The sequence below is a fragment of the Ammospiza nelsoni genome, chromosome 23 (assembly GCF_027579445.1).
Source record: "Ammospiza nelsoni isolate bAmmNel1 chromosome 23, bAmmNel1.pri, whole genome shotgun sequence".
NCBI classification, from domain to species: Eukaryota; Metazoa; Chordata; class Aves; order Passeriformes; family Passerellidae; genus Ammospiza; species Ammospiza nelsoni.
In genome coordinates, this window is record NC_080655.1 from 5,038,803 (window position 1) to 5,109,629 (window position 70,827).

The 70,827-nt window shown below is 50.4% G+C and overlaps 2 protein-coding genes across 2 annotated transcripts in view; both read left to right on the forward strand.

Annotated features, from left to right (window-relative positions):
* The window catches only part of KCNA3 (potassium voltage-gated channel subfamily A member 3), a 1,854-nt gene extending 131 nt beyond the window's left edge, over positions 1-1,723 (forward strand). Inside the window, exon 1 of the mRNA XM_059487874.1 lies at positions 1-1,723. This exon is cut by the window's left edge and continues 131 nt beyond it. Within this exon, the coding sequence (XP_059343857.1) occupies positions 1-1,636 (1,636 nt within the window). The 3' untranslated portion in view covers positions 1,637-1,723.
* Positions 1,724-31,503: 29,780 nt separating this feature from the next.
* LOC132083312 (potassium voltage-gated channel subfamily A member 2) lies at positions 31,504-39,028 on the forward strand. Its single transcript, XM_059487949.1, has one exon. It carries the CDS (start codon positions 31,615-31,617, stop codon positions 33,112-33,114), a length of 1,500 nt encoding a protein of 499 aa, XP_059343932.1. The 5' UTR covers positions 31,504-31,614; the 3' UTR covers positions 33,115-39,028.
* The last annotated feature ends 31,799 nt before the right edge of the window (positions 39,029-70,827 follow it).

Consider the following 70,827-nt stretch of genomic DNA (forward strand, 5'->3'; position numbering starts at 1 on the left):
GGGCCCCGAGCAGCCGGAGGAAGAGGGCGAGGAAGGGGAGGAAGGCAGCATGACCGTGGTGGGAGGAGGAGGAGGAGGAGGAGGCGGCGGGGACCCTTTGCTGGAGGAGCCCCAGCATCCCCCGGCGCTGCTCGGGGGGGAACGCTACGATCAGCCCCCGGCGGTGTCCGTGCCCGCCGGGCAGCCCGCGGGCGCTGCGGAGCACGAGTGCTGCGAGCGCGTGGTGATCAACATCTCGGGGCTGCGCTTCGAGACCCAGCTCAAAACCCTGGCTCAGTTCCCCGAGACGCTGCTGGGGGACCCCCGCAAGAGGATGCGCTACTTCGACCCCCTCCGTAATGAGTATTTTTTCGACCGTAACCGTCCCAGCTTTGACGCCATCCTCTACTACTACCAGTCGGGCGGGCGCATCCGGCGTCCCGTCAATGTCCCCATCGACATCTTCTCCGAGGAGATCCGCTTCTACCAGCTCGGGGAGGAGGCCATGGAGAAGTTTCGGGAGGACGAGGGTTTCATTCGTGAGGAGCAGCGGCCGCTTCCCGAGAAGGAGTTTCAGCGCCAGGTGTGGCTCCTCTTCGAGTACCCCGAGAGCTCTGGGCCGGCCCGAGGCATTGCCATCGTCTCTGTCCTGGTCATCCTTATCTCTATTGTCATCTTCTGTCTGGAGACCCTGCCTGAATTCAGGGATGACCATGACTATGAGGGAACTGGGGGGACCTTCGGGACAGGCGGCGGCCCTCTCCCACCTGATGTCTTCACCAACTCCTCATCCTCGCCTGCTTCCATGGTGTCATCCTTCACCGATCCTTTCTTTGTGGTAGAGACTTTGTGCATCATCTGGTTCTCCTTCGAGCTGCTGGTCCGTTTCTTTGCCTGCCCCAGCAAGGCCACCTTCTCCAAGAACATCATGAACATCATTGACATTGTGGCCATCATCCCCTACTTCATCACGCTGGGCACGGAGCTGGCCGAGCGGCAAGGCAATGGCCAGCAAGCCATGTCCCTGGCCATCCTCAGAGTCATCCGCCTCGTCAGGGTCTTCCGCATCTTCAAGCTCTCCCGGCACTCCAAGGGGCTGCAGATCCTGGGCCAGACCCTCAAGGCCAGCATGAGGGAGCTGGGCTTGCTCATCTTCTTCCTCTTCATCGGCGTCATCCTCTTCTCCAGCGCCGTTTACTTCGCGGAAGCCGACGACCCCAGCTCGGGGTTCAGTAGCATCCCTGATGCCTTCTGGTGGGCCGTGGTCACCATGACCACCGTGGGCTACGGGGACATGCACCCCATCACCATTGGGGGCAAGATCGTGGGGTCTCTGTGTGCCATCGCGGGCGTGCTGACCATCGCCCTGCCCGTGCCCGTCATCGTCTCCAACTTCAATTATTTCTACCACCGGGAGACAGAGGGTGAGGAACAAGCCCAGTACATGCACGTCGGGAGCTGCCAGCACCTCTCGTCCAGCGAGGAGATGAAGAAGGCTCGCAGCAATTCCACCCTCAGCAAGTCCGAGTACATGGTGATTGAGGAAGGGGGGATCAACCACAGTGCATTCAAACAGGCTGCCTTTAAAGCAGGCAACTGCACAACCACAAACAATCCCAACTGTGTGAACATCAAAAAGATCTTTACGGATGTTTAAAACAAAACCCAAACCAAACGAACAGCAGCAAAATCTGAGGATGCAGAGAGAGAATACCAATAATAATAATACCAATAATAATGCAAAGTGACTGTGTGTCGGTGTTGTGTGGAACATGCACCATCGTCGGTCCTGTGTGTGCCCTCGTTTTTATACCTTTATTTTTTTAGATCCTTCCTTTCTAAAGATCCAAAAGTAAAAGGATTTAAAATTCTCTGAAGAAGAGGACAGCTAAAGGGTAAAGAGAAGGAAGATGAAGACAAGCCACACTCACTGTCAAAACAGGTGTTTGTTCTGCAACGTGTTGCAGGGCTGCTTTGCTTTTTTGGGCTTTTGGGGAACCTCTTGCTTTGCTCCTGAATTTCCCCCTCTTTCCCTAAGGGCAGTGTGTAGCCAATCTCCCTTCCATCACATAAGAGAACTTGTTGGATTAACAATCTCGGACTGGGTGGAGGAAGGAGGAAAACATGAGGCAGAGTGTACTGGGAGGGGGCTGGGAGGAAATAACCATTTAATTCTGCAGAGAGTCTCTGTTACCACATCGTTAAACGATGCTTAATATCGAAACATGTGATGTGCCATTACGGGCACATCCCAGATTTCCTTTTTCTCCCCATTAGATCGTTCATGAAATTCTAATCTGGTCAGAGACCAAGTGCAATCAATGCCGATTTAAATACAAAAAAAAAACCCCTCCCTAAGCCTTCATTTTCTATTCTGGATTCCCTTCCCCCTGTAACTTGATGGAATTATTTCCTCCAATGTCAAGTCTGTGGCCGTGCAGCGGGGATGTGTGCGGGAGGAGGGACAGGAGAGGCAGACTGGAATGTTTTCGGGAGTGATGTCGGCACGATCCACGACGGGCTCCTCGCCGTGCCTGGGAGCCTCCAGCCCGCCCAGCCGGAGACAAAGGGATATTTCCCCCTCGTTTTGCGATGCCTTTGGAGGAGCTGCAGCCGCTTATCACCAGAAGATTAAAGCGGCGAACACGCCTTCCAGCGGAAGTCACTAATTCCGACCGGAGTGATGCAGTTGCCATGGTGACCATGGTTTCCTGGGAAACCCCCAAAGGTTGTCATGGCATCCCTTCTCCCATCCCCCTTGGTCCTTGCTCTTCCCGCAAAAAGCCTTTCCAGATGGTTCCAGCTCCTCCATCCCACAAGACGTCGTGGCTCTGCACCCCCTTCCTGGTTCCTGCCCTGCTGCTCCTCCCGTGTGCCCAACAAAGCACCCACAGGCAGCAATCACCCCCAGATCCACCTGTCCCTCACCTGGGCAGTGCAATCTGGGCATGGAGGTTCACCCTGCTCCACCAAGAACCACCCCAGACCCAGTGGGAGCTGGCACCGAGCAAGCTTGGCCAGGGAGGAACCTTGGCAGCTTTGTGAAACAAGGGGGACAGTAAAAAAAAAAAAAAAAAAAAATCAGGATTGAAAAATAACCAAAAAGTCCCTCTGGGAAAAAATCACCGGCTTCATCTTCACGTGTGTGCCAGGGGCCATGGGACATCTGACGGGATCAGGTGAGCTCTGCACGGGGGAGACTTCAATGGAGTCATAGTGTTGGGTTTTTTTGGACAAACCCCATGCTTTCCACTGCTTACTTTTATTCTCCAGCTTATCCTGCCGCTCTCGGGTATTTTTATACACGTTAGATAAAGTGGGATCACATCCTAGAGCTCCTCTGATTGTATTTGCTTTTTAGTGCTGTGGGAGGAGGAAAACCCTGCTGCTTCTCTGCAGCTGGATTGCTTCATTTCTGTGCTAAAAAGGTGATTTCAGTGGTGTAATGCTCCCATCCAGCCCCTGCCACTGACACAGGCCAAAAGCAGCTTGGCCTCAAGAGCTTTGGCTGCAGCTCTGCTCAGTCTTCCTGGATTTGGGGTTAAAAAAAGCCAAATTCCTCTGAGGTAGCACATGGAACAGGCAGGCTGTTAAATACCTACAGCAAAGAGAAATTTGGCCTCAGTCTGTGAAGTCCCAAGGCTGTGGAGAGGGGGCCTTGTCCTGAGGGATGCTGGCCATGCCAAAATTGCAGTTTAGCTGGGATTTTTCCCAGACTCAGAAGGATCTAGATGGTTTGCAGCACCCTCCCTTAGCCACAGTCAATAAATTCAGGGAAAATATCAGAGCCCTTCCTTGGCTGCTGGGGTGGGATGGTTTTATTTGGGCTACCAGGGTTTTCATCAGCTGAGGGTCCAAGATTTGATCTTTATCAGGGAGATGCTGTGGAACATCATAGGAAGTTACAAACCTGAAATTCCTTGTCCAGAGTAACTGGGATTCCTTGTCTGACATAACTGGGAATACCTCAGTGTGCCTTTTCCCCATTTCAGTGGGCTGAAATGTCATTTCTGCCTACCAGCTCTCACTTTTTACTGTTATTCTCTTTAATTGTTATTAAATTTTATTGTTATTAAAGCTCTCCCACATGCCTGTTCCTAAAAGGAGGGTCTGAGTTTAAGAGCAGTGCAAACATGGCACTCAGGGGAGTTTGCAGATGAGCTCTGGGTTGGTGATTTCCCCGTGGCAGCTGCACAGGGTAGGGAAACCACATGTTCTTGAAATGGCACAGAACAATTTTCAGTTTCTCTGTCATCTAAAATAAGCAGAGCCGTTGCAGGGGGTTGGTTTGTTTTCCTGACTCCTCCCTGACTGATTTTGTAGGAGCAGAGTAGTTTAAAAGGGGTTTTATTGACAGCAAAAGATGCTTTATGGGAGAGGTGACAAGGAAACCTCTTCACCCATTGGGATAAAAGGCAGTTTGGCTCTGGTGAAATTCCAGAATGGTTTGGGTGGGAAGAGACCTTAAGGATCATCCAGTGCCACCCCTGCCATGGCAGGGACACCTTCCACTGTCCCAGGTTGCTCCAAGCCCTGTCCAACCTGACCTTGGGCACTTCCAGGGATCCAGGGGCAGCCACAGCTGCTCTGGGCAACCAATATCTGACCTAAATTTCCCCTTTTCACATTCAGAAAAATACTTTTCCCTATTGAGTGGTATCACTGAAGGACAAAAATTCACTGCTGCTGTCTTTTAGCTACACCCCCAAAAGTGGAGGTGGAAAACTGGGGACATCCTTTGGATGTTCTGCCCTCTCTGCATCCTCCCTCTCTGCTGTCTCATGGGTGCCTTTCAGTGAGAGAAACAGAACCACCTGCTCCAGTGGAAGGTGTCCCATGGATGATCTCTAAAATCCATTCCAACCCAAACCATTCAGGGCCTCTGATAAATGCCTTCTGTTCCGTGGTCTGACAGCTCCTCTGGCACTAGCTGCTGCACGTGTTGTGCCAGGGATTGCAGAGATCCCTGAAACCCTGGGCTCTCCACAGCCAGCTGCTGTTTAAGTGGCTCTGCCTTGTTCCCCATCAGGACCGGGCAGTGTTTCAGCAGCCACTGGGGATTCCAGAGCAGCCTGGGCTGTGCTGGGTTTGCCTGTCCCTAATGTGCTTAGAGGGGCAGCATTAGGGGATTAGCGTGAGGCAAAGGGCTCGCCCAGACCTGGCTGATTACATTAAATGGAGGAAAAAGCATTACCACAACTCTGGCTGATGATTCCCAGCACCCCAAGAGCAGGGGAGCGGGGTCCCCACAGCTCTGAGCAATCCCACAGCAATGTCCTGTCCCTGTTCTTTGTGTCCTTTGTGGCACTGAAGGATGGCAGTGAGGAGGGAAGAGGCAGCTCCCACCCCTGCGAGGCTGCAGCTGGATGCTTTCAGTTCATCACAGAGTCACAGGAAGGTTTGGGTTGAAAACAACCTTAAAGAACATCTTGTTCCAACCCCCCACACAGGGCACTGGGTGCTGCAGAGCCTTGTACCTCCTGTTTTCTCTTTTCACACACTGCTGTCAGCCTCCCTTTCCCTCTGCCTGTATTTCAAGACCTGTCCCCCTGTTTCCAGCCTCCCTCTGCCTGTATTTTAGGACCTGTTCCCCTCTTTCCAGTCTCAATTTCCCTCTGCCTGTATTTCAGGACCTGTTCCCCTATTTCCAGCCTCCCTTTCCCTCTGCCTGTATTTCAGGATCTGTTCCCCTGTTTCCAGTCTCAGTTTCCCTCTCCTGTATTTTAGGACCTGTTCCCCTGTTTCCAATCTCCCTTTGCCTGTATTTTAGGACCTGTTTCCAGTCTCTCTTTCCCTCTGCCTGTATTTCAGGACCTGTTCCCCTGTTTCAGCCCTGGATGTCTCCTTGAGACACATCCTTGGTGCTGGGGGGTGCACCAGCCATAACCTGGCCCCTCCACTTGGTTCTTTGACACCATCACCTTTTTCTCCTGCTTCTTTCCCCTTTTTTTTTTTTTTTTTTTTTTTTTTTTTTTTTTTTTTTGTGTGTGTTTTCAGGCCTGAGCTCCTTCAAAAGGTTCTGTTGTTCTCCAGCACAATAGATGCCCTTCGGGTGCCTGGGGTGGCCGGAGCAGAGCAGTATCCATCCCACCCCACGTGTGGACACAGACAAGGGTTGCAGATATCTCTTTCCTCCAGGAGGGTTAAATTTCCTCCCAGGCAATTGTTCCCACTCCATCCCTTGACAAAAGGAGCCGGTTTTGTTTTTAATCCCCAGTTTATGGACAATTAGGCAGCGGCAAAGGGCAGACAAGTGATTTCTCTGGCAGAATGGAAGGAGCCAGCCTGGGTCATTGCTCTGAAGGGTCTCTCCTGCAGGGATGTACACAAGGAAAGGGTGTTTGGCAGTGCTTGGAGTGTACGAGGAGCCTTGTGTGTAAAATCCGTTTAATTGTGTAGTTTGGAGCCCTCTCCTGCCAAGCTTTTAAAATATGCATGTCTTGGTGCGAGCACACGGAGGCTCCGCCGCCGCCCGAGGGAAGCAGGGCTTGGTTCTCCCTGCTTTAAATGCTTCAGCAAACGATCTCTGGGCAGGCTGCGAACCTGGCAGTGCAAACAGGCAAACGGGGTTTAACTGTGCCTTATTTTGCCCTTCAGTCTCAGTTCTGTGTGTACCTGGGAGGAGAGCTCAGTGCCTCAGCATCCTCCTGCAAGGGCAGTCGTATCAGGGACTTATTTCCCAGGGAAATAAGGGATTTCTGGATATTATATGATCTTTGTCATAGATTATCTTTAAGGTCCCTTCCAACCCAAAGCATTTGATGATTTGATGGTTACAGGATGCTCTGGGCAGGGCCGTATCTTGGAATTCTCACTCCTATGCTGCCCTGCACCCTCCCTGCTCTGGGGCCCTTGGCTGGGCTTTGGGAGTGTTGTTTAGCTGGAGGATGTGTTAAGGGTGGGATGTTGGTGCCTTTTCCTGTTTCCCTGGGTGCTGTTTGCATGCCTGAGTCCAGGCAATCCCGATGGGTGCAAGGTGGCATCAGCCCTGTCCCTGTGCCAGAGGTGGGAGGTGGGCATTGAACACCTCTGTGCTTCTTTTTCTTGGAAACAGTCCTGGGGCCATGGCCATCACCACTTCAAGGACATTTAGGGGACATTTTGGGTGCCCTGAGGAGCCTCATCCCAGCTGGGAATCACTGTCCAGCAGTGGAGAGTGTTTGACCCATTTCAGGGGGTTCCTTAGGTCAGAAATGAGACTGGCGCCAGGAGGAGCTGTCCAGTTCCAGCTGTGCCTTAGGGCAGAGCCATCCCCCAGCAGGGACACATTTGCTGCCAGGGGATCCCTGCAGAGCAGCCCCAGTCCCAGGGGATCTCTGCAAAGGCGTCCCAGCCTCAGGGGATCCCTGAAGAGGGTCCCCAGCCCCGGGGGATCCTGCAAAGGGGTTCCAGCCCCATGGGATCCTTGCAGAGCAGCCCCAGCTCCATCTCCAGGCCTCTCCCAGCTCTTGCTCTGGGCAAACCTCTGCTGGCCCCGCTGTGGTTGTGCCTGGGATGCCATGGAGAGCTCTCACTGGTGCTTGGTATGGAGATGCTTTCACTGGGTGAGCTTTCACTCCATGCTTGGTACATACAGGCCCATTGGGTGATGGTGTCCCTGTCCCAGGGCTGTTTGTCCCCTCGTGTTGGCTGCTCCCTGCTGGGAAGGTGTCAAAGCTCCTGCTCTTTGTCACTCACCAAAGTGAGTGTGTTCCTGAGAACCATCCTGTGTGTGGAAGAGCTGGAGCCCTTCTATCCCCAATTCTGACAAAACTCACCACAAACACAAACCCCGTGTTTGTGTTTGTGCTTTTCCTTCCACGATTATCGTGCTGCCCTGACACCCACCGGGCTCAGGGTCTGTCTGTGCCTCATCAGGGTCTGTCTGTGTCTCACCAGGGTCTGTCTGTGCCTCATCAGGGTCTGTCTGTGCCTCATCAGGGTCTGTCTGTGCCTCATCACCGCTCAGAGCCTGAATTTCCAGCGCTGAGGATGCTCGGCATCAGGGCAGGGAATCCTCCCCGCATGAGCATCCCCGCAGGGCACCGTCACTTCGCTCCTCCTTATGAACCAAGACACGCTCAAATCAATTCCAACATGTCTCCCATCTCCTCCAGCTCCTCACTGGAGCCAGGAGGAACTGGAATTCTCCCTGACCGCTGCTTTTCCCTGCTGGCTCCACACACCCATTGCGAGAGCCCCGGCTCAGCCGCGCCGACGGCAGCAGGCGCTGCTGGGTTTGTTTAGGAATGATTCATTTCCTTCACACTTGTGATTCCGGTGCTTTGCTGAGCATGCTGGAGCTCTGCTGCTTTGCTCCAGCGGTTGCATTTCAATTTTTAGCATCTCTGAACACCCTGGCTGGGCGGGCTGGGGTTGGATGTGTGGGGAAGATGAGTCTGTGGTCCCCTCTGCTCACCCCAACAAGGCTGCAAAGAGCAGTCAGGTTTATTTTGAGGCAGCCCAGCTGCTTTGCTTTGCTTCCTCCAAAGCACAACATCTTCCCTGCATCTTCATCATCCTTGCATCCTCGTTATCCCTGCAACTTCATTCCCACATAGAGGACAGAGGAGGAAAATCCTTTGGGGTTTTATCATGGTTTGCTCAGTGCTGGATCAGGGCTTGCAGCAGAGTCTGTGCTTGGGGTGTTGCTCCAGAGAAGGAGGGAGGATGGAAGGGATGAACACACATTTTGTTAAGTGTTTTCTGCCTTTGCAGAGGGCTCAGTTTGCTCTTGGGCTTGGTGCAAGGAAGGAGCTGTGCACAGAGAGGGCAGTGGGTGATGCTGTGACCTTCAGGGGGTTTGTGTTGGTACTCCAGGGAAATGTGTCCCTGCTCCCACTGTGAGCACTGTGGGATTTGCTCCCTGGCCCCCTCTGCTCACCCCAACAAGGCTGCAAAGAGCCGTCAGGTTTATTTTGAGGCTTTGCTTTGCTTCCTCCAAAGCACGACAGTGGAGAGAGGAGGAAAATCCTTTGGGGTTTTATCACGGTTTGCTCAGTGCTGGCAGCAGGATCAGGGCTTGCAGCAGGGTCTGTGCTTGGGGTGCTGCTCCATGGGAAGCTGAAGGCTGGGAGGGAGGATGGAGGGGATGGACACACACTTTGCAAAGTGTTTTCAGAAGGCTCAGTTTGCTCTTGGCCTTGATGCAAAGAAGGAGCTGTGTCACTATAGGACAAGAAAGAACACAAGTTCGCACTGCTGTTCTCAAGGTGAAGAAAAGAGAAGTTTATTTTGTGACTCTAACATTTATAGTTTTCCAAGAGTGACAGTGGATTGGAGGGTTACAGTGCCACCTCTCCAATGACACTGGTCAAACCAACAGCCCATCAGCTTTCTCCTCTTCTATAAAAAAAATGCAAAACAATGAGTTATTTACAGAAAGTGTGTGAGAAGATTCGCTACAAGAATGCCAACATCAGAAGGCTTAGAAAATCTTAAAAAAACAGGGTGACAGAGCTGTGCACAGAGTGGGCAGGGGGTGATGCTGTAACCTTCAGGGGGCTTGGATTTGTACTGCAGAGAAATGTCTCCCTGCTCCCTCTGTGAGCACTGTGGGATTTGCTCCCTGGGCTCCTCTGTGCCTCAGTTTCCCCATCTGTAAATGGCACCAAACGCCTTCAGGAAGTGTTTGTAATAAACACTTAAACTCCTGGGGAAGGAAGAGGCAGTTTTGAAACATGGATCAAGAAGTGAGAACTCCTCCAAAGTTTTTATGGGATTCAGCTTTCTTGAGGCTGGAAAAGCCTGCAGACCCTGCCCTGGGCACCCCAATAATCCCAGTTATTTCCCTTGGCTGGAGGGAAGCCTGATGTTTCACACTGCTTCCCAAGCTGCCAGCTCTGCCTTCAGCTCCCCATCAATACCCTCCTCTCCTGTGATTTCTTCACTCTGCATCTTCCCTTTCCCACCCTTCTGGCCCATTTCTCCTGAAATCTGTCAATTTAGGGTTGAGAACCCTCTTCTCCCTCCTTGCTGCTTGGAGCTGCCACTGTGTCTCTATAACAATTTAACCTCACACTGTTGCACTGGGTCAGAAACCAGACATAAGAAATTTGGGCTTAAAAATGGCCCTGACTGCTGGGAATTTGTGTTTTCAGTAGGGTTGGGGAAGGAGTTGCTGTGAACTCGTTGTAGCATTGAAGGTTTGAGGCTTCTCTACCTCTGCCTGTGCCTTGGTGGGTGCAGGTGCCTGAATGATATTCCACACTTTAAATCCCTCAGAATTAAGGCAGGAAATTTTCTTCCTGCAGCATCAGAAAGAAGCCTGGGCTGTTCTCTCCCAGGGCTGGACATTTCCAGGGGTGTCTCTCCCATCCTGGTTGCAAGATGCTCTGAGAAAGCTCAGGGAGCCCAAGGAGGAGTGAGTGGGGAATGGCACCTGGGTCCAGCTGGGCTCCTCTCTTGGGACATCTCCTGGGAATTTTGCTGTATTTTGCTCCATTTTCTTGCCCAACAGCCATGCAATTCCCTTGGAGGAGAGCATTACACAAGCACCCTTATCAGCCAAGTGTGGGACTCAGCCAGAGATATCAGTTCATTTGATAAGATCTGTTTTCTTAACAGAAAACCTGTGTTGATTGGCATCAATTAAATCTTCCTCTTTAATTCTGTATTAACCCCCTCAGCCATTCCAGCATATTGTTTGGGATCAGTGACAGATGGCCAGACACATCATTTTTGCAGGTCATTTTATTTATCCCTTAAAAAACTGTCCCAAACAGGAGCTGTTTTCCAGTCCTCTGGAAGGACTCAGGAGATGCTCAGTACTTGCACTCCCAGGAGCTGTTTTGCCAGCTCTGAGTGTTTAGATGGAAGTTATTTGGCTCAGTCAATTGAAAAACATCTAATTTTTATGGCTGCTGTTTAATATCCTCTATTTCTCTTGGGATGGAGAGGATTTCCTCACCCCTGTACAACAGAAAGACATCTGGATCCCTTCAGGAGCTGGAGCAGTGATAGCTCCTGAATGCTTCTCACTTCTCACTCCCACTCCCTGGATCCAGAGAAACAACACCATTGTTAGGCTGAGGATTTGGCACTTCTTTCTTCCCTGGCAAGCATACAGCTTGGATAGGTTCCAGGTACCCCAAACACCAGATTATTTGCTTAGTGGGAATTAAAATTGTTATTTAATACCCTGGGGTACCCCAAAACAATGGATTATTTGCCTGGTGGGAATTAAAATTATTTACCACTTCATCTGCAGAGTCCCACTCCACCGCCACCTTCTTGGCCAGTGTCATTTCCTGGGCTGAAGGTTCTGTTTGGGTCCAAGTTGTGTATTTATTTTTTTATTTTTTATTTATTCTGTTTGGGTCTCAGTTGTGTATTTATTATTTTATTCACTGAGTGCGTAATGCTCCAGTGATCCTTGAGAATCCTGGCACTTTGGAGCCCTTCTTGGCTGCCAGGTGGGAGGGGTTTAATCCCCCAGCAAACCCAGTGCAATAAAGCAGAAAGCCCTGCTAGCTTTAAGACCAGGAATGGCCCTGCTGGCACTTCAGGATAAGCTGCTGCTTGAACAGCTCCTGGGATCCTTGCTGGGAGCGCTGAGCCCCTCTGGAAGCTCATTTCTCACAAGGGGATCTCTGCTCCTGCCAGGAATTCCCATCTCTTTCCTTCCTCTGCTGGATTTTAGCATCCCTGTAGCATCATTCCTACATCCCCACATCCTCATCATGCCTGCAGATGCATCCTCAGCATCCCCATATCATCATCATCATCATCATCATCATCATCATCCTCTCTGTATCCTCATCACCTCTGCAACTTCATCCCTGCAACATCACCATCCCTACATCCTCATCATCCCTGTAAATACATGCTCATCACGCCTGCAACTTTATCTCTGCAATTTCATCATAGCTGCATCATCATCCCTGCATCCTCATCATCCCCACATCCTCATCATCCCTGCAGATGCATCCTCAGCATCCCCATATCATCATCATTATCACCCCTACAACTTCATCTCTGCAATTTTATCATAGCTGCATCATAATAATTCCTGCAACATTATCCCTGCAACTTCATCATAGCCACATCCTCATCATCCCTGCAGCTTCATCATAGCTACATCTTCATCATCCCTGCAGCTTCATCCCTGTAACTTCACCATCCCGACATCCTCATCATCCCTGCAAATGCATCCTCAGCATCCCCATATCATCATCATCATCATCATCCCTGTATCATCATCATCTCTGCAACATTATCCCTGCAACTTCATCATTGCTACATCTTCATCATTCCTGGAACTTCATCCCTATAACTTCACCATCCCTACATCCTCATCATCCCTGTAAATGCATGTCCATCAACCCTGCAATCCCTGCATCCTCATTATCCCTGCAACTTGATCCCTGTAACTTCATCTGCAATTTCATCACAGCTGCAACACCATTCTCTCTGCAGCCTTACCATCCCTGCAGCCCTATCATCCCTGCAACATCATCATCCCTGCAACATCATCAGCCCTGCAACATCCTTATCCCTGCATCCCCATTGTCCCTGCAACACCTTCCCTGCATCCTCATCATCCCTGCATCCTCATTATCCCTGCAGCTTCATTCCCACATCCTCATTACTGCTGCAACTTCATCTCTGCCACATCTCCATCCCTACATCCTGATGCTTGCAGCATCCAGAGAGAGGATCTCTCCCTCCTCAGTGCATGGATCCCACCTGGCAATCTCCATCCTGCCTCTCCCTTTGGGGAAAACAGGCTGATTTTTGGGGCTGAGTGCTTTGGGGCTGATTTTTGGGGCAGGTCCTGGTGCCTTAGGCTGGGCTCTGGGCTGTGACTGCGGCTCCTCCCAACCTTTCCTTCAATCTGACCTGGGCAGCTGGGATGCTGCAGCTGCCATGGTGTGAAGTAAAGGCAGAACACGGATTTTTTGGAAGATGAGAGGGTTAAAAACAGTTGCATGGAATTTCTAGAAATTTTAGTGTCTCTAAGACAGAGCAGAGCATCTCCCTATATTCAAATAGGAGTCAGTCCTTTGAGTGTTGTGCAATTCTGGCACTGCAGAATTTGGGAGAGTTTTTGAGCTCTTTTCTGGACACCTCTATCCCCACATCAAAATGGGATTTTGGGTTTGTGCTCTGTGAGTGACTCCACAGTCCAAGCTCTGGGAGTGGGACCAGCCCTGGCTCCTCCCAGCACCTGGACTGGATTTATAAAATCAACCAGTTGCTCAATATCTCATGAATTACATCAGCTCAGAACAACCTCAACTTGATTAAGATAAAAACATGAGGAAAACCCACTTGGTACTAATTATTCTGGGTTTGGAACTTGCTGCTAATGTGAGATAACAGTTAATAACAAGAATATATTTAATGAATATTTTTCCTATCTTTAGCTCACTTTAGACTGTGTGGCATCTACTCCATTCAAGAATTTAATTAGAAATTTTTCATTTTTCATTGGTGGGAAATGGAGTTGGGAATTTGTCAGGGGGGGAACCAATGTGCAACTTCTCTCCCACTTTACTTGCAAAAAAAGGAACCTGTTCTTGTTTTCCAAAGCAGGGTGGATAAAAGTGGTTCTTTGCTTTGCCCCACAGATCACAGAAGAAGATTTGAAATGAAGACCTTCAGGACTGTGTTGAGAAGTAAAACATCTCCAAGGAAAGGACAAACATCCCAAACATCCCCAACATCCCAACACGGTGACCGACGCTGCCATGGACCCGACTGACAGAGGGCCAGCTAAACCCAGTCCATATTTCATATATATTTACTTATATATGGAATATTCCCCACTTTATCTGTGTTTTCTAACAAGTGCATTATGCAGAAGGGAACATCTTTGGAGCCAGATTATCTTCAATTTATGTGCAATATAACAGGACTGAGCAAAGCTGGGAGAAAGGAGGAGGAGAGGTGGAAGTCACTTGGACATAATTTCAGTATTTTTTAATATTATTTTAAAAAGAATCTCTTGAAAGATGAAGCAACCAGAAAGGAAATGTTAAGCAGAACTGCTAAAACTTAATCCAAGTGTTTTCTTGGGGTGGGAGGGAGTGGGGGAAATTTGGTTTCTGTCGCTGTTCCCTGGCGAAGGCCACGGGCTGTTCTCAGCTCTTTGAGAATCATTCCTGCTCCATTTTTCTCACTTTCCTGGAAATGCCCTTTATAAGTAGCTCTGTGCTGTACCAAAGGCTGTGATTTACTTTAAGTCCTTATTTAGAAAGAAACATCTCTGCTGGTGCTGAGGAAAAGGGTGTCGAACAGTTGTGCCTTGCTATCAGGATCACTCCACAAAAACACTAAGGAAAAATTGAATTTCCAGGGTAGAAAAGGTCTAAAAACGCAATGCTCCTGCTTCCTTTCATAAGAGCCTCTCTGCCTTTGTCTGCACTTCCACAGTACCCCAGTCTTGTGGGAATTTTACAGTGTTGCCTTGCTAATTCTGTAATAATTGGGAATTCCATCCCTCCTTTGTCCCTTGCCATTTCATTTTGCACACTGAGGTTTTTTTGGTGGAAGGTTTAGAGCTGTGGGTTGCCCACACTGGGCTGGGAAGCTCTTAAAGCTGGGCTTTCTATAACCTCACTGTGTTTCCTAGGAGTGCACGGATCAATATTATCCTGGTGCCACGAGATAAATGGTGTGCAAAGGTATAAATTATCTGCAAAGGGATAAATGATCTGCAAAGGGATAAATGCAAATGGCAGAGGGGTTGATGGTCTCTTCTGCTTCTGGCTCCCCCTTTTCTCCCTCTTCAGCCTCATCCACCTACTCATGCTGCCTCCATCCCAGCTTGGGCACTGAAACCCTCCCAGCTCAGCCTCCACCAGAGGAGCAGAGTGAAACTTGGAACAGTGTTGGATTTAAGCGTGAAAATAATGTTGGAGGGACTCAGATGAGCACAGGAACCTCTTTGTCTGCATTGCAATAATTCCCTGGGAATGGTTTGGGAATGATAATTTGGACTGGAGAGAACCAAGTGAGCTGGAGCTTTCTCTGAAGCAGAGGCTGCTCAAGGAGAGGTAACAGGAACCAAAATTATTGTGTGTGGAACAGACCCTTGAGCTGATGCTGTTGATTGTGCCCAAGGACCAGCCTCAAGGTTCCCACCAGGTACCTGGAAGGTGGAGAGGACCACTCTTCCAGAAGGAAGCACCAAAACCTGGATTCTTCCCCCAGTGGAGCTGTTTGCCTGCATTCCACACAGAACATCCACAGGAGACACAGCCCCAGGGAGGATGCACTGAAACCAACCCCCAGAAGGAAGGCTGGAAATGGGAAAACTTGGGAATGTACAAGGCAAAGCAGCCAACAATCTGCACCACCTTTCTTGCAGAAGAGCTTTGAAGATGATTGAGAACCCTGCACAGAAACTTCAGCTGAAATTCAGGTTGAGAAACTCCCTTAACACTGAGAAATTATGTGATTCTTACAAGGAACGCCTTGGCTTTGGTGAGGTTGTGTTTATTTTGTTTGTTTTATAAACACAGATAATTTCTTGGCTGGAATTCCTCCTCCTGCCACGGCAGGTGCACCTCTGGTGGTGGAGACTTTGCTCCTGGCAGAAGGGCTTGGGGAGCCCAAACACAGAAATCTCCAGGGCTCTGCACAGGTGCAGGTTGGGCAGAACGGCCTGAAGAGAAGCAAAAGTGTTAAACCCAGCAGTTTTTGTCAATTTAATCAGTTGGAGAATGAAGAGCAAATATGGATCTGGCTCTCAGTGGGACATTGCTCCTCTTGCATTTATTCCCAGCATGGAAGAAACCCTGTGGCTGAAGCTGTGGGTAAATGGAGGAGAAAGGGCTGGTGCTGCTTTCACCTGGGTTTACCACAGCTTTAACAGCAGAGGGAGATTGGGATGGGGGACCAGGATGGCTGGAAGACCTCATGGAGCATCTCCCTGAGCCCAGGGAGAGGAGCAGGGGGTGCCAAGGCTGGGCAGGGATGCAGGGAAGGTGAAACAAGGCGCGGAGTGAAATCGGTGCGCTGCGAAAGCCGCCCGTACAAATTACAGCTAATTAGGGCAGGGGCTCTCATTAACTTGGTTTGGCTGTGCCCTGCCCGTGGTGGAGGTGGGGAGAGGGAGCTTTTCCACGGGAGCTTCCAGCAAATTGCTCCTTCAAATCCCTGGGGCTGTGGCAGCAGCCAGGACCGCAGCGTTTGTGCCCCTCTGGGTGTCCCTCCCCTGTCCCTGTCCCTCTGTCCCTGTCCCCCTGTCCCTGTCCCTCTGTCCCTGTCCCTGTTCCTGTCCTGTCCCTCTGTCCCCTGCCTGTCTCACCCCTGCACTGAAGTGGATTATTGCTCGGGCCCTAAAATCTCAGAGACCTTAAACAACCCCTTTAAAAAGACCAGGAGAAAGTGTTTGGGGTGAGGGCTGGAATTCCCAAATGCTCTTCCCCAGTGCTGCAGAGGGAGCTGCTGGCAGGCTGGGGAGATGGAGCTGCCCTTTTTTGGGACATCTCACCACCCAAAACCCCTAAGGAGCTGTGAAACACATTTGTTTGCAGCCTCCCTGCAGCGTGACAGGTTCTCAGCGTGCTCTTGAGCCTGCAAAGGAGAATGAACAAAGCTTTAGCAGCTCTGAAATTGTGAGACTGACCCCAAACCCACTTTTCCACTGCCCTGATGGGTTTGGACTGCCAACAGCCAAACCCCCATGACAGGAGGGGAACCCCAAGCTGCCTACACAGGTAAGGGCACATTAACAGGAGGAGAATTGATTTTCTGGATTGCAGCACAGACCTGGATCTTGGGAAGCCCTGGTCCCAAAGGTGTTATATTTAGTTTCTTTTGGAACATGATCTAGTAGCCCTTAAAATGGGGGATAGAATGTATCAGTACTAAAGTTATTTTTTATTTTTCACCAGTGTTACAGAGAGCTTTTTTATGATGTGTGTGTGTGTGACATAATTATACCTCGTCTGTTTTCAGTAGCCACTTGTTACAGCATCTCTCTGTTAGGGCTCAAAACTGTATTTTGATTATTAAAGTGGTGGAAAAACCCATCCCCACCTCCCAGGCATCTCACACTGACGACAATCTTGCCAAATTCCACCTCTCCTCGGTGTTGTACTTTCTGTTGCTCTGTGCTCTGGGTTTCTCGTGCTTGGTCGCTGAGCCAGCTGGGTGTCAATGTGCTTTTCCACAATAATTGGGAGTTTGATAGTCTCTACCTGTCAGTCCAGTGTGTCAATCTGTGTTGCCACCACCCTGGTGTGTGTTGCAGATAACCATCGTGGCAGGGCTGCGCTTGGCAAGGGAAGACAAATTAAAAATGTATCCAGTCGATTAAAAAAACAAAAAAAAGCCAGCAATTTAATGATGGCTGACATCAAGAGAAGATCCAAAAAATATGATTCCCATAATCATCCCAAGCATCTCACAGTGATGACAATCTTGCCAAATTCCACCTCTCCTCGGTGTTGTACTTTCTGTTGCTCTGTGCTCTGGGTTTCTCGTGCTTGGTCGCTGAGCCAGCTGGGTGTCAATGTGCTTTTCCACAATAATTGGGAGTTTGATAGTCTCTACCTGTCAGTCCAGTGTGTCAATCTGTGTTGCCACCACCCTGGTGTGTGTTGCAGATAGCCATCGTGGCAGGGCTGCGCTTGGCAAGGGAAGACAAATTAAAAATGTATCCAGTCGATTTAAAAAAACAAAAAAACCCCAGCGATTTAATGATGGCTGACATCAAGAGAAGATCCAAAAAATAGCGTGCTTTGATTCCCATAATCATCCCAAGGCAGGCTGCTCATCTTTATTCATAGCCCTTCAAAGCCGTGCTCCCAGACGCCAGAGCAGCTCGGAGCTGTCGTGCTCAGACGGGGCTCTTTAGACTCTGAACACGCACCAAACCCTTCCCCTTTTAATTTTAGGGTGCAATTAAAGTGATGAGAGCTCTGCTGTTGGCCCTGTGCTGTCACAGAGGCAGGAAAAGAGGATCTGGGGAGCTGGGCTGGTGTGGGGTCACGTAAAGCTGCTTCTTTTAATGACGTGTTTTAAGCTGGTTTTAAGAAGGCAGCAAAATTAGAAAGCAGAAGATCTCCAGAAGTGTTTCAGGACACTACAAAGGTTCAGGGGACACAGCACAGGGACAGGGCTTGGCACTGAGGCTGGAATGGGCTGATGGAGGCAGTGAGGGAATACTGGGAAGCTGCTCTGCCCTGCTGGATTTGGGGGAAAAGTCAGGATTTGCTGAGGGTGCCCCATCCCTGCAGCGTCCAAGGCCAGGCTGGATGGAGCTTGGAGCAGTCTGGGATGGTGGAAGGTGTCCCTGCCCATGGAAACAGGATGAGCTGTCCCTTCCCACCCAAACCACCCTGGGACTGCATTAATCTGTGATTCTGTGATTCCTGCAGTCCCATGCCAGCCTCCAGCCCCTTTCCACAGGCAATCCCCTGCAGGATTGACATCTCAGCATCCAGCCTCGAGCCTGCTGGCGGCTTCATTACCTCACACACTTGGGTGTTTTCTGAGCCAGCTGTTCAAATGCTGTTATTGCTACTGAATCCTTTAAAAATTAAGGAATTTCTGAGATGGAGTTTTTCTTCCCTGAGTGGTCCCCACTCTCCTGCATTGCACAATCCAGCTGGAAGTCTGTCTCAGCCTGAGATTAAAGCCAAGTAGCAGCTCTGGGTGAATTAAATTACACATTCTAATCCCCATATTTTCCACCAGCCTCTGATACAGGTAAATTATGTTTATTTTCCCCATTTTTCCTGCTTGGTCCACAATGATTTTATCAGTGCACCTGTAAAGGGAACTGCCTGAGATTGTTCTGACTGGTGTTGCCCATAACATAGCTCTGACCATTGCAAGCCAGGCACTGCTGCTGGGTTTTAAATGCATCATTCCTATTCCAGAGGATGATTTCAGAGCAGGAAAAATTTGCCTGGCAACACCCAAGTCATGGATAGAGCTGGAATTGTGAATCAAAAGGTATTAAGTGGAAATGTAGTCAGGAAGTGCCTGAAATATTGGAATTTTAATGGAAAACGTGTGTTGGCTGCCACATCCCTCGTGCTGCCATTGGTGCACTGAAATTAGACCTGGTTATCCCAAGTGCTCAGGTCTTGCAGGAAAATCACCCTCACTGCAGGAGGAAAGGGATTCCATGGCTGCATTTGGCACCTTGCAAGGAGAACAGGCTCTAAATTCATCACCTCAGACCCCAAAATGTGGCAAAAGGGAGATTTTACATCTTCCTCCAGCACAGCAGCAGCTCCTGTTTCTTAATTTCCCATTCTTTACTATGCAACTGATTTTCATGGAATCTTCCCAGGATGGAGATGGCTGGATATAGTTTTGACTTTGCTTTCCTTCCTTCACATGTGCAAGTGGGTAATGCAGGAATGTTTCCACGACTGTCTCACCTGGGACATGCACTGGGTCTGTGAGCAGTGAAATATTGGGAAATTCTGTGTAAATCTGAACTTGTCTGTAAATCTTGACTAATCAGTGCCACAGGAGCGATGCAATTTTGAACTGGAGATGTTAATGCAGTCTTGTTACTCTGAGTTCATTTAAAATTCTGGTTTTGCCAGTGAGCTGTGTTGCAACTGTTTAAAACTTGGTTTTTTTTTTTTATACCAGTCTGATGCTAAAACCAGCTGCTGCATCCCCTTGTCCTGGTGACTCCACCATGGTGTGGGCCTTGTGTTCAATTTCTGGTTAAAGAAAAAGTGATGTTTTTTTCAGTTGCGTGATTTTTTTACCTGATGCTGAATTTATTTTTAATTTTTTTTTTCTCATTAGAACTTGACACTGTTCTTTCATACACAAAGTTCAATAAAACAGCTGAACTGCAGCGTGTGGTGTTTGATACTGAAGGGGGTGAAGAGATGTTGGAATGGCGTGAGGAGGAGGTTTGAGGAGTGTCTCCTAATTGAGGACACTCCTAATGAGTGTCAACTCATTTTTCAGGATTAAATAATCTGAAATTTAATGCTGTTCACAGGAATCAAATTTACCCTGCTGGAGAAATAAAATCCTGGGGTAAAATCTGCACATTTCCAGCACCCTCACCTGGACTGAAGGAGCTCCAGGCAAACCTTTAAAATTTTGATGAAGTGTCACAAAAAGGGATGTCACTGATGGTATGAGTGCAGGAGGAGGGGTTGGACCCATCTGCTCTGATCCCAGTGGGAATCCTGCAAAAAGAGATCATTAGCTTGTTTAAAAACTTTGTTCTTGGCTTCAAACCACATTCTGTGAGCTTCACCCAAAAGTGAGTGAGGCCAAAAAGTGCAAAAGTTCTGGTTTTGGTTGCCTTAAAGATATTGAAGTTGTTTCTCCTGTGTTGCCCAGAGAAGCTGTGGCTGCCCCATCCCTGGGGAGACACCTGGGCTGGTGGAAGGTGATTTCACCCATGGCAGAGGGTGCAACATGGTGAGATTTAAGGTCTCTGCCCACCCAAACCATTCCAAGATTCCATGGTTTGACGATTCCATGATGAAATGACACATGTGCTGCTGTGCTGCGTCCCAGGCTGCTGCAGGGGGATTTTATTTTAGTGGTCACTCAGCCAGGAGCACGAACTATTATCCAAAGTGACTTGGTTATTTTTGCAAATCCCAATTCTGGGGCTGAAATCCAGGAGGAAACCCTGCAAGAGGCTTCATGTGCTGAGCTGGGGGCTCAGGAGTGGGAGCAGAGCAGCCCCATGTGCCATTCTGGCTGATGCCATTCTGGCTGATGCCACTCTGGCTGATGCCATTCTGGCTGATGCCATTCTGGCTGGTGGCAAACCCAAAGCTCAGGGTTTCCCATACCCTGTCTCTCCCAGATGTTCAAGCACCTCCCAGGTAACCACACATCAACAGAACCTGCAGCTGGAGACACCAGGACCCTTTGGGGAGCTGATACAGAGATCCAGGTCACAGCAGAGAATGAAGCAGCAAGAGCTGCTAAAATCCACCTCAGAGAGCCCCTGAGAGAGCCCAAAATGTGCCCTGCCACCCACAGCAGCCAGGAGTTACTGGGAACATCCAGCACAGCCACACTGGGAGCATTTGGGAGTTTCTGAGCTGACTTTGCTCACCATGGATCATCTTGCCTACAGCAAACCTGGAGAGCAGAGAGAGGTGAAACCACAGTTCCAGCACTCAGTGCCCACAGCCACCCTGGGCAGGATCACACCAGGGGAATTCAGCAGGGATTGAGAACCTCAAATTCCTGAACTTTACAAAACATCTTCATCCTGTCAGCCTCAGGAATTGTGATAGGGGCAGAGAAGTTCCTATTAAAGCAGCACTGAATGCTGGAACTGTTGTTTGACTTCTCTCTACTCCAGAGGCTCTGGAGGAGCCTGGCTGTGCAAAGGATGCTCTCTGCTGCCTTTTAGCTCCTGCTTTGCTGTGCCAGAGTGTGGGCATCCCCTGGGAGGGCTGGTGGCTGTGGCAGCTCCTGCAGCACATCCCTGCACAGCGACAGAGCTGTGCTGTAAATCCTCCCATTGAAATTTCCTGCTTGGGAACTTCCCTGCGAGCCATTTGCTCCCTGCATGGTGAAGAAATATCAATTCATCATTCCCTGCTCAGCTCCTCAGCACCGTGCAGGATTTTAATGACCTGTGTCCTGTCCCTTTTTCCAAGCCAGAGCATCCAGATCTTCCAACTGTGACAATTCCAGGATGCTGCAGATGCTTCCAGATTCCTACAGGTATTTCCCTGCTCCTCAAACCACTCCTTGATAAGCAACTCTTGTCTGGGATACTTCACTTTCCACCTTTTGAGTGGATAATGGTATCCAAAGGATCTTCCTTTGTGCTCCAACAAGTCCTGGCATCCTTCTACAATGGGTGTTTGTCCATCCCTCTGCTCTCATTTTTATCCATGGGAATGTTAAGGTTATAATTTCCCCTATAGAATTCTCCTTCCATCTTTTACTTCCATATATAATTTCCCCTTATGGAATTCTCCTTCCATATTTCACTTTCCTCCTTTTGAGTGGACAGTGGTATCCAAAGGATCTTTGTGTTCCAACCAGGCCTGGCATCCTTCTACAATGGGTGTTTGTCCATCCCTCTGCTCTCATTTTTATCCATGGGAATGTAGAAGTTATAGTTTCCCCTATGGAATTCTCCTTCCATATTTCACTTCCCACTTTTTGAGTGGATAGTGGTATCCAAGGATCTTCCTTTGTGTTTCAACCATTCTACAATGGGTGTTTGTCCATCCCTCTGCTCTCATTTGTATCCATGGGAATGCTAAGGTTATAATTCACCTTATGGAATTCTCCTTTACTTAACAGCAACTTGTCCAGGCCATTTGTTATTATTTAATTTATGGATAGATTCTTGATTTTTGTCCTCCCAGTGCTGCATTTCCAGCCCCTCACTTCACCATGCTGGTCCAATCCTGAGAATCCTTCACAATCAGCCCCAGTCCTGAGGATCTGGGTGTTGTTTCTGCCCTGTTGATATTTGGGAAGGGTGGAAGAGAATTTATTTCCTGCTCTGTCAGGTGTCTCTTGATTTATCCTGGTGTCAGGGAATGAAATATTCCTCTGGCTTCCCAGGGCTGTGGAATCACAGTGGATGCTGCAGGGTGAAGGGACTTTGGATGCTCCCAGGACCTTCCCTCAAACACCAGCACTTTATTAAATGCCAATATTAAATTCCACAGCCCCAGAGGGTTTGAGCACAAATCAAGGGAACCCTCAGGATGTGGGCTGTAGATCTGAGCTGCTCCTGCCCCAGCCAAGTCACCAGAACTGGGGGTGATTCCACAGCTCCTGGTGGCTGCTGCTTGTCTGGGAAAACGTGAGCTGGAAGCAGAGTGTGGGGAGGGGGAGAAGGGGAAGCCGTGGCTTAAAATAGCTCTTTTTGAAAGAAAGGGATGAAAACCTCTTTGAAGAAATGAGGGGAGAGGGGGAGTGTTGCCATGGAAACGGGGAAGTCTGTCTCTTCCCAAAAGAGGGGGTGGGAGATGGAGAAATAGTAAATACAGCGGAGGAATGACGGGGAAGAGGATCCTGCCTGTCAGGGGCATTCCCCATGGATCCCAAAGGGCATTCCCCACGGATCCCAAAGGGCATTCCCCATGGATCCCAAAGGGCATTCCCCACGGATCCCAAAGCCATTCCCCATGGATCCCAAAGGGCATTCCCCATGGATCCCAGAGGCATTCCCCATGGATCCCAGTGGCATTCCCAGTGGCATTCCCCCATGGATCCCAGAGCATTCCCCATAGATCCCATGGATCCCAGGGCATTCCCCATGGATCCCAAAGGGCATTTCCCATGGATCCCCATGGATCCCAAAGCCATTGCCCATGGATCCCAAAGCCATTGCCCATGGATCCCAGAGCATTCCCCATGGATCCCCATGGATCCCAAAGGGCATTCCCCATGGATCCCAGAGTTATTCCCAGTGGCATTCCCCCATGGATCCCAGGGCATTCCCCATGGATCCCAAAGGGCATTCCCCATGGATCCCAGGGCATTCCCCATGGATCCCAGAGGCATTCCCCATGGATCCCAGAGGGCATTCCCCACGGATCCCAAAGCCATTCCCCATGGATCCCAAAGGGCATTCCCCATGGATCCCAGAGGCATTCCCCATGGATCCCAGATCATTCCCCATAGATCCCATGGATCCATCCCATGGATCCCAGGGCATTCCCCATGGATCCCAGAGGGCATTCCCCATGGATCCCAGAGGCATTCCCAGTGGCATTCCCCCATGGATCCCAGAGCATTTCCCATGGATCCCAGGGTATTCCCCATGGATCCCAAAGGCATTCCCCATGGATCCCAAAGGCATTCCCCAATGGATTCCAGTGGCATTCCCCATGGATCCCAAAGGCATTCCCCAATGGATCCCAGTGGCATTCCCAATGGATCCCAGTGGCATTCCCCATGGGTTCTGGGCAGGGAGCTCTGGTCCTGCTGGGAGCAGATGGGGCTCTGTCACCTGCCCACACAGGCTTGGAATTGTCACTTTGCACCCTCCCTGTGCCAGCTGCACCCTGGATCTGTCACCTGCCCAGGTCAGCAGAGAGACCTGGGGACACCTTCCCAGGGCCAGGTCAGTGCCACCACTATGGGGCATCTCCAGCTGCTCCTGGCAGCTGGGCAGGGACAATTAATTATGAGTGTCCTTCAAATGCTTTGGAAATGTGCATCAAATCTTGGGTCTTTTCTTCCTGGAATTTTCCACCAAGGCACAGCCACTTCCAGGGGAGAACTGTGCTGGGCAGCAGAGATATGGGAGGGCTTCACAGGGTGAGGGCAGCTGGGGGCTTCTGGAAAGGTTGAGGACAGGCAGAGTGGGCTGGCCTGGCCTGGAATCTGGCACAGCTCCCAAACTGGCACCATGCACAATTTGGCTGGGCGCGGCTCACAGCTTGGCACAGCTCATGGTTGGGCACGGCTCAGAACCTGGCACGGGCCAGGCTGGGCATAACCCAGGATTTTAACTAAAAGGGTTCAATTTAGATTTGATACAAGGAAGGAATTCCTCCCTGTGAGGGTGGGGATGCCCTGGCACAGGTGCCCAGATCAGCTGAGGCTGCCCCTGGATCCCTGGCAGTGCCCAAGGCCAGGCTGGATGGGGCTTGGAGCAACCTGGGACAGTGGAAGGTGTCCCTGCCATGGCAGGGGGTGGAATGAGATGAGTTTAAAGGTTCCTTCCAACCCAAACCTTTCTGGGATTCCATGATTTGGCACAGCTCCTCATCTGGCATGGCCAGATGGTGAGAAGCCAGGGGCTGGCATGTCCTATAAGAGCCCAGGACTTTGGCCAGCTCTGTGACCATCCCACTCAGGGCCATCTCATGTCTGACACCCTGCCCACAGTGCCCACAGTGCCACCATGCCCACAATGCCACCCTGCCCACATTACCATCATGCCCAAGCCCTGGGGAAGGCACTGCCAGCCTCAGCCCCTGGCTTCTGCTCCCTGCAGCAGCTCTGTGTGGGAGGAGGAGAAGAGGGAAATCATCCTCTCCAAGCACTTTCCCTCCCAGCTTGTTTGCAGTCCTGCAGCTCCCAGGGGAGGGATGGATGTCTGGGGTGATGGGAACATCTCATCCCACCCCGTGGCTCAGATCTGACTGTCAGCAGCTCCTGGCCCCCTCCCAGCACCAGCAGACACTCGGGCTGAACCCACAGGCTCTAAAAACAGCGTCTGCAGGGCTGCTCATCCCATCTGGGCTGTCAGGGAGGTGTTTCCACCCTGGCCATCACCTGCATGGGGAGCCAGCCCCAGGGCTGAGGCTGGAGGGAGCTGTGTCCACCAAGGCAGTGCAGAAAGGACCCTGAGGTCACCCACAGCTCCCCCCAGGCAAAGGACATCTGTCTGCAGACACTGCTCATCTCCAGCTGAGGTTTTGGCCATTTCCTGCAGGTTTCTTCCATTTCCCCTCAGTCTTCTCTAATGTCAACAACCAGAAGGTTTCAGCTTTTGGCCCTATTTCCCCGTTCCTCAGTGAGCACCAACCCCTGGAGTGAGAGAACAGCCCCCCACAGCTGGAGGAAGGGGGATGCTCCACCAGGAGATGGGCATGGGCTGGTCCAGACCTGAGGAAGAGGAAATCCAGGTGTTCATCACCTCCTCCTCACCTTGGGGGGCCACAGCCCAAGATGAGGGGTGTGTTTAATGTCACGTTTGCAGAGAGGTGATTTTTGCTGTTTTCCCTTCAGCAGTTGTGCCTTTCCAGGGACCAGGAGAAGCCCAGAGGACCCAGGAGGATCTCCCAAGGATTTCTTCAGAAACCAGGAGATGCTCCCAGGATCCAGGAGATCCTTCCAGGAGATTCTCCTGGGGTCCAGGATGTTCTCCCAGGGACAAGCAGCCCTGCCCATTATCTCTTTTTGCTCTGCTCCTCCTTCCCCACATCACTCCAGACAAATCCCAACCCTTTCCCCATCTCCCAGGATGGGGGAAGCCTCTGTGCCCCATCCCACCAGGGAAATTTGGGATTCTCCAGCAGCACCTGCCCTGGCAGAGCAGAGCTGGCTCTGTGGCTCTGTGTCACCGTGTTCCTGTGACATTTTTAGATGTCTCCTGGGGGGTGAGGGGGTGCTGGGGGTCCAGGAGCTCCATGCCCTGACGTCAGCAGCAGGTGGGAGCTCGGATGCTTTCCCTGCAGGGTGAATCACAGCCCTGGGAGCTCACTCACAGCTCTCACAGCTCCTGAGATGACACAAGGCCCAGTTATGTCAACACCTTCAGCTGGAGAACCGTGGCTCACACGGAGATGGGGCTCACATGGAGATGGGGCTCACACGGAGATGGGGCTCACACGGAGATGGGGCTCACATGGAGATGGGGCTCACACAGAGATGGGGCTCACACGGAGATGGGGCTCACACGGAGATGGGGCTCACACGGAGATGGGGCTCAGTGCTCTGCCCTGCCCGACCCTCAGCTGGGCAGTGCTTGGATCCCCATTCCAGAATAGCTGTGGGCATTTGCTCCAGCCCTCAAAGGCCCTCTGGCTTTGCAGGAGGTGGGATGGGGTCCCCAGGAGGGACATCAGAGAGCTGCCATGGTCTGAGGCTGGGCAGGAGGTGTGAAGGTGCTGGCACAGCCTCTGTTCTCTTTGGAGAGCTTGTCCCACCCTGGGTGCCCTGAGCAGTGGGGCTGGCTGTGGGTTGGGCTTTCCAATGATCCTGGGACTTGAATTCAGCTGTTCTGGATGAGGCCAGGCCTGGGGACAACCCTGCCCTGTGGCTTTTATCCCTTCTCCGCAGCACCACTTCCAGGAACATCTCCCAGCCCCACTGCCAGCAGGATACAGGCGAAAAAGGGGTGTAAACCACATTATATTTTATTATTTTTTTACTATTTGTGTGGCAAACCCACAGAGGGTTGGAACAGCCCTGGGGGCATTCCTGGGAGTAAAGGAAAGAAGGAGAGATCCCCTGGCCACAGGATCTCCTGGTTCCTGGAACATCCTCCCACCGAGCGCTTTTCCCAGCACCACACACGCAGGCAGGGTACAAATTCCAGTTTGGGTGTCTATAAAACCCATTGAGATGAGAGAAATAATTCAGGAGGGAATTATTATTTCATAATAACACCGAGCAAAGGCGTCATCTTGTTAAATCCTTGTGAAAGAGCCAAGTGGGTGCAGAGCTCATCTCTCCTGGTGCTCCGAGAGGCTGGGATCCGTCTGGAGCTGTCAGCACGGCTGGGGGAGGAGGGTGCAGACACAGGCATGATAATAATAGCTCACAATTAGGGTAGTAAATCAGGAGAGAGCGTCACTCAATTCAGAGAAATTCCCCTGATTTGCTGGAGATGGGAGTTTGGCTCTTTGCACGGAGCTGGTGCTGTTTGGGTGACGAATCCCCCTGGTTCTGCAGAGCCTTCACAAGGAGGAGCACGCTGGAAATTCAGCTCCACTTGAATTGTTCCATGCCCAGCCTCAGTTTCTACATATTGCATAAGGAGCAGCCTTGGGCACGTCATTTTCTGCATTCAGCCCACCCTGGCGTGGAAGATCTGCCTCCAGAAGAGGCTAAAATGGGGCAGCTGACATTAAAAAGCCAGGGTGTCCTCCTCCCCAAGGAAACCCACAGTGCCAGGCCTGGTTGTGAAGGATTCCTAGTTTTCCTGTAGGCTTAGACATTAATTTTCAATATCAATTATCTGGCTGGGGCTTGGGAAAATACAATTTTGTTCCAAGGTGAAGAGGGATGTCAGGAGCTAAAACACTGGGATTTATCCCTACCAAGTTCCCACATTCCACAGGATGACTGGGCACCACATTGATTTTCTCACGTGTTCAGGGTGTTCCAGGCCCTCCATCCCACCTCAGGATGTCCCTGGAGAGATCAATGCTGGCTCTGGTAACTCCATGCAAATCTCACTGCTCTATATGGTAACAGAAATATTTCCCATTGCCCCCTCCAGCACTCGTGCCTTGGGTGCCAGGAGCCTTGTGGGACTTGGTCCTTCCTTGGTGCTCCTTGTGGGGCTACGAGGGGATGGCAGAGTGGTCCAAACCTCATTCCTGAAGGCAGGGGTTGACCCATAGGTCCTTTATGTTGGTATGAGCTTGGCCATCTCCTTCCTTTGGGATGGGAGATGTCTCCTCATCAAGAGACCTCAGTAAATGCAAAGTGATATAAAATTGTTGTTTTTCACTTCCTCACCCCAGCTCCTGCAAGTCCAATTCTTCCCCAGAGCTGCAGGGGTGTTTCTGCAGCCCCCAGATGTCCCCTGAGCAGATCCAGGCTGTCACCAAGAGCACGGCATGGGTTGGAGGCGCATGGCAAAGCAACCCCGTGTATCCAGGGATATCCAGGGATATGATTATTTCCCAGTGGTTGAAATCTAGGTCTCCTGCTTGGGAGGAGGGCTGCGGGGGGAGGTGGAGGGGAGGGAGGGGGGGGGGAAGACGCTCATATTAATCTCATGAATATTCATGGAGAAGCTGAGCTGACTTCAGAGGTTGACTCCGGGGTAGGAGTTTGGGGGGCCGTGGGTGAGAGGTGCCGGCAGCGGCGGGAGCAGAGCAGCTGCTTGTGCATTCTCCGCATGCCCGACTGCAGAGCCCAGTGTAAGTTGGTTGAGCCTTTTTCTCTCCCCTCCACACCATCCCTGCATCCTTCCCCCTTTTCTCTGCTCGAGCACAGCCTGGCAGGAGCGGTGCAAAGCGAGGGAGTCGTGCTTGAGTCGCAAACACGACCCCGAATCCTGCGACTCCCGCCCGAAGTGCTCAGTGCGGGGCGGAGAACAAACTGAGGGGCTTTGGGCAAATCTTCACCTCCTCCACCCCCCCCCCCCCCCCCCTTCAGCCCTCAAATTTGCATTAATTAACCCCAAAGATGCTTGAGAAGGGGTTGTTTGCCATGGGGAGAAAGTAGGAGAAACTGATGTTGGGATGGGTGATGTCAGCTGAGACGATGCCGTAAAACCGCACCGAGCATCAGCGCTCGGATTTGGAGCCGGAGGAAGAAGCGCAGAGCCCGTGCCAAATAAAAATCAACATGCTAAATAAAAACAAACTAAATTTCTGTGCTGTTAAACAAACCCGGGGTGTTTGGGGAAGGGAGAAAGGGGGAGGAGAGAGTTTATGGGCAGGAGGGAAACGGCGTGTTTATTTAAAAAAAAAAAAAAAATAAAACGTCGAAGGTTGGTTGATCTTTGGTGAGATGGAGGTTGGTGGCTGCCAGATCTTTCCTGCAGCAGCGGGAAGATGTTGTTTGTGGTGTTCTGGCGTGATGCTCGGAGGAGCCAGGGAAGGTCAAATCCAGCTGAACTCCTTGGTGAGCCGCTGGGGAGCGAGTGGTGGGGAGGAAATGCAGGAAAAGCATAAAAACTGGGACAAACCCGACCTCCTCTCCTCCGGGCCTGGCAGAAAAGGGTTAAGAGAAGCGGTTGAATGCTGCAAGCCTCGTCAGGGTTGTACTATTTTTTCTAGTGCATAAGGAGAAGGGAGAGGAGGGTTGCACGGAGAAGGGAAATTTCCAAGAAAAGAGGGATCTGCGGCAATATCTGCACCTCGGGGGATGAAGAGAGGAACCCACAGGCGTAAATGGCCTGGAGATGGCTGAAATCTTTGCCGAGGAGATTGGGACCGCGGGGTTATTTTCCACCTGCCTCCCCTGCCCGGTTCTGTAATCCTGGCTCAAAGTAGACAAGTCGAGTTGGAGCTGAAGAAGGGAGGTTAGAGGGGTTTTTATTTCATTTGGGAGGGGGGGAGAAAAAAAAAATTTTAAAAGGCAAAAAAAATGAGCGGCTGGTCGGCCCTCTCCCATGGGCTGAGCATCTCCGTGGTGCGAGGCAATGCAGGATGATCCGGAGCAGGGATGCTGAGGAGCCGGCGCCCACCGGGGGGACATGAGCCTCGACATCCCCGGCAGGAATTTCACCCAGCGGAGCCGAATTCCCACGGGGGTGGGTCGGCCGGGGGGGGCTGGCTCTCGGCAGGATGGGGAGGGTGGATGCGGCTCGCGTGGGTCCCGCTGCTCGTGGGTGCTCGGAGCCATCACCGAGGGGCTTGGCCTTGGCGGGGGGACAACCGGGGACCGGCGAGGGGTTCGCTCCGGTGGGTGAAACCGGAGCATCCTGAGCCACCGGGGAACGCCACACAGCCACCGCGGGTGCTGTGCCCGGTGGGTGACACCGACCCCCGGGGACATTGGGTGGCTTTGCAGAGCCCCAAGCCGGGGGGGCTGCGTCGCTCTCGCCCCCGCTCTCCGGCTGGCACGGGCTCGGCGGGCAGCCGGCCCCGCTGGGCTGAGCACAGCGCAGGGACACGGGGCTCTGGTTTTTTCCGCCTCGTCTCTCTCTCTCTCTCTCTCTTCTCTCTCTCTCTCTCTCTCTCGTGTTGCAGTGCGGGTTGGGCGGGCAGCTCCCGCCCGGCCGGGGGAGAGCGGGGTGCCCGGAGGAGCCGCGGCTTTGCGGATGCTCCAGGCGGACCCCCGCAGCTTGCTACCTTCTCGGTGTTTTTTCCAGGCGATGCCACACCTCCCGAGGACACTGGGGACATCGGGTTTTGCTGAGCTTAGCAGCTTTTCACCGTCTCACCGAAGGCATCAGACAGACGCTCATCTGCCCTGAAGTGCAGATCTGCAACAGCTCCCGGGAAGACTCTGTCTCTCTGTCTCTCTGTCTCTCTTTCTCTCTCTCTCCAGTCCAAACCATTACAAGACCTGACTTCCACCATCTGGGAATCTAACCCCTCTTATGCCCCTTCTCCTTTTTCTACGATGACTCACCATTATTTTTAACTTTGAAGAGAGAGGAAATTATGGGGATCTTGGAAGCCTCTATTTCTCTCTAGGATTTCCCCAGGGGTCAGATAATCGGTGTTACTAAGAGACACTAAGATTTGGCTTCTCCAGGTAATGTGATTTGTTTTCTGTGTGCCATGGTGGTTTGCAGAGGATGACAGGAGCCGGGACACCAGCGCTCGAGGAGGGGGACTGCGGTGCTCCGCGGGGCAGCTGCGACCGCAGGCTCCACGTTCCGGCAGCCGCAGAGCTCGGCTGCAGGCAGGGAGGGCAGCATGACACCAGGGAAAGAGGATTGGGAAGGTGTTAAAACTTAAAAGCGGAGCTGGAGCTTTCCTGGAGGGTAAATTGCCTGAGATCGCACGGTTAAATGTTAATTAACCCTTAGCTGCATGCCTGGAAATGAGCTGAGCCCGGCACCCCGCGGGGTCCTCTCGCCACGTCAGGGCTGGATGGGGTTATTTTTCTTCCTTCCTTTTTCTTCCCTTCCCCCTCTTTATTTTTTTTAACTGGAATTTTTATTTTTAGCCAAAAAATAAGCCCTGGTTTACCCAGGCCAGTTTTCCCACGCTGGTTTTGAACAGGTGACGGTTCCTCAGGTGTTTTCTCTGTTCCACCTAATGGGTTTAGATGGGAGTTGTTGAACTCTGTCCCAAGGAAGGCAAATTAACCCCTCCAGGAAGGGGATAGACGTGTTAGAGAAGGGATCTGCTCTCCTCCCACCAACTTTATTCCATCTCTTTCTTTCTCAGCAGGGGCGATTTTCTTTCTTCTTCTTCTTCTCCTTCTTCTTTTTTTTTTTTTTTTTTGTTTTTTTTTTTTTTTTTTTGTTGTTTTTTTCCTCTGTTTTTATCTCATCCCTTCGCCTTTTCATGAGACTCTTCCAAACCTACGTACCTGTCCTTCTGCAGGATAGTAGCCCTGCCCTGAACCCGATCCCACCGCCGGGCGCTGGGAAGAGTTTAGCATAAGGATTTCTTTTAAAGCCCAATAATGACAGTTGCCACTGGAGATCCTGCAGATGAAGCTGCAGCTCTTCCCGGTCACCCGCAGGACACGTACAACCCCGAGACCGACCATGAGTGCTGTGAGAGGGTGGTCATCAACATCTCGGGGCTGCGCTTCGAGACGCAGCTCAAGACACTTGCCCAGTTCCCAGAGACCTTGCTAGGGGATCCCAAAAAGAGGATGAGGTATTTCGACCCTCTCCGGAACGAGTACTTCTTTGACCGGAACAGACCCAGCTTCGATGCCATTTTGTACTATTACCAGTCCGGGGGGAGGTTGCGGCGGCCGGTTAACGTGCCCTTGGACATCTTCTCGGAAGAGATCCGCTTCTACGAGCTGGGGGAAGAGGCCATGGAGATGTTCCGGGAGGATGAAGGCTACATCAAGGAAGAGGAGAGGCCACTACCTGAGAACGAGTTTCAGAGACAAGTGTGGCTGCTCTTTGAGTACCCCGAGAGCTCAGGCCCTGCCAGGATTATAGCTATTGTTTCTGTCATGGTGATTTTAATCTCCATCGTCAGCTTTTGCCTGGAAACGTTGCCCATTTTTCGGGATGAAAACGAAGACATGCACGGCAGCGGGCTGAGCCATCCCCCCTACTCCAACAGCAGCATGGGGTACCAGCAGTCCACTTCTTTCACAGACCCCTTCTTCATCGTGGAGACACTTTGCATCATCTGGTTCTCCTTCGAGTTCTTGGTGAGGTTTTTCGCCTGCCCCAGCAAGGCTGGTTTTTTTACCAACATCATGAACATTATAGACATCGTAGCCATCATCCCCTACTTCATCACCTTGGGGACGGAGCTGGCCGAGAAGCCAGAGGATGGCCAGCAGGGCCAGCAAGCCATGTCCTTGGCCATCCTCAGAGTCATCCGCTTGGTGCGGGTCTTCAGGATCTTCAAGCTCTCCCGGCACTCCAAGGGGCTGCAGATCCTGGGCCAGACTCTCAAGGCCAGCATGAGGGAGCTGGGCCTCTTGATATTTTTCCTCTTCATTGGCGTGATCCTCTTCTCCAGCGCCGTCTACTTTGCCGAGGCCGACGAGAGCGAGTCCCAGTTCCCGAGCATCCCCGATGCCTTCTGGTGGGCTGTGGTTTCCATGACGACTGTTGGCTACGGAGACATGGTCCCCACCACCATCGGGGGGAAAATAGTGGGTTCCTTGTGTGCCATCGCTGGCGTATTAACGATTGCCTTACCAGTGCCCGTCATAGTGTCTAACTTCAATTACTTCTACCACCGGGAGACCGAGGGAGAGGAGCAGGCTCAATATTTGCAAGTAACCAGCTGCCCAAAGATCCCCTCTTCCCCTGACCTAAAGAAAAGCAGAAGTGCCTCTACTATTAGTAAGTCTGATTATATGGAGATCCAGGAAGGTGTAAACAATAGCAATGAGGATTTTAGGGAGGAGAACTTGAAGACAGCCAATTGCACCCTAGCTAACACAAACTATGTGAATATCACCAAAATGCTAACCGATGTCTAGTCGCTAAAATCTAGTCCCGTATTTAAAGCTGAAGTGGAACAATTGCAGATATTGAGTGCTGCTCTGCATTGTAGTTAATACAGTATTTTCTACGGTGTATATTTGGTTCTGCATGGGAAGCAATAGCTGTGTAAGTGACTTTTAACCTTTGATTTCTGCACCGAATAAGCGTCCGTGCAAAAAGAAAAAGCCAACAAATCCAAACCATTTTTGTTGCACTTCTCCCATCCCAGGCTCGGGGGTTTCCAAAGACACGGAGGGGACAGGCACTTCCAGCAGCAGCGGGATGGGGATGGAAGGGGCAGGTCCAGGGCTGAATCCTGGTGCCTGTGCTGGGTGACAGCCAGCTCCCAGGCACGGGGAGCAGCTGGGGAAGGTCAGGCAGGAGCTCCTGGAGGGTGGCTGTGGCTGTGGGGCCGGGCTGCTGGAGGGCTCAGCTCCTGCCCCGGGAGAGCCGAGCGCGAGCGCGGCGCCCGGCTCGTGTTTCATAACTGAAAATGCTGCATGCTGCAATAGTTTCAGCCACTGCAGTGTGCCAGTGTGAGGCCCAGGGGAGGGATAATTAGTGTGACGGCACATTATTTATTAAGTCTTAAATTTTCTATGCGAGGCATCGGGAGGGACGAGTAAATAAATCAAGAGCTTGGAATTTATTTATTTATTTAGATGACACTTCCATCATCAATATTTCCAGGATCACCAAAGACACCTCCACTGACACATTGAAAATGAGTTGGAAAAAGCATCTTTTTTTATATCTATATATAAAACTGGAGCAACTATGCTGTGGCCTATAATATATTTATACTGCAGTGAAATTTAACCAGTAATACAGTACAGCTGCATGGATATTTGTTGCATGAATCTGAATATTTAATACACACACAAATATATATTTTCTTAGTAGACTATACAGTATTCATGTTTATAGTGTTTATAGATTCTCCGGTGGCTCGAAGGAGATTCATGTGAATTAAAAAAATCTCCATTATAGTTAAAAACCGGATGGGGAAGGCGTGTGCTGACAACAGTTGGATAGATAACAGTGCAAAGCCTGAGAGATAACAAGGCAGAGCCTGAGTGTCCGAGCATCCAGACACAAGAGCTGACAAATGCAAGCCAGGGAAGGTGAGCTGAAAGTTAAACACCTGCGCTCATTATGGGGCGAGTAATTAGTCATTAATCGTGGTGTCAGGAGCAGAAACCACGGCAGATCGGAGAGGGCACGAGGAGCAGGTGGAATAGCAGGTTCCAGCTCTCCTGACTTGTTTGTTCAGCAGTTTTCAGCCGTTCCCGTAGAATTACTGAGCGTGTGTGTGTGTATAGATATTTAGAGAGCGACTACAGGGCCGAATCCTCAGCAAACAGAGCTCCTGGGGTACCAGGGATGTCCCAGCTCAGGGCTGCTGGATGGTGGGACAGGGTCTGGAGCAGGGTGGCCTGCCCCTGGAGCCTGTGGGGTCACCAGGGCAAGGTGTGTTTTGGGCTTGAAAGGTCCTTTTCAACCCCCTCAGGGCTGGGGTTTATTCCTTTATGATGGAGTGGGCAGGGGCTGAGGTGGTCTGGGTCTGAGCTGGCAACTCTGAGCCTTTGCTTTGCCTTCTTTCAGGGTGTTGAAGAGCAGTGGGTCAGGTACAGAGAGCCTGAGGTTCTCTCTTCTTCACCCCTGGTGTAATTTGGGGATGGGTGAGAGCTGTTGGTCCGTGGGGTATCTCACCTGCTTTCCCCATCCCTGTATGGGTTTGCTTGTGTTTTCCCCATTGCTGACAATCCTCAGGGAGAGGTGCTCTGCTCCTCTTCCAGGTCAGGGGAGATGGAGGAAAATCTCTGCCAAGGTCACGGATGAGCAAAGCCTCCCTGGGCTGTGGAACAGGGTTCAGTTGGGGTGAATTTGGGCTGAAATGGGGCGTGATCAGCCCTGAAACATTGCATGAAGGGTGAGCACAAGGAGCCTGGGGAGGGCTCAGCCAGACCCTTCCTTCCTCAGAGAGGAACCCCCTGCTCCTGCCAACAATCCAACTGGTGCTAAAGTATCTACAGCAATGGCTCCAAATGCCACTCCAGAGCAGGATCCATCTTGGGCTGATGGGGCTCCCCTTGGCAATGTGGAATCATCACTCCTCAGTTTTATTTGATTGATTGATAGATTGATTGGTTGGTTGATTGATTGAGGCCTAGCTATAATTAATTCCAAGTGCCCGTGGTTTGTGCATGGCAGTCCCTGCTCCTGTGTGGGGCAGAGGACCAGCAGTGTCCCTGGGATTCAGGGATGCTCAGGTCCCCAGCTTGTTTTTAATTGGATCTTGTTATTTTGGGAGTCCTGCACTCCACTTTTCTGGGAATGGGAGACCCTGAAGCCCCTTCATGCATGCACACAAAAAAGCCAACACAACCAAAAGCAATAAATCCCGAGTTCTGCAGCTCATCCTGTTGGACGGGACAGGGCTGGTGAGAGTCACCAGCTCAGGCACCATTCCCAGGCAGGTTGGCCAAGCTCCATGGATCCAGCTCCTGGTGGCTCTGTGGGGACATGGGCTCGCACAGGGGAGCTGCCTGATGGGCTGGGATCCTCTGGGTGCCCTTAGCACCAGGTGATCCCATTTCTGGTCAGGGCTGAGGTGTTTTGCTGGTGGTTTTGCTGCAGTTCTTTGGAGGATGCTGGTGCTCTGTGGTACTTTGAGAAGTGTCTGGTTGTTGGGCTTGGGGTGGTTTAGAGCAGTGTTGTCCAAAGCTCTGGGTGTGTGTTGTGGTGGTTTGGTGAGGAGGAAAGTGAGGTTCTCCTTTGGGCAGGTGGGGTTTTGGGCATGGTGCTCCTGTGGGCCAGGCAGGAGGGGAGAGTGGATCCATGAGCAGGATCCAAACATCCAAACCCAATCTCCAATCTGGGGAGTCCTGGCTGCCTTGGGAGGCTCCACAGCCACACAGCAGGGGCAAATGGGGATGAAGAGCAAGAGGCCACACTGCTGTTGTCACTGAGTGAGGCGATGACTGTCCCCATGGCAGGGCCAGCACAGCCAGTCCCTCGCTTGGGACAGATCCTGCACCTCCTGCCCTGACCCTGGCAGATGTTTCTGGGCTGCCCTTGTGTGGGGCACAATGGAAATAAATGCCCAGGCTCAGTGCTCAGGGTGGGTGAAGGCCATGGCTGGGAGGGATCCGTGGCTGCACAGAGCAGAGGGGTCCAGACTTCTGCCTCTCACAGAGAAATGGTTCCCCTACAGCTTTTAATGGGATTTGTGCCTGCAGGTCGGAGCTCTAGTGCTATTTCTAGCTTTGCTTCTGACTCACTGATGTGATCTTGAACCAGTTTTTCAGGAGGAGACTGTGATATTTTTTTCTTCGTTTTTAAATTATTTTTTTTCCTAAGGAATGTGGTTTGAGAGAGTCTGGGCCTGTTTCTGTGGAGATGCTGAGCCTCCCCATCTCCTCCTGACTCTGAAAGGTGCAAAACTGAGCTGCAAAGTGGCTCAGACTGAGGATGCTAAATTAGGGATTGGGAAAGGGGATGGTCCCATAGCTGTGTTAGAGTCCATCAGGACCCTAAACAGAGCCAGTCTGGTTCCTCTCCTCCTCCTCCTGAGGAGCCATTTCCCTCTCTCCAGGCCTGGAATGGGAGATTGGAGCTCTCTGGTCTGTGGAGGTGCTCCTGCCTTGGCACCCGGAGGAGGCAGCGCCTCTATTTTAGTTTTAGCCACTGTGCCACGGTTCTGGAGACATGGAAAGCTGTGATTGCAGAGCTAGCTCTCTCCTAACACCCAACCTCGTGCCCAAGCCTGCAGGCAGCCCATCAGCCCTTTCAAATCTTCCAGAATATCTGCTGGGGGCAATGGGGTGAGGCTCATGTGCCAGCTGGATGCTTCCAAGTGATTAGGGAAAAAATGATCTCTCTGGAGCACGATGTTTTATTGGGAAAATTAATCCCTGCAGTGACTGTGTCAAAGTCCTACAGATCTGAACGCTGAGCTATAAGAAGAAAAGGATCTCTGGATTGGCGTTATGAGAGTGTGGCACGTGGGTGTATAAATATGGGCATATTTGTGCATAAATACACAGAAGGAGAGAAAAAGACAGAGGAGGAGGAGGTATTTCAGGAAGGACCTTGCTTTGTTATTAGACAATTCCTGGGTTAGCCCTTGAAACTGCTGCCAAAGCCTTGTAGCTTTTCCAGAGCTTGCAATATACTCAGGGATGGATCCAAGGAAAGGAGATCTGGATCTTGCCTTGGGAGTGGGAGCATCCTGAGGGTCTGGTGGCATTCAGCTCCTCACACCCCTCTGCAAACAGCTGATTTGCAGGGGCTCTGTTCCCAGCCCCAAGTCCTGGCTTGTGCCAGTCACAGTTTCTGTGACTGTGCTGGGAAAGCCAAGCAGGGTTGAAAGGATTTGGGTGCTGTGCTGCACTGAGTGGCCTTTGGGGTTATTGTTTGTAATGGTTGGGTTTTAAATCTCTTAAGCTATAGTGACTTTTGGTACCAGTGTGGTGGCTCCTTTCTGGAGCCAGGATGCTGCTATCACAGAATCCTGGAATGGTTTGGGTTGGAGGGATCTCAAAGCTCACCTTGTTCAACCCCCTGCCATGGACAGGGACACTTTCAACTGGCCCAGGCTGCTCCAAGCTCCGTCCAGCCTGGCCTTGAAACCTTTTTTCCAGATCTTTCCCATGAGATCTTACTCCAGGTCCACATCCTTGGGGGTGGTTATCCATGGGAGTTATCCATGGTGGTCACTCATGGGAGCTGGCCAGGCTGCTGCAGGGGTGAAGCTGAGGAAAGGAGTCAGCCCCAAAAACCATTCTGTTTTACACCCAAATGAAGGCTGTGGCTCTTTCCTCAGCCCCCTGGCAGTGTTTGACCTTCTCCACGTGACGTCCCCTCCTGTTGGGGACCAGCTACTGTCCCTGCCAGGACCCCCAAGGGGGGACAAGGGTTAACCCAAGCCACTGCTCTGCCCTTCCCCAGCCCTGTCAGCACCCCTGGCCCTGGTGTCTCTGGGATGTTTCTGCTGCCCCAAATTCACCCCCCTGCTCAGAAATGGGTGCTCCATCCTGCTCCCATCAGGGGGAGAGGACCCAGCCCAGGGGTGAAGCAGCCCTGGGAGCACAGCACTGATTTACACCCGGGGACAAGATCCCCCAGCCCAGTTATGCATGATGAGAGATAAATAAATCCCTAATTCATGTTTTTCCTCCAGAGAGGGGGTGGTTTGGCTTGTAGGAGCTGCTGGACATTGTGTAACCACGCCAGGTTCACACATGGACACACCACGTCCTCTCCCCAGCCCTGCCTGGCTGTCCTGAGCTTGGGGTTGGTATTCTGGGGTTTGGTTTTTTGATTATTATTATTTTAAAATTTTTTTCTGCTGCCTATAAGATGTAATTATCCATTTGCACTTGCTCCCTCACTGTTTGAGACTGTGTTCTTGTCCTCCAATGTCATCCCCGAAGCGCAAGGGGAAAAAATGGGTATTGGATCAACCCTGCATGTGGTGCCTAATTTGAGCAAATCAATAGGAAGAGGAAATCCAAGAAGGACTCATCCTAAGGATGCTGGAGCTGAACCTTTTGTTTCCATGGTTACGGGAGAAATGGGACCAGGAATGGAGAGAGGCCTATAAACTGTTAAAGGAGGACTCGTGGGAATTTCAAGTCATTTAACCATGCATTTGCTAGACACAACTTTAGACACCAGCTGGATCTGAATTGCACAGTGTTTATAGAAATTCCTGCTTTATTGACAGCTGGGGGGGCGTGGGAAGGGGCTGGGGGCCCCCAAGTCAATAAGGCTGCCTGTTGTATATAGGTATACAGAGCTGTGTACATACATATCCAAATGAGCATTTGCTGTCTGGTTTATCATCAGTGTATATAATTTATTCTTCACAGAGTATCACAATTTTTGTAAATATCGGCACTAATTAAGAGAAAATAAATATGTATATTATTGAGGAGTTATTTTGATATCGGTTCTGTGGAGGGTGGGAGAGGAAAAGGACAAGTAATTATGTTTTTGATATGTTTTTCTCTACAACTAAACCCTCTGTGAGAAGAGAAAGAAACAGCCTGTACCAGGGGAAATCAGTTTGTGCTCCACCATCAGCCAGGCTGCAGGAGCAGAGTCCCAAAACCCCTGGGAGGAGCAGCTGATGGGCCTTGCTGATGTGCACAGCATTCCTATGGGATTTGCTCCAAAAAAGTTCCAGCAGCGACTCCAGCAGAGGGGAAGGGGCTGGAACCTGGTCAAGGTCACGTTCCCCATGGCTCCCCACTCCTGCAGCTTGGATATCAGCCACATCCACGCAGGTAACAGGGGTTGGGTGGTGTAGGGGCTCAGCCTGCTCTTGGAGAACTTGTGGGCACCCAGTGGACGGTTTGGAAAGCAAATGATCCCTCTTGGAAGAGGGAGAAGCAAACAGACAGGGATGGTGCTGGTAGCACATCATCTGTAGGGTGTTATCCATGGAGATGTGTCCTGGCAGGATCCCTGGGAGAAAATGGGGATGCGATCCCTGGGAGAAAATGGGGATGGGATCCCTGGGATGGCTTCAGCTGTCCTTGCAGAGGAGTGGTTCGTTCATCCATCCCCAGGGTACAACTGCAACAATTTTTTCTCTTGCTCTTTCAAGCACCTTGGGGCAGTAAAGGGCAGGGTGCTTGGGGTACTTGGTTCTTGTGGTTTGGGGTTTTGTTGGTGGCTTTCACAGGCAACGTGGCTGCTCTGGGCTTCCCTTCTCATGGGCAGAACCCACTTTATGGGCAGAGGATGGAGGTGAAACACAAGGAGAACAAAGGGATTCTCCTTCTGCCATGATGGGGAGGCCCTGCTCAGCTCTGGGATGTGGCACCACCTGGTAACTCAAGAGTTAGTGCTAAACCTCCTCCTCAACCACCCCCTAATGCTCATAGAGGAGTCCCTGGTGTGGCTCAGAGTCAGGCCCTGGGTTCAAGTGTCACTGTGCCACCAAGGGGATGTCATGTCCCACTCCGTGCCTCAGTTTCCCCATCTGTAACATGGTTTGCTAGGCTGGACACAGCAAACTGAAAATCTTAATTCAATATTAGGGCAGTGAAAATGCAGAAATGGGTGGCTGAACCCATGGACAGCTCTTGTTGGGGGCAGAAGAGGCGTTCAGGAGCAGCCAATGATGAGCATTTAAGTGTGGAAAACCATTGGAGTGCACAAAAAGTAACAGAAGTGCTTATGAGCAATGCACCCTGAGGGAAGTGCCACACCATTTGCTGCAGAGCTGAGTGGAAGCAATCCCCAAACTGGGCCACTCTGTGCTCCTCAGCCCCCTCTCCAAGCCCCGGAGAGGCTCCAGCTGGCTCTGGCAGATGCCAAACCCTTCCCTTCCCCGTGTCCTCCTGGCTTGTGGGCTCATAAATATCTGAGCACAAAGTGGTACCAGGAGTTTGCAGCAGAGGCTGCTCTGCACGGCTCTCACGGCGATGGCAGCAGAGGCTGCGAGGCAGACTCGGTAATTATTTTAAATTGCCGGGCTGTCAGTGTGCGGCCCCGGCCCCGCCGCGCTCCGAGCGGGCAGGAGATGCCATCAGGGTGTGCATCCTCCTCCAGCCGGGCTGCTTGGGGTTTTACACCGTTCAAAGAGGCCGGGAGGGGCTGGGAGAATCACCCAGCCAAGGTGGAGACCTCCCCTCTCCCAGCTGCTCTCTGTCCCCCAGTCTGGCACCTCCCCGCCTGTTGGGGAAGATGAAACAGGAAAGCCTTATAAATATGATTGTCTGCAAAAGATTTTGAGAATATGGAAACTATAAGCCAGATTGAAATGAAAGCAAGCTTTGAGATACCTCAGTTACTGAACAACTGGAAAACAATGGTGTGGCCAGCTGAAGGTGATCCCCTTTTGATGGAACAACACCCTCTGCTTGCAGACAGGCCCAAGGGTCAGAGTAGACCCTACAGCTTGGCAGAAGGGGCCCAAAGAGGAGTTTTTAGGGTTTAAAATGTAACACAGTGTGGTAATGTAATGATTCTTATAGGCTGTATGGAAATGCTATAGGATTTGTATCTTGGACTAGATTGGTTAGGGAGAATTAGAATATTCAACACAGAAGAAGATTTATGGTATTGTAACGGGAACCTCACTCTCTTACCCTTGTTCTCTCTTACCCTTTTACTCTCTCACCCTCTCATCCTCTCTGCCCCTCTCTTCTCTCAGCCCTGCTCCAGCTGTGGCTGGCAGCTCCCAGCAGGGCCCTGCACCCAGGCCCTTTGCAATAACCCACAAGTTCCCAGCCCTGGCTGCAGAGATCTCTCGTGTCCGTCTGTCCCAGCCGTGCTACCCCCATCACTCCGACACCCACCCACAGTCCTGGCTGAGCCGCACTGAGCCCAGCTGGTTCTGCTGTGCTCACTGACCTCATTCCTGACACTTTCCTTTCCTCTCTGGCAGCCAAAACGCCACAAAAACCCTTCTGGATCCAACCCAGAGGTCACAGAGACCCCTGAGATGGGCATGGTGATGCTCCCCATCATTCAGAGACCACACCTCACAATTTTCAGGGGTTCGTCTCCAAATCCTGCTCATTTCCATCGAGGAAGGAGAGGGATTCAAATGCCAACAAAGCACTACCCCTGCTGCTCTCCTGGAAAGCCTGGGATGCTCAAACCCCATTACAGCCCATCGTGCGTGCCTCGGGGACCAGCAGGAATTTTTAGCCCTCCTGACTGCCTGTCAGCAAATCTGCTTCCATTTGGCAAAGTGGGCACTCGGATCCTGAAAGCACTTCCTGGGCTGGAGCTGGAGGAGGCCATTAACTGAGATGCTGAGAGTGGGAAAGGGAAAATGATGCCAGAGCCAGGGGATGCTGCCGCCCTCTCGGTGCTGCTTTGTGCCTCTCTGGGGTGCTGGGAGCTGGTGCTGGGTTGAACCAGCCCTGCTGCAGTGCTGGTGATTCCACAGAGCCTTAACCAGGCAGCTGGGTGCAAAACATTTGCAAGGGTGGGTGTGTGAAGTGGGGCCCCCACAGTCTATCTTTAGGTAACCTCTAGGCAAAGGTTTGGAGCTTGCACAGCTCCGAGATGAACATTTCATCCTGCAGCTCTGGAAATCAGGCCAGGTCTCTCCTGCTCCTTCCCACTTCCTCCTTGCTCCTTCTTCTCCCTCCTTTGCATTTGTGCTGGGTGTTGAAAATCCTATTCCTGGGAGCAGCTCTGTCATCTGCACCTCAGCACAGTGTCCAGGGTGGGAGAAAGGGGGGTTAGGCAAAGGAGAGCAATATTTGGGTGTGTTAAATATGAAACTTTGGGTATTTTAAATATGAATCTGTGCTTTTACAGAGGCAGAATTGAGCCTGCTGAGGCCCCACATCTACAAAGCATTAGGGCAGAAAAATAAGATCCAATATTTGGGTGTATTAAATTCGAATCTGTGCTTTTACAGAGGCAGAATTGAGTGTCCTGAGGCCCCACATCTACAAAGCATCAGGGCAGACAAATATTACCCAAGGACTAAAGCCAGCTGTGCCCAAATATTAGAGTGCTGGGGTTCTTTGTTCCAATGTCACCATAATTTCATGAAGAAGGCACTTGGTGCTTTCCTTAGCCTGGAGTGGCCAGGTCCTGCTTGGACATCTCGGTGCTCTGAGCCTCCCTGTGCTGGGGACAAGGCACAGTGAAACTGCTCGAACTTTTTAATCTAAAAAAGCAGTGGGACCATCTGGGCCTGGGCGATCTGGGAAGTTTCCCCCAAAGGTTCATCAGAAGCTTTGCCCCTCTCCTGCTCTCTGTGCCTGCTGCTGCTGGGCCCAGGAGCTGTGGGCGTTGATCCACCCCAGAATTCCATGATGTTCTTACACAGAGGAGTCTCTGGGAGGTTGTTGGTTTAAAGGATGCCTTGCTGAGTTCACAGGGACCCAAGGGCTCTGCAGAGAAACCCCAGGGCTGGCGAGAGCTCAGAGTTTGTTTTGCTGCTGCTTTAATGCAGCTGAAACCCGCTCCTGGCAAGAGCTGTGCTGGGGTTTGGGGAGCTGGGGATGCCAAGGTCACCCTGCTGCTCTCATCCTTGTGGAGACCAGCCTGGCACAGCCTACCACAGTTGCCATGCCCTCCCAGCACCTTCAGAGCAGGGTCAGGCCCCAGGGATGGGGTTTTACTCAGCGAGAGGAGAAGATTTGGGGCAACAAGGGAAGCAGAACAAATTTCTTGTGCCAAGGTCACCCTGCTCCTCACATCCCCGTGGGACCCAGCCTGGCACAGCTACCATGTCCTCCCTGCCCCCTCACAACCTTCAGGGCAGGGTCAGGCCCCAGGGATGGGGTTTCACCCAGTGAGAAGGGAAGGTTTGGGGCAACAAGGGAAGCAGAACAAATCTCTTGTGCCGAGGTCACCCTGCTGCTCACATCCCCGTGGAGCCCAGCCTGGCACATCCCACCACAGCTGCCCCCCTGCAGCTCCAGGGTAGGGTCAGGCCCCAGGGACGGGGTTTTACCCAGTGAGAAGGGAAGGTTTGGAGCAAACAAGGCAAGCAGAACAAATCTCTTGTGCCAGGCACCTGCTCCCTGCCTGGGCAGAAGTGCCAAGGGCAGCGTTTGAGAGCGGAGCCTTTCCCGCTGAGGAGCGCGGTTGTCTTGCACTGTCCTTTTTATCCTTGGCTAATTAAAGGCAAATCTCTGCTGAAGGGATGCAGTTCTTCATAGCTGAGTTTTAATAACTAAAAAGTGGCTGCAAATGCTTGGAGACAGCTGCAGAAATCCTGGGCAGAAATAGCATTTTTATCTTGCAGCTTACCAGCTTTGGTGGCGGGGATAATAAATTCCTGAGTTGTAGAAGGAGGCAACAGAGGATACAGCCCCGTATTGTCCGAGTTTACAAAGGGATCGGTTGGATGGATCAGCTAAACTCCCAACTCCTCCCTGAGCAGGACATGCCATGGCAGGGGACTGGAACAAGGTGACTTTTCAGGTCCCTTCCATCCCAAACCATTCTGTGACTCCGTGAAGCCATGGTGAGGTGCCCCCAGCCCCTGAGGGTGCTGTGGGGAAGGGTTTGAGTGAATCATGTCCCAGAAAATAAAGGTTTGCTGCTCTCTGGGTGGCTGGTTCTGGATTCAAGGCCTCTCATCCCAAGGAGGGGTCTGCAGGATCCCATCTGGCAGGAGCATCACCCAGCTCCAGCTGTTGCAGGGAAGGTGAGGGAGGCTGGTCCCATGTCCCAGATGTTGGCTGAGATGTTAAGATGGATCCTCAGGACTCAAAACCAGGCTGGAAGGTGAAAAGCATTAAAGAGGCCTTGCTCCACATCAGCCACCCAGCTCAGCTCAGACAAGGGAAGGGCATTCATGCAGAGCAGCAGAGCCTTAACAAGACCTGTGTTTGTGCATTCCTGGTGGAAGGATTCAGGAAAACAAGCTCAGCTGGTCCAGGGATGTTGGTGCAAGAGGTGCCACCCTGCAGAGCCACTCAAGGACTTTATTGTCCCCTAAACTTGGTGTCCCATGCCCACACTGGGGCCTGTGGCAGTGCCTACACTGAGCTCCAGCTGTTGCAGGGAAGGTGAGGGAGGCTGGTGCCATGTCCCAGATGTTGGGTGAGGTCTTTAAGATGCATCCTGTGGAGCTCAAAACCAGGCTGGAAGGTGGAAAGCATGAAGGGAAGATGGATCACAGCTCCTGCTCTCCCCTCGTGCAGCAGCTGCTCTCTGCCCCCTGCCAGCCCTGCACGGTGGGAGCTCCCTGCTCCAAACCTTGTGTTTGATCCCTGTGGGAGGACAGGGGGAAGGAGCAGGCCTGGAAGCTGATTTTGCAGCCTCAGCTCTCTGAATCCAAGCAGTCTGGTCTGCTGGGGTCACCTGGGGCTCAGGGTGCTCCATGGAGAGACTGGCACCTCCCAGGGATGCAGGGATGAGGCTCCCGTTGGCTGTTGGCCTCCCTCCAACAACTGCACAGATGGCTGCAACTTCTTCCACTTGCAGACTGGTCTGATCCATGCTCTTGAACATTCACATGCTGGTTATTTCCACTCTGTAAAAGGCAGAAGAATTTAACCCTGAAGGACCTCCATCAAACGAGAAAGAAGGATGCTGTGCACTTGTATAACATCTCCCAGCCAGGCAGCCCACAGCACTTTACTCACAAATGTTTTTAAAGGTTTTGGGTTACTGTAATGCCCTGAAACCCTTAAGGATGATAAAAAAACCCAGAGCAATGGAACATTTGGTATAACAGGGCATAATTTCATGAAGACAGACACCGAAAAAAAGGATGTGGCATCCAGTAAGACTGGCAAGGAACAGGCACAGAGTAACTATTATTATTCTGCTGCTGATGTTGCGTGGCTCTTACACAGTGCTTTTCATTAGGAGCTCTAAAGTGCTTTAGGAAAGAAGAGACTCAGATGTCTGGGCAGTCTGCAGTGATTTCAGCAGAGGAGGGCAGGCAATGGTCTGATGCAGAAGCTCTTACTGCAGCTCACTGGTTGCAGGGCAAGGAGCTCCTCTGCTCAGCTCCTAATGGCATTTCAGTTATTCTCCAGCTTCCAGAAGTCTCCACACAGGGCTGAGCTCCTGACAAACCAGTGCAGAGCTGGGGGACACGCTCCCCATGAGCATCCCCCTCCTTTCCACCCTCCAGCATTCCCATTCCACTGCAATGAATGCAGCAGACACGCCAAATTCCAGCATTTCTCATCCCTGGAGCAGCATCCTTCCCACAGTGGGAGGAGGCACGAGGTCCCCGGGGGAGGACACTTGGAGCACCAGCCCGGAGGGGTTTGTGCTGTGCAAGGACGGACACAAAGGGCATCACAACGCTCCTGGCACCGCTCTGCGGCACAAATTCTCCTCTCTGGTGTTCCTCCCCGCCCTGGCCAGGGGCCAGCAGGGAACAGGAGCTGCCCTCCAGCCTGGCCCTGCGGATCCCTGGCTCAGGACACCCCAGGGCAGCAGTAGCTCCGTCCTTGCATCCCCCCGAGGGCAGGGAGGAGCAGCCCCTGTCACAGACGTCTTTTATGGAAAATCCTTTCCTTAGGATTTTTCCTCCTGAGAGGCTGAGAGGCCTCAGGAACAAAATGTAAACAATGATTATCTGCTGCTGTGGAATGCAACAGGTGCATCTGGGATTGGTCTCATGGGGTTGTTTCTAATTAATGGCCAATCACAGTCAGCTGGCTCAGACTCTGTCAGAGCCACAAACCTTTGTTATTCTTTTTTTTTTCTATTCTCAGCTAGCCTTCTGATGAAATCCTTTCTTCTATTCTTTTAGTATAGTTTTAATGGAATATATATCATAAAATAATAAATCAAGCCTTCTGAAACATGGAGTCAGATCCTTGTCTCTTCCCTCATCCTCAGACCCCATCACACCCTCCGTCTCCAGCAGCATCCCAGGAACTCTCCTTTCACACCAGCATCCCAGGAACTCTTCCTCTCTCCTCCCTCCCCAGCAGAAGCACCAGCTCAGCACAGCGCTGCAGCTCCACGAGGATCAGCCACTCATTTGCCATAAATAGAAAACGGGGGGAATGTGTTTTAGTGTATGAAATGTACGCCGGGAGGCCGCTGATGCACGGGAAGATGAGTGTGTCCTATCGATCTCCATCCTCAGCCCGCTCCTCCCTCCCTCCCAGCACAGGCACCTGCCCGCCCTGCGCTGACCCCAGGCCTGACCCCGTGCCAGGAGAGGGGATTTATCACCCGGGTGGTGCTCCTGGGCAGGGAGGAGCCCTGGAGCCACCGGGCTGGTCCCTCTGGCACGGCTCATGCTGATGGAAGCATTCCCAAAGGAACTCTCCATCCATCGGTCTCGGTGTTGGGAGCCCCGTCACGGTCAGCAGAGAGAAACTCCTCCGCATGATTCATCCGGCTTAATTTAGCCGTTTGCCTCGGGGTAAGAGGAGGAAAGCCTGAAAAGAACCTGCTTTTCTGTGTTTGTGGTGGTGGAAGGAGTCAGGGAAACAAGCCCAAATGGACCATAGATGCCCACTCGTGATGCAAGGGGTGGCATTCAGATTTCCCGGACACCAGTGCCTGGAAAACCCTTATTAAAACCTAACTGTGTGGGGTGGGATGACTTTGATAGGTGTCCAGCCAGAGCAGAGCTGGAATGTGGAGTTTCCCTGCCTGTAACTGCTTCCCCTGACCAGCTCCATGCCTGGATCCATGTTTTCACAGTGGAGCCCTGAGGACATTTCCCTCCACACTCTCAGCCAGTGCCTTTAATGCCCCCAGAGAAGAGAGGAGCCCCCTCTGGATGCTCCTTTCTGGAGCCTTTGGCTCTTGGAATCTCTGCTGGTCACAGTGACCCTGAGATAAGTACAAGTCTCTTTTCCCAGCCCAGTGCTCAAAGGAGTCAGAACTCTTCAGTTCTCAGTCTCAAGGTGGTTTATTGTATTTTATCTATAAAATTCTTTCTCCTGTCCAGCAGAGGTCTGCTCAGCAAGACAGACAGAGGCACTCTGCCTGCCCCCAGGGCAGTGTTATGTCTTTATACTAAAAACTACCTGTACAATATTTACAATTACTTTCTAATACCTATCACCTATGTTAGACAGTGAGCTTCTACTCCAAACCAATCTAAAGTGCCAACATCACCCAGAAGAAGGAGGCCAAGAAGAAGAAAGAGAAAGGCTGGAAAGGCCCAGATTCTTCCATCTTGCCTCCTGAACCCCCATTCTAAAAAACCCAAAAATCTATTTTTCACTCCGTGATAAATTCACTATCATTCTACTTAAACTTTCATGGCTTGTAATGCTTCATATAAAGGTTGGTAATTGTTTTTTCCAAGGGCTCAATCAGAGTCACAGGGATCTTGGGCTGTGTGCCAAGGTCTCTGAGCTCCCCGGGCAGGGGCTGGAGCCCTCCAGGGCAGCCAGAGGAATTTCCTGGGTTCCCACATTTGGTGTGCAGGGTTGAGCTTTCCCGGCTGCCCGGGCTCCCTCCAGCTGCTGCCATTGCACTGCTCCCGCCCACTCTCACTTCAGGTAGCTGAAGGTGCAAAATCAACTTCCAGCCCTGCTCTGTCCCCCTATTCCTGCCCTGTCCTCCCACAGGGATCAAACACAAGGTTTGGAGCAGGGAGCTCCCACCGTGCAGGGCTGGCAGGGGGCAGAGAGCAGCTGCTGCACGAGGGGAGAGCAGGAGCTGTGATCCATCTTCCCTTCATGCTTTCCACCTTCCAGCCTGGTTTTGAGCTCCACAGGATGCATCTTAAAGACCTCACCCAACATCTGGGACATGGCACCAGCCTCCCTCACCTTCCCTGCAACAGCTGGAGCTCAGTGTAGGCACTGCCACAGGCCCCAGTGTGGGCATGGGACACCAAGTTTAGGGGACAATAAAGTCCTTGAGTGGCTCTGCAGGGTGGCACCTCTTGCACCAACATCCCTGGACCAGCTGAGCTTGTTTTCCTGAATCCTTCCACCAGGAATGCACAAACACAGGTCTTGTTAAGGCTCTGCTGCTCTGCATGAATGCCCTTCCCTTGTCTGAGCTGAGTTGGGTGGCTGATGTGGAGCAAGGCCTCTGTCTGTCTGTCTGTCTTTCTGCTGCCCACAAGGTGCTCCTGGCAGCAAGGCCTGATGAAATTCTCCTGGGAATGTCCCTGTGTGTCAGAGATGAGTCAAGGGCTCCGTGTTCCTGTCTTTCCCCACCCCAGAGTCATCATCTTCTCGTATCCTCGAGTCATCCGTGCTCAGAGCAGCGTTTCTGGTGCTGGAGGAACCCAGAGGAGCCCCAAGGTCCCATCCATGGCAGTGTGAGGGTCACCAGGGCTTTGGGACAGCTCAGGGCTGCATCTTCTGGGCTGGTGAGCTTGTTCACCTCCAAGCACACAGCCCAGACAGCCTTTGGTTCCCAGCACCTCTCTGGTATTCCAACCCTGCACACGTCCCTGGATTTACTCCAGTTTTATGCCTGATGAGGCTCAGCCTTTACTCTGGCAGTTAATGGACCTTAAAATGTCTGGAGATCCTGGCCCTGCTTCCCTGGCTTCACCCAGGGTGGAGTTCTGCTGCAGGGGAGTGATGGTGGGAGTGTGGGTACCCAAATCCTGTGGGATTGGGGATGCTCCTTCCTCTGGGTCCCCTGGGAATGGGGAGGCTTCTCAGGTTTTTGGTTGTTAATTGCAGCCCTGAGATGTGCAGGATGTCTCTGTTTTGGCCCACGTGGCTGAAGAATGAGTCTGGACTCTTCACTGTTTGGTCTTGAAGTTGTTTATTAAATCTTATCTATAAAATTTTCTTTCTGCCCAGCCAAGATCTGCTCAGCAGGAACTCTGTGTTGTCCTTTTATACTACAAACTACATATAACGTATTTACACTTAATTCCCAATACCTATCACCTGTGTTAGACAGTGCACTTCTACTCTAAACCAATCCCAAAGTGCCAACATCACTGTAGGAAATGGAGAACAAGAAGAAGAAGAAGAAAGGCTGGACACACCCAGGTTCCTCCACCTTGTCTCCATAACCCCCATACCAAAACTCCTAAAATCTACATTTTCACCCTGTGATAATTTTATAATTATGCTATTCAAACTTCTGTGACTTTCAGGTCCTCATACAAAGCTGGCAATTTGCTCCAGGGGTCACAATCAAACCCCCAGGTGCTCTGGGCTGTGTGTCAGGGTCTCTGAGCCCCCTGACGGGGTCCTGGGGAACTCTGGACACCCAGAGGGATGCACTGAGTTCCAACAGAGGCTCATCCCTCTGGGTCCCATGAGAAAGCCCAGGCTGTCCCTGGAGGTGAATATCTTGCTCACATTTCCACACAGACCCCTCAGCAGGAGCCACAGGGTGTCCTGTCTCAGGGTATCCCATTCCTGCTCTCAGAACATTACCTGAATGCCCATGGGATTTGCCTCATGGCCACACCTTCCCAAGCCAGGGTGGGTCCTCTCCACCAGATCTGTCTACAAGAGGATTTCTACATCCAACAGAGGAGGAAAAGACTTTGCAAGGGATCTGGTGAGATCTGTAGGGAAATCAGGGTGAATCCAAAAGTCTCAGGAGTGAAAATTTCCTTCTCAGCACGCCCTGGTGATGTTTCCACCCTGGAGCAAAGCCATTCATTTTTAGTGATTTCCTGCTTAGGTCTTAAAAGCATTGGGAAGGATTGGCAGGTTTTCAATGGCTTTGGGAGAGACAAGAAGTCTCATATGGTTCTTCTTCCTATTGATCCGACCCTCCAGATAAGACTTTCCTTCCAGGCTATGGCCTTGGCTGTCCATTTTTCCTCCCAAAGCCTCCTGCAAGGACGTGGCTCCAGTGGTTCTGCTCACAGTTCCCATCAATAAAGGATGAGGGGGTTGATCAACCCCTTCCCTCCACCTCCAGCCCTCTCACTCCTGAGCATTTCTTGGTTAAATGGAAACTGCTCCAACCTCTCCTAGGTGATACCAGAGTGCAATTCCCCTTGGGACACGGTGGGAATGTTTAAGAATCAGGAAAATCCCTCCTTACTGTGGCTGTGACACGGGGCTGGTTTTACCCTTGCTCACTCACCCTCCCATAGGATCCCATTCCTCCCTGGGGTGGGATGAGGAGGTGCCAGTGGGATGGATGTGCTCACACTGTTGGAACTTGGCCAGGGTTGGGGGTACACAAAGGCAGGAAAGGATATTCTGCTTGTTTTCTTCCCCATGGGCAAGTTCCTTTAGCACCATCCTCCAAAATAAAAGGATTCAGTGTCCTGGGAGGCTTTAAAACCCCATCCCTGCAGCATGTCCCAGCCTGGGGTGGGGAGGAGCCTTTGCTGGGCTGTGTCCCCCCATCAGCCCCTGCCAGGTGTGTTGGAGGAGCACAGGGCCAGGCCAGCAGCCCCAGAGTCTGTCCCCTGTCCCCTATGTCAGCCTTGTACCTCTCACCATGGTTCATGTGCTGCATCTTCCTATTTAGAGGAAATCTATAAACCACTTAGTACAGAGTGAACCCTCCGAGGCCTTCTGTGGACAATTGATCAGCCAAGGCTTTCAACTCCCTGATTTCTTTTTTTTTTTTTTTTTTTTTTTTTTTTGTGCCCCTTTTCTCTGTCTTTCTCTGTTTTACTGAAGCCACCTGGGCTCCCCTCCGGCTCCATCCTGCCCCAGGTTTTGTGCAGTGGTACAAAGGCGCAGAGCTCGTGTCCCTGTGCCCATCAGTCCTGGGATTTGGGGAGAGCTGGAGCCTGCTCAGCAGCCAAGGTCCCATGGAATGGCAATCTCAGCTGCTGCTGGTGAGGACCTGATGCAATCTCTGGCCCCAAAGGGGGTGAGGTGTCCCCATGGGGTGCCTCAATCCACACTGGCTGGTCAAATCTCCCCAGTGCACCAACCTCTCCCTCCCTCCTCATTTCCAGAGGTGGGAGGACAACCAAGAGCTGGGAACTGTGACTGTGTCCACAGGGGTCTGAGGTTGAGGGAAGAGATGAGGATCTGACTCCGTGTTTCAGAAGGTTTGATTTATTATTTTATTATATATATTACATTAAAACTATACTAAAAGAATAGAAGAAAGGATTTCATCAGAAGGCTGGCTAAGAATAGAATAGGAAAAGAATGATAACAAAGGTTTGTGGCTCAGACAGAGAGTCCAAGCCAGCTGATTGTGATTGGCCATTAATCAGAAGCAACCACATGAGACCAATCCCAGATGCACCTGTTGCATTCCACAGCAGCAGATAACCATTGTTTACATTTTGTCCCTGAGGCCTCCCAGCTTCTCAGGAGGAAAAATCCTAAGGAAAGGATTTTTCACAAAAGATGTCTGCGACAGGGAACCACTCCCAGCTGCCCAGCACTTTGGTGTTTAGTCCATCTGCACACCCTCCTTCTCCTTGGCGGGCTCCAAAATCTCTGTGGTGAATTGAATAAGCCAAGAGGGCAAAGCCCACCATGCCCCAAAGGTTGGAGATGTTGCCACCAGCCTCAGAGGGAGGACAAAACCCTGCCCAGACAACCTGGACCTGCACCTACACCCAGGAAACCTCCACATCTGTCTGGGAGCTGCCACAGGTGCTTCAGCCACAGAGGCTGGTGCAGAGATTTGTGCCATCCCTGAGCAGGGAACTGGGGAAATATTTATTTTTCTTCACAGAAAAATGATGACTCATTGACTCCCAGCCTTTTGTTGCTGTTGCTGTTATGGGAAACATATTGTTTTGATGAATATCTTGGCTTGGGAATGGAGATGAGGAAAAAAGATTTGAAGTTATCAAAGCATCCTACTGGGAAAGCAAAATCTCTTTTGTTTCAGATGTTAAGTTGGTTGAGAAAAGGCTTTTAAAAGGTTAAACTGAGTTAAGAGCTTGGTTTAAGAGCAACAGTCATTCAAATACTCAAACTGCAAATTGCTTTGGTGTCCCAAAGTTTTCATTTACTCTGATTCCAGAGGAGGAAGCCAAAGAGCCCCCAGAGGTGGGAAAGCTGCTCCATGGAATCCCAGAATGGTTTGGGTTGGAAGGAACCTTAAAACTCATCTCATTCCACCCCTGCCATGGCAGGGACACCTTCACTATCCCAAGACCCAACCTGGCCTTGGGCACTTCCAGGGATCCAGGGGCAGCCACAGCTGCTCTGGGCACCTTGGGCCTGGGCCTGCCCACTCTCAAAAGGAAGAATTTCTTCCTAATATCTCATCTGAACCTACTCTCTTTCAGTTAAAAGTGATTCCCCCTTGTTTCCAGACCAGAAGTTGTCTTTAAGAAAGGATTCTAAGGTTATTATTAGGATTATATCTCTGTCGAGGTACCTTGGACCGGTTTTTATGCAAGGATGGCCCCAAAGCCTCTGCAGTGATGGATCTCAGGGGGGCCATGGGCAGGATTTGCTGGTGCTGCCTGGTCCCTGCTCCTCTGGTGACAAAGATAGGACACCCCACCAGGCTGTGGAGCAAGAGCACAACCCCTCCTGGAGTTTTTTTTGACCTTTCACTGGAGGATGATGAAGGAATTTGCAGCCAGAGTCTCCTGGAGAGGAGGACCAAGAGCACCACAAACATGTTTTCATGTGCTGGTGCAGGGAGACATGGAAGAGTGAAGAGGACTTGACACATTTAAAACTGGGTTTGGAAAACCCCTGGTCCTGGTGAGACCCACTGAAACCCCCAGGAGGAAAATGCCCACAGCTCCAGCAGCTGAGCACATCCCCAGAGGGAGCCCAAAGCAGAGCCCTGGGGAGATGTGGAGGTGTGGAGACAAGGTGGCTGAGGGACACATCAGCTTAGGACCAGGAGTCCCTATCTCTGCAGCCACGGTGGCAATAATTCCTCCAGCAGTTATTTGGTGTCTTGGTTTGAAAAGCCAGCAGTCTGCTAAGGAAGGCAGGAGCCTTCTTGAAATGGAAAATGTAAACCCCTTCCCCCCAAATTATTATAATTTTGAAATTAAGGAGTTCTTGGGCAAAGATATGGGAATAGGAATAACAGCTCTTTAATAGGAAAATTAAAATACAAATGCAATAGTACAAAAAAGAAAACAAACCACTGCCAGAGTCAGAGCAGTCCCTGCCCCCTGTGTGTCAGGGGGGTGTCCCAGCCCCATCCCATGGGGGCTCAGCCCTCCTGCAGTGCCAGCTGTGGCTCTGCTGCAGCAGGGATCCTGCACAAGGGGGGAGTTTTCCTCTGCAGCTCCAGGGCTGCTGCAGATGGGCCTGGGCTCCCTCTGGCCATGCAGGGCAGCAGAAAGCTGCTCCTCTGGCAGTGCAGGGGGCAAAGGCTGCTGTGCTGTGCCAGGCTCAGATTGGATCCAGGTAGGAATGCTTGGCTCCTCTCCTGGGTGGAGCATCTCCCATGGGATGCTGGAATTGGATCAGCCCTGCAGGGACACTCAGTGGCCATGGACAGCAGGTAATTAATAATTAATGGCCCATTGACAGCAGAGATCTCCTGGAGGGAAGATTGGTTATAGGACAGATAAAGAAAAAACTGCCCAATGAACAGCACAGAACTGCCCCACCTCTGACAGATGATGATAGAATGCACACCCCCATTTCCAACCTAAGACTTTTGGGAAGGGTTGTGGGGACACTGAAGTGATGCTGAAGCAGGAGAAGATGCAGCCACTCAGCAGCTGCCCAGGGCTGTGCTGTTCTCCTCCACACTGACAACAAAACCAACACAATTCCACTGCTGGGACAGGGTTTGTCCCTGGAGGGGTTCCTGATTCCTGCAGTGAGCTCCCAGCTGTTCCCAATCCACTGGGATTAGGTAAATAACTCGTGTCCAGGCTGGATGCTGCGCTGGGAGCTGGGAGCTGGCCCAGGATCACATGTCTTAGTTTTAATGTCAGATGTTGTTTTCTTGTTTTCCAGGTGGAGAGCAGAGCGCAGGGAGCTGCAGACCAGAGGAATTTGCTGATCTTTTTTTTGGCAATCATAAATTCGAGTGAAATTCCACTGAGGTTTTGAGCCAGGGGAAGGCAGCAGAGGAGAGGGGAGGAGAGTTGAACCATGTCCTTTGGATACTCCTGTATCCTACTGTGGGAACGCTTTCCTTTCTGAGCTGCCTTTTTCCTTTTTTTATTTTTTAATTTGGAAGGGCAGAAAGGCTTGGAGATTTGCTCCTTATGGTGATATAAATGAGTTTTTCCACCAAGGAGCTCTCTTGTCCCTTCCCCAGTGCACACACAGAGCCAAGAAAATACCCCCACAGCATCTGCCACCCTCCCTGTGCTCCATCCCCAGCTCATCCCCCTCCACCGTGCTGCTCCCTGAGCCCCAGGCTCTGCTCAGGTTCATCCTCCCCAAGTTCAGCTCTAGACATCTTGGAGCTATTTAAATATTTACAGCAGACGGTGGTAAAAAAGATTGAAACATGAATTATTCACAGCCTCGCTTTTATCCTGGCAGGGGCTGTTGTGTTCGGCAGGGAGGATTCCTCTGCCAGGGGTGCTCGGGAATGCGGGGAGGGAGGCAGGGGCTGCGGTGGGCGAGGGGAAACCGGGTGGGCACGGTTGGGGCACAGTGAGACGGACCTGGCACCGCTCAGAGGGACCTGGCACTGGTGTGGTGGACCTGGTGCTGGTGAGAGGGACCTGGCACCAGAGTGATGGACCTGGCACCAGTGACATGGACCTAGCATCGGTGAGATGGACCTGGCACTGGTGCCAGGGGGGTTTTTCCCTTTTTTCCCTCCTGCCATGCCTCGGTACCAGGGATGGAGCCGGGGAGGAGGCGCTGGAGCCGCGCTGACGTTCGGAGCGTGTCAGAGGAGTCCGGCTGTGGCAAACCCTGCCCCAGGCTTGTCCCTGTGCCCATCAGCGAGGAGGTGACTCCCGAGGGGTTGATCTATGACCGTGTTCACAGGGGTCTGAGGATGAGGGAAGAGATGAGGATCTGACTCCATGTTTCAGAAGGCTTGATTTATTATTTTATGATATATATTATATTAAAACTGTACTAAAAGGATAGAAGAAAGGATTTCATCAGAAGGCTGGCTAAGAATAGAAAAAGAAAGAATGATAACAAAAGCTTCTGTCTCAGAGAATCCGAACCAGCTGACTGTGATTGTCCATTAATTAGAAACAACCACATGAGACCAATCAAAGATGCACCTGTTGCATTCCACAGCAGCAGATAACCATTGTTCACATTTTGTTCCTGAGGCCTTTCAGCTTCTCAGGAGAAAAAATCTTAGGGAAAGGATTTTTCATAAAAGATGTCTGTGACATTGATCCCCATGGCTTTGGGCATACCTGGCACCAGGTGTGCTCAGAGCTCACCTGTGCAGCTGGAAATGTTTCTGTGCTGGGAAAGGTGCTGCAGGTCCCTCCTGTTCCTGCTCACTCCCAAGCAGTTTTTCACAGAAACCATCACACAACACCCTGCGAGACACGAGACACATTTTTTCTGGGTCCCCAAGGGCTTCAATTACACCCTTGAGGCAGAAATAAGTGTTCCAGATCTCGGCTGCAGGAGGGGGCTGAAAAATCCTGCGTGCCTCTCAGTGCCTGGCAGCCTCTCCCCAGCAGGGCTGACTCCCACCAGCCTGCAGATGGATTTTGGCACCATTTGGGATCCCGAGAGGAGCAGGTGACACAAAACGGAGTTTTGGGAGGGGAGGAGTTGGGGTGAGACACATTGGAGAAGAAAACCCACAATCCTGCATCTCCTCTCCCTGCTCTCAAACTGGTGCCATCTCAAGAAAGCCAAGCTTGGGACCAGTCTCACCAGTAGGGCAGAACTCAGGAGTGTTGGGAAGGATGAAAGTTTGACAAGAAAGTCTCACAGATATGTGTGCTTAGCAGAAAGATTTTTAAATGTAGAGTCTGAAGATGGAATAGAGATGGAAGCAAGTTTTGATATGGAAGAAAAGAATTGCTGAGCCAGTCTTACTGGATAACCAAGGAGGCAAAAGATGTGTTGGTTAGAAGGGGTTTTTATGGCTTAGAGCAAAGGACAAACCCACCCCAAACAAGAAGATGTTTTTACCAAGCAGAAAGATAGCACAGACAAATAAGTCAGCAAATGTTGCAAGTAGAAAAAAGGTCTCAGAATTTTCCACTGCAAGAAAACTGAAAAACAACTTCTAGCTTAAACTGTAATGTACCAACTTTTAGTGACTGGAGAACCGTAACATGAATATGGTAATTACAGTAGTTATGATAGGCTATAGATAATAGTTAAGGTATAGACTGGTTCTACTGCATTGAGATGCTCAGCCAAGAAAAGTATAGAATGCAGTGTAACCAAAAGAAAAGTATATAATGCATTTGCAACCAAAGAAAAGGCAGAGATGATGGGCCAACCCTCAGAGAGGGTCCAGCATCTCCATGGATGATCCAATGCTCCATGGATGATCCAGCACCTCCATGGATGATCCAACATCTCCAAAGATGATCCAGAATCTCCATGGATGATCCAGCATCTCCAAAGATGATCCAGCATCTCCATGGATGATCCAGCACCTCCATGGATGATCCAACATCTCCATGGATGGTCCAACATCTCCATGGATGATCCAACATCTCCATTGTTCCCTTTCACCCTGTCAGTGAAGCCATGGGGACTGATTTTCTTTTCTTCCTGAAAATACATCTAACTCAACCTTACCGTGTGGAAGTTGAGTGCTGTAAGTGTGTTCCACTGGGAAAATAAACCTTCCTGGCATTCAGGAATATTGGATTTTGAAATGCTGGGGAATATGGCCACAGGACATCAGCAAAGTGGAACAGGTGAGATGGATGCTGAGCAGAGCCAGGGGAGGTTCAGAGAGCCTTATTATCATGCACGTGAATTTCATGATTTCCCCATTTCAGGAATTTTGGGGAATGGGGAATGGGGAGGGAGGATGCTGCAGCTGCAAGTCCATCCACATCACCCTTTCCTTCCTCTTTTCTATCCAATTCCTAGATTTTCACCAAGATTTTTACCCCACCAGCAGGAAAAGCTGCTCATTTGCATTATCAGGGGATCTGGAGCCTTCCCCAGCCCTGGATTAGCTGGGCACCTGAGGAATGAGGCAATAATGTGGTGAGTAGCTCCACCTGCCTGAGGCTGGGAAAGGACCTCTGGCAAAAGGGAAACCAGTTTGGGATCATCCCTTGGGGCTTCTGGTCTTACTGGGACAGCCAGGAAAGTGCTGGTCTCAGGGTGGAGCAGGGGAACAAGGCCAGGCCGAGCTTAGAGGGAGGAGGGGTCGGGTTTAGGCAGTTTAAATGATAAAATTAAAAAAAAAAATTAAAATTAAAAAATAAAAAATATTTTTAAAATATAAATTAAAAATATAAATTTAAAAATTATAAGTTTAAATATTTTAAAATGTAAAATAAAAAAAAATATTTTTTAGGAATAAAAGGCAGGATGTGAGCGTGGGATGCGCGCGTCTCCAGCAGCGGTGCCGGGGATGTTGTGACAGCTCCCTGGCAGCTCCTGTCTCATCCTCCTCCCCTGCAGGGTGCAGGGAGGGGGAAGGAGGATTGTTAATGGAAGGGATGAGGGGAGGTGGGCTCCCGTGGGTTGGTTTGTTTTACACCAGTGAATTTCACTGTCTCGTTTCAGGATATCCACCGTGGAGCTGGGGGCGGTGCTGGAGGGAGCAGAGGAGGGGTGGGGGGCTGGAAGGGAAGGTTGGGGGCAGCAGGGAGGAACCAGTCCCTCCAGAGCCAGCTGCAGTTAGGTAAAATACTTACATTTTTCTTTTTACAAATACTTATTTTAAAATATTTTACCCCAAGAAGGCTGTGGGGTGGAAAGGCCGCTGGGGTGGTGGATCTATCAGTGCCCAAGTGTTGCCCTGGTTTTTTAAGTTTTTCTAAGCCTTCTGATGTTTACATTCTTGTAACAAACTTTCTCACAAGCTTTCTGCAAATAACTGATTGTTTTGCATTCTTTTATGGAGGAAGAGAAATTTGATGGACTGTTGGTTTGTCCAGTGTCATTGGGGAGGTGGCACTGTCACCTTCCAATCCACTGGCACTTTTGGAAAACTATAAATGTTGGAGTCAAAAATTAAACGCCCTCTTTTCTACCCCTAGAAGTCCAGTATCTGTGTCATTTTATTTCGTGTCCTAAAGCAACACCCAAGAGCTCCTGAGAATTTATCCATGTTAAAGTGCCACCTCTCCAGCCCAAGGCACCATACAAAGGGGCTGAATGAGTGGGATTTCCCATTTTTCCCCCAAAGAGGGCAAATTTTACAGAGGATCCTTGTCCCCCCTTCACTGCCAGGAGCAGCCGTTGAAAAGGGCAGGTTTTAAACATCACACAGGGGGATGGAAAAGGAGGCAAGGGCTGAATGTGAAATACAAAGCTGTGTTTCATGTCAGGTACATACAGGCAATGTGTGTATTTGTGATTGCGATATATGTGGGGACCAACCATGGGACAGTTGTGAATTCTAATAATAACTGAGGAAAGTAAAACATGGAAGAAGGCCTTTGAACTTATCCTTTGTTTGCAATTAAGCTTGGTTGACTTAGGAGCATTGGAATTAAAGCGTTAAGGATGTTGCTTTTTGCTTGTAGCTAAGCCTGAAAGAGTTTTGCAATAATAACCTTTTGAAGTATAATTTTAGAATATTGCTTGTATCCTTGAAACTGTAGCTTTGGAATATATATAAAGGAAACATGCTTATCTCACGCCTTAACAAAACAGTGAAAAGCAGCTTGAGAAAGGAAGATGAACATCAACTCAAGGATTTATAGTTTTGACCAAGGGAAGCTGGACATCACTGTCATGAGATTTATAGTCCTTGCAATTAAAAGGTGGACCCACATCTGGGGACCTGGACCTCACCAGATGGGATTCTGCTTCCTTCTTTCAGAAACCAGACCAGCACCATCTGGGGATGCTCCTTTTGGAATACATCCTGAGAAAAACTAAATCACAATAGTGTACAGAATTGTGACGTAAAAATTGGGAATAGAAATTGCTGATGAGTTAAAATGGGAATAGAAACTGCTGAGAAAGCTGATGAGTACCCCTATAAACACCTGTAAGCCCCAACTATGGGTGTGCAGCTGAAGGGAAAACTTCCCCCACTGCACCCAGCACTGTGTTGCTCATTCTTTACCATATTAATTAATAAATTGATTGCTGCTTGAATATTGGCCTAGCCAAGCTTCTTATTCATAACATGAAGGAGGGCGGAGGGGCTCTGTCTGTCAGGACTCTTCCCATCACTTGTGCCCATCGGAGCGCGCCCAGCCGGGGCTGACGGAGCGGGATGTGACAGCTCATCACGAGGATGAGACCAGCTCGGGGACTTCTCTCGGCTTTTGCATCACAAAAGCGGCGCTTGGGGAAAGAAAACAGCATTTTGGGAGAAGGCTGGAAAGCCTTGTCTCCACTGAGACCCTTCCTGAGCTGGATCTTTACCCTTTGCATGCAGACTCCATCACAGAAGGGAGCTCCAGGAAGCAGCGGAAAAGTGAGGGTTTGGAGCAATTTGAGGGGAAAATGGGACCTTTCCAGCTCCTGCAGCACCCAAATAACACGTTTCAAGTTTTTATGCTTCTGAAAAAGAGCTTCTGCATATGCACTGAGTAGAAACTGGTGAAAGCTCATGCAGAGTTGTCTTTTTTAAGCTACAGAACACAAAGTATTATATTATATACTTATATTTTTATATAATAATAAATATATAAAAATAATTATATATAATTATTTAATTCTAAATTCATTTTATTTATATTTATTTTATAATTATTATATATATTATTTATATAATATATAAAATATATTATATATAATATATTTAAATATACCTTAATGTATTTAAATATATTTTTATATATTTTAATATATATAATATATAATTATATGTATTATATATGTTATATGTTATATATTATATAGTATATGGTATATATTGTATATTATATATTGTATATATAGTTATATTATATCTATATATCTATATCTATATCTATATCTATATATATAAAATATAGTTATATTTTAAAAGACAAATTCTAGCCCTTTTCACTTCAGTTGTTAACACATGAATTTAACGATAGTTTATGTGGCTGACATTGAAATGTTTCTCGGAAGTTAACATTAAGGAAAAACAAAGATGCAAACTGGAGAGTTTTGTATTATAAAAAATAAATAAAAGTGCCTACATTTTGGGGGAAAGAAAATCAGAAATATCATGCATATCTATAAAGCATACTTAAGTCTGCCAAAAAATTTGTTAAACTCCTATGCAGTCAAAGTGTGGAGTTTAAACAATTGAAGAAAAATAGATCCATCTGGGAAAGTGTTAATAAAAGAGCTGTGTTGAATTCTCCATCTCAGCTGCATACAAGGCTGACCCAGAGTCTCCTGGGGCTCTCCCAGTTTTAGCCACTTGAAAGGCACAGTGAAATTGTCTTGGTTTGGAAAGACAGGTGCTTGCTAAGGAAGGCAGGAGCCTCTCTTGAAATGGAGAATGTAAACTCTACCTTTCTGAATTGCTATAAATTTTAAATTAAGAGGCTCTCAGGCAAAAATATGGGAGCAGGAAATAACAGTTCTTTAATAGGGAAAGGAAAAAAATAAAAAGATAAAAGAAACAATGCAGTACACTAGAACAACACTGACAGAGCCAGAACTCGACACCCTGTGGGTCAGGGTGTTGGTGGCAGTCCGATTGAAAATGTGGCTGCAGTATTTTTGAAGTATCAGGGGTGGTTCTGTTGGAGCAAGGAGGTTCTGTAGAGAAGGATGTATTCTTCATCTCAAGATCCAGTGGAAGGAGAGACAGCTGCTGTTCCTCTGGGGAATTTAGTGGAGAAAGCCGTGCTGGTGTCTCAAAACCTCTGGATTATATCCGGGTAGGAATGCTTGGCTCCTCCCTCTGGGCTCACATCTCCCAGTGGGATGTTGCAGTTCTTATCAGCCATGCAGGGACATCCAACAGCTGTTATCAGCAATGTCCCCTCCTGAGGGAGGAGTGATTGTGATCACTCAGAGAGAGATAAGGCAAACTGCCCACTTGACAAAGGTAATCTGCCATACAGATGGTAATGGAAAACATCTTGCATTGCAATCTTCAACAGTAATATTTTAGAATAAATCTATCACCAAGAGCCCCCTCTGCCCCTGCTCCAGAAAACCCCAGCAGGGAGAATTCTGGTTTTCCATCCCAGAGTGAATCCCAGACTTTTAGAGGAACAAATTTAGATTTGAGGTTCAGCATGTTAAAGAGCTGTGAATCAGTGCCTTACTGCAGCACCTGAGAGCTGGTGCCAGATCCCTGGGACATTTTGATCCTAGATCCCTACATGTGGTGATTTTTGGCAGCAGAAGGGTCTCTCCCTGTGTTTCCACCCTTGTCTTCCTCCCCAGAGCAGGAGCAGCAGCAGCACCCTGCTGCACGGCTGGGCCCTGGCAGGTTTCCAGCTCTGCTTTCACTTTAATCCTCATTTTTTAAATTCCAAGCAAGAAATTACCCCTGCAGCCTGTGCCAGCCCCTCTGCCAGGGGTAGCTCTCCTCTTTGGGGTTAATTTTGGGGTTAGGAAAATCTGCTGAGCTGCAGGGAACAGCTTGAATAACTGTTCCTGCGCAGTTATATGATATTTATCTGCACATCAGTGTGCAGGTAAGTGTCATATTGAGATTCACATTGACAGGTAGGTGTTTCCATTCTCTTTTGTCTCTGCCCACAAGAGGGACACTTCTGTCACATTATTTATCTCTTCCCTGGAGAGAGATGGCACAGCTGAAGCAGCTCCCTCCTCACTTTTCCCATCAGCCCAGTAACTCCTAATTTATCTGAGGCAAAAATCTTCCCCAAAAAGCTGTATTCTCTGCATCCTCAGGTTCAATCTTTGCTGCAATATCTCCCTGCTCCCTCCCAGCAGCCAGAACCCAGCCTTGCTGCAGCTGAGGTCCCCTCGAGCCCCTCTGCACCCAAACCTGGAGGGTTTTTGTCACTGGGAACAGCCTGGACCCCTTCAAAGCCCAACTGTGTGTTGGAAAGGAGGATTTGAACAGCAAAAAAAGGGAGCTGGAGCCTTTCAACCCCTCGTGGTGCAGCCCTAAATAAAACACAGGCACCACTGTCCCCTTCTGGCTGGAGATGTGATATCACAGCTGAGATCTCCAGGAGCCTTTTTGGGGTGAATTTTCTGTGTTCCATCCTTACAGAGGGTGGGGTGGGGAGGCCCCACTCCCTCAGCAGCACCACCCCGGGCTTGGGGTTCTGTGTTGGAACCCAGGAAATTCCTCTGGCTGCCCTGGAAGACTCGAGACCCTGGCAGGGGGCTCAGAGACCTTGGCAAGGAGTCAAAACTACCTGTGCCTTCAATTTTAACCCATGGAAAAAACAATTACCAACCTTATATGATGATTCACAAGCCACCAAAGTTTAAGTAGAATGATAGTTAGTTTGTTACAAGATAGAAAAGTAGAATTTTGAGTTTTTGGAATGGGGGTTCAGAAGCCAAGGTGGAGGGATTTGGGCGTGCCTCCTCCTCCTCCTCCTCCTCCTCCTCCTCCTCCTCCTCCTCCTCCTTCGCCTCCATCTTCTGGGTGATGTTGGCACTTTTAGATTGGTTTAGAGTGGAAGCTCACTGTCTAACATAGGTGATAGGTATTGGAATATTATTGTAAATAATGTACAGGTAGTTTTTAGTATAAAAAGCTAACACCACTCTGAGTGTGGTCAGTGTGCCACAAACCAACCTGCCGGACAGATCTCAGCAGGTCAGAGAAAGAATGGAGTAGATAAAAGAAAATAAACAACCTTGAAAACCAGAACAGAGAAATCCTGACTCCTTCTTCAGCTGCCAGGCTGGGAAAAGAGACTCTGACACATCTTGGGGTCATCCTGACCACAGAGACTCTGAGAGTGCAGATCCTGGGGACACAGGGTGTACCTTGGGCTGTCCCCAGTGTTGATGAGATTAAATCATTATTGTGGAGTGTGGGAGAGGTTTTACAGCAACTCCTGTGAGCCACAGAGAAGTTTGAGAAAAGGATCCGTGTTTATCCCTGAAAGAATTTTCTGCCAAGGTCATTGACACATAGAAACCAAGAAACAAAGAAGGATAAATGAGAGAAACCTGCAAGTACCTGCTGCAATGAGCACTTTGTCTCTCCTGATCAATGAGTAAAATGTAAACTCAGGAGTTTTGTAAGAATGTATAAAAAGCATTCATGCTGGAATAAAAACAGGTTTGAAGCCTTCTGAAAATGGAGTGTGTTGCTTTGTATTGTCTCCATCTCACCTACAACAGTGGAGAGCTGTGCAAACCCTCCTGGATGGAGCTGCTCTGCTTCCCTCCCCCAGACAGCGGCACTGTTGGATTTCATTCCCTGTACTGACAATTTTGTGATTTTTTTTTTTTTTCCACTTTACGGTCCACTAAATCTTCTCCAGGAGGGGCACGAATTCCCCTGCAAGGTGAATTTAAGATTACTGACAGTAACTTTAATTTCCTTGGTCATCTTTTCAGAGTCACCCGTGGCCAACAAGACCCAGTAAGCACAGAGCAGACAGAAGCTGCTGCTTTGGAGGCACCAGCAAACACTCTGGGATGTTACCAGGCTGCAGCTGCTGCAGGGACCTGATCTGGAGACTCAGCTGGAAAACCCTGGACTGGCAGAGCTGCTCCCTCAGGCTGTGCATGGGAAGAGGAGCAAAGAGAGCAGAGCTGCTCCTCCCTTGCCCTGTGGGAGGGGGTGTTTGGCAGCTCAGCCCTCTTGTGCCTCAGTTTCCCTGTTTATAATCCCACTTTGGACAGGGTTTTGTGATGATAAAGTGATGCCATGCTTGGCCTTGTGACTCCACAGAGCAGGAATATCCACTCAGGGTGGATGCTGGCTCAGGGAATTTTCCCTCCCATGGTGTTAATTTCACTCCCATGGGGTGAGGGCCCCAAAGCCTCCTCCTCCTCCTCACCTTCCTCCTGCCTGACTCCAGCACATGCAGGGAGAGGAAAGGATGCAGCACAAATCCCCATTTCCCATTTTCCTCCTTGTTCCTCCATCTTGACTTTCAGGGGCACCAAAGAGAAAACATTTAATCATCAACTTGCTCCAGCATTTGTTTTCCATCTGCGACTTTTTGCTGATTATCTGAAAAGAAACCATTTCCCTCTCCTTTGCTCCAGCCCAGAGCAGCTGTGGTTGCCCCATCCCTGGAAGTGTCCAAGCCAGGCTGGACAGGGCTTGGAGCAGCTGGGACAGTGGGAGGTGTCCCTGCCATGGCAGGGGGTTGGAGATGTGCTTTAAGGTCCCTCCTAACCCAAATTATTCTGTGATTCCACATTGTAGGAGCATTGGGGGTAGGATGGTGGGGATGGATGGAGACGAGCGATCTCTGCAGCCAGGGCTGGGAACTTGTGGGTTATTGCAAAGGGCCTGGGTGCAGGGCCCTGCTGGGAGCTGCCAGCCACAGCTGGGGCAGGGCTGAGAGAAGAGAGGGGCAGAGAAGATGAGGGGGTGAGAGAGTAAAAGGCAAGAGCCAAGAGCTAAGAGAGCAAGGTTCCCATTACAACACCATAAATCTTCTGTGTTGAATATTCTCATTCTCACTAACCAATCTAGTACAAGATACAAATCCTATGGCATTTACATACAGCCTATAAGAATCATTACATTACCACACTGTGTTACATTTTAAACCCTAAAAACTCCTCTTTGGGCCCCTTCTGCCAAGCTGTAGGGTCTGCTCTGACCCTTGGGCCTGTCTGCTAGCAGAGGGTGTTGTTCCATCAAAAGGGGATCACCTTCAGCTGGCCACACCATTGTTTTCCAGTTGTTCAGTAACTGAGGTATCTCAAAGCTTGCTTTCATTTCAATCTGGCTTATAGTTTCCATATTCTCAAAATCTTTTGCCAGGCAATCATATTTATAAGGCTTTCCTGTTTCATCTTCCCCAACACCACATCATTTGGCTGGACAAACAGCACCTCCCCTTCCCCCCCAAGGAGGAGAATGTTGTGGGGATTAAATGAGGGCTGGAGCTGGACGCTGTGGTGTCACCCCATCCTGGGGTGAGAGGCTGCTCTCCCCAGGGAGGGAGCAGACACGAGAAACACTGGGAGTTTCCTATTACTGATACAGAATAGCTCGATTTTGGTGACCAGGAGCTGCTGTGACGCGGGCTGGGGTTATCCAAACCCGCCCGGAAGGTGACAGGGATGGAACAGGAGCCTGCCCGGAGCTGGAGCCGCAGCGAGGCGGACACTGAGCGCCGGGAGCTGGGAGTGAGCGGGGTCGGAGCGGGGTCCGGGGATCGGTGACGCTGTTTGCGGACACTCTGATGGAGGGGTGGCGATCAGATTGCCCAGCCCCACCCAGGCACGAGGGATTGCATAGCCCGGCCCGTGAAATCAGAGCGGGCAGAGAAAGTGATAATGGGAGATTAGAGAAGGGGGAGTGTTGGGGAAGATGAGACAGGAAAACCTTGTAAATATGATTGTCTGGCAAAAGATTTTAAGAATATGGAAACTATAAGCCAGATTGAAATGAAAGCAAGCTTTGAGATACCTCAGTTACTGAACAACTGGAAAACAATGGTGTGGCCAGCTGAAGGTGATCCCCTTTTGATGGAACAACACCCTCTGCTAGCAGACAGGCCCAAGGGTCAGAGCAGACCCTACAGCTTGGCAGAAGGGGCCCAAAGAGGAGTTTTTAGGTTTTAAAATGTAACACAGTGTGGTAATGTAATGATTCTTATATGCTGTACGGAAATGCTGTAGGATTTGTATCTTGTACTAGATTGGTTAGTGAGAATTAGAATATTCAACACAGAAAAAGATTTATTGTATTGTAATGGGAACCTCACTGTCTTACCCTTTTTACTCTCTTACCCTTTTACTCTCTTACCCTCTCATCCTCTCTGCCCCTCTCTTCTCTCAGCCCTGCTCCAGCTGTGGCTGGCAGCTCCCAGCAGGGCCCTGCACCCAGGCCCTTTGCAATAACCCACAAGTTCCCAGCCCTGGCTGCAGAGATCTCTTGTCTCTGTCCATCCCAAGTGTCCTACCCCCCGACGCTCCTACAGGGGAGTGCTGGGGAAAAGGACGATTGTCCTCTGCTTAAAAAGCTGGGGCAGGGGCTGGGATGCCGCTCCTGGTGATGCTCTTCACCTCCTCAGTGCTTTGGGGAGGTGGCTGTGCCCGGACCTGCCCAAAATCCCCAAGCAGGAGCGCAGGTTCCCCGTGCGAGCATTCCACACTTTTGGTGCTCCTGGCTGCCGGGAGCCGGCCCGGGGGCTCAGGGAGGGTGAGAGCAGAGAAATTTAACCAAACACACTCTCATTTGAGCAAACACACTCTCATTTAACCAAACACACGCTCGCACAGCCTTTGGCTCCCTCTGGCACGCTGCAGTGCGCTCCCAGCCGGGTTTGGAGCATCTGCCTGGAAGGAGCGCAGTGTCAGGCGCATCCCGGAGCCAGAGGGAAATGGGGCTTGGAAAGGGAGAGGGGAATTGCTGTCCCAGCTGAAATAGGAGCAGGTGGCACTCCCAGCCCAGCAGCAGCCCCAGCAGCTGCTGTGTTATCTGGATGGAAATGCACTGACAGGACACATCCGTGCCTGCCCCGGGTTGCGCAGCGCTGTGGTGGCAGCAGAGTCACACAGGGAAAGGGGACACCCCCAAACCTCATTTTAGGAGTTAATCTCAGCTTTTCCTTCTCCTGGTCTGGGCTTTGGAGCTGTTGGGAACCCGATGTCCCAATACACAGAGACGCCCCATTTTTCTCCCTCTCTATGGCCTCTCCTAGCTTTCCCTGTCTGTTGGGAAGGATGAAAGTTTGACAAGAAAGTCTCACAGATATGTGTGCTTAGCAGAAAAATTTTTGAATGTAGACTTTCAAAAAGATGAAGGAATAGAGATGGAAGCAAGTTTTGATATAGAAGAAAAGAATTGCTGAGCCAGTCTTACTGGATAACCAAGGAGGCAAAGGGTGTGTTAGTTAGAAGGGGTTTTTATGACTTAGAGGAAAGGATAAACTTACTTTAAACAAGATGTTTTTACTAAGCAGAAAGATAGCACAGGCAAACAAGTCAGCAAATGCTGCAAGTAGAAAAAAGTCTCAGAATTTTCCACTGCAAGAAAACTGAAAAACAACTTCTAGCTTAAACTGCAATGTACTAACTTTTAGTGATTGGAGAATAGTAACATGAATATGGTAATTATAGTAGTTATGATAGGCTATAGATAAAAGTTAAGGTATAGATTGGTTCTGCTGTATTAAGATGCTCAGCAAAGAAAAGCATATAATGCATTGTAACCAAAAGAAAAGTATATAATGCACTGTAACCAAAACTAAAGGGTCTCCAGGCCTGCCTGCAGCTGAAGCTGACAGCTGTAGGCACAGCTCTGTCACCCATGACTCTGGACTGCTGTAACCTCTTGGATGGAATAAACTGCATTTTAGAGAGCCCCTGGAATCCCACATCTCTCATTCAGGCTCTTACAGTGGTGCCCAATGTGGACCACCATTAGTAAGAACCTGAGTTAGGGATGCAGGACTCCAGGCCTGCCTGCAGCTGGAGCTGACAGCTGTGGGCACAGCTCTGTCACCCACAACCCTGGACTGCTGTGACCTCTTGGATGAAATAAACTGCATTTTGAAGAGCTGCCTGGAGTCCTGCATCTCTCATTCAGGCTCTTACACCGTTCCCTCTCCTGCCCAGGAGCTGCTGGAGCGTGGCCAGCGTGGAGCTGCTGCTGCCTGGCCGCCCTCACCACGGGCAGCTCGGGCAGATGGCAGGCAGGGCACAGCACATCCTGCAGAAAGCCACCCTGCGAAGCTTTTGTTTTGCTGCTTGGAGCTTCTCTTTCAGGTTTCCAGGGCATCAAGGGGTCTCTGGGAGCAGGAGAAGCCCAGCTGGGATGGGAGAAGCATCCAACCTTCCCCAGAGAGGGATCAGGGTGGTGCCTGGTCCTGCTCTGGCATCACCCTGGGACAGGCTGGACTCGGCTTTGAAGCTTTTGGTGATGGGTAAACACTTTAAACATTAAATTTAAACATTAAATCCTGCTGGAAAAATCCTGCCAAGTGCAAGAATAAGGGGAAGAAAGAAGCAGGTGGGACAGAAAGCAGAGAGCAGGGGGGTGATGGGGGTGTCAGGGTGCAGCGAGGAGGGAGAAACCCAATCCAGCCAAGAGGGTGCATAATTTATTCCCCCATTAGCTATTCATAAGGCAGCCCTTTGTATCAAGTCTCCTGACGTCCTTGTAACAACTTCAGGCCTTTCTGTGGAGCATCACCCTCCGGGGGTGCTCCTGTGCCACTTTGCCATGCAAACATGATTCTTGATGTGTCCTGGGCCTTCGTTACCACCATTCAGCAGAACCAGTAATTAATGAGATTCCCATGGCTGCAGTGTAACAGGAACCTCTGGGAAATACCCAGGGCAGTGCCACCTCCGAGGGTGCTGGGCCTGCTCAGCCCTGCCTGGTGCTTGAAGGATGAACTTGGATTTTGGGGATTCCTCCTGAGCTGGGTTAAAGCCCAGTGGCCAAGGCATGGAGCTTTCCTGTCCCTGATTTCTGTGGGGTTGGATGTGAGACTGAGCACCAAGGTGTGGGTCAGCTCAGTGGGGCAAGGAGAGGTGGGAAGGCCCATCCATGCTGCTCTGCAAGCTCCTGGCCACGCTGCAGCCTCAGCCTGTGACTGTGCTCACAGGGGTCCGAGGATGAGGGAAGAGATGAGGATCTGACTCCATGTCTCACAAGACTGATTTATTATTTTATGATATATATTATATTAAAACTATACTAAAAGAATAGAAGAAAGGATTTCATCAGAAGGCTGGCTAAGAATAGAAAAAGAAGGAATGGTAACAAAGGCTTGTGGCTCGGACAGAAAGTCTGAGCCAGCTGACTGTGATTGGCCATTAATTAGAAACAACCAACATGGACCAATTAAAGATCCACCTGTTGCATTCCACAGCAGCAGATAACCATTGTTTACGTTTTGTGCCTGAGGCCTCACAGCTTCTCAGGAGGAAAAATCCCAAGAAAGGACTTTCCATAAAAGATGTCTGTGACATCAGCCTGGACCTTCTTCCCCCAAGGAAGGGGGTTTAACACATCCTCTTACCCAGGAGAAGATGGCTTTAACACATCCCACATATCCCTGGGATAAAGCTGACCTGGACACCACACCACAGGCTTGGAAGGAGCCACCAGAGCAGCCAAAATCTCCATTCTTGGTGCTCAGGGAATGAGCTGGGTCTTGGCTAAAGGGAAAACCCTTATGCATCCTTGGGCTTTTCCCCAGCTCTGCGTGGGGCTCAGAGTTGTTGTGGGGCCCCTTTTCCTGTTGCCCGCAGTGTGGGGTGCTCAGAACTCAATGCAAGGCCCCTTTTCCTGTTCCACACAGTGGTGGGGGCTCAGAGCTCAATGCAGGGCCCATTTTCCTGTTCCAAATAGATTGGGGTGCTCAGAGCTGATGTGGGGCCCCTTTTCCTGTTCCCTGCAGTGTGAGGTGCTCAGAGCTCCATTCAGGATCCCTTTTTCTGTTCCCCACAGTGTGGGGGGGGCTCTTGGAAATCCCCTGAAAATCTCCCAGAGCCTCTTTGAGACACAGACAGGTCTCAAGTCAACCAGTCCCCAAATTTTTGGCCTCATGGCCCTAAAGCTTTGCACAGAGAAGAGGTCAAGGCCAGATCCCAAAGCCATGCAGCCCCCACTGAGGCCTTGGCATGCCCTGGTGGGACCCAGGGCCTGGGCTTCAGCCCACATCTGGGCAGGTAAGAGCTCCTGGACACTTGGGTGTCATTTGGTCTTAAAATGTAAATGTTGGTCTTAAAATGTAAATGTTGATCTTAAAACAGATAGGGGGGAAATCTCTCAATGCCAAGGGACTCCCTCCCTCCATGGGAGTCCTGTCCATGGGGCAACCATGGGATAAATCTGTTCCCAGGTTCTGAAGGGATCTCTGGGGGAACTCAGCCCAGGAGTTGGGCTTTGGAAGGTCAATGGATGGTCCAGGATGCCAGAGGGAACTCTTGGGACAACTCCCTGACCTGCCAGCCAGGCCTTCTGTGGAAAGGACTGGTGCAGGGGAGGCAGAGCCAAAATGGAAAACTTGCACCTTAATGTTCAATGCTGTGGGGAGGAAAGGTGATTTCAGTAGTAGTTATGAGTAATTAATAGGATTTCAGTAGTGGTTGTGTGAAATTAATGGGATTTAGCATTGGTAAATGGTAGCTCTGTAGCTGTGTGTAATTGCAAGTGAAATAATGTAAATTGAACACAGTTGTCTGTTTATTAGTTAATTAAACTGGTTTATTATTTATGTTGATTAATTATTTGTTATTATTAGTTAATTATTAATATAATATAATATAATATAATATAATATAATATAATATAATTTATAAATTTAATATATGCTATAATAT

Excerpts from the sequence above, each read along its gene's own strand:
- LOC132083312 (XM_059487949.1), top strand. The coding sequence starts at position 31,615 with ATGACAGTTGCCACTGGAGATCCTGCAGATGAAGCTGCAGCTCTTCCC.